At 47.2% G+C, this 69,305-nt stretch overlaps 6 protein-coding genes across 9 annotated transcripts; 4 read left to right on the top strand and 2 right to left on the bottom strand.

Moving 5' to 3' along the window:
• The first annotated feature begins 8,629 nt into the window (after positions 1-8,629).
• Positions 8,630-33,702, top strand: LOC136514411 (elongation factor G, mitochondrial-like). Of its 3 annotated transcripts, none has more exons than XM_066508379.1 (21): positions 8,630-9,162; positions 9,878-10,099; positions 18,185-18,306; positions 18,392-18,542; positions 19,483-19,554; positions 20,861-20,956; positions 21,193-21,281; positions 21,397-21,463; positions 22,449-22,487; positions 22,592-22,652; positions 22,750-22,859; positions 22,950-23,024; positions 23,097-23,165; positions 23,668-23,789; positions 29,070-29,150; positions 29,762-29,887; positions 29,970-30,090; positions 30,176-30,276; positions 30,603-30,663; positions 32,620-32,673; positions 33,274-33,702. In XM_066508379.1, exons 1-21 carry the CDS (start codon positions 8,758-8,760, stop codon positions 33,376-33,378), a joined length of 2,349 nt encoding a protein of 782 aa, XP_066364476.1. In that variant the 5' UTR covers positions 8,630-8,757; the 3' UTR covers positions 33,379-33,702. The 3 variants fall into 3 exon arrangements, with proteins under 3 accessions (XP_066364476.1, XP_066364482.1, XP_066364487.1); XM_066508390.1 differs by having other exon boundaries at positions 9,027-9,162; positions 9,900-10,099; positions 33,274-33,697; XM_066508385.1 differs by lacking the exon at positions 29,070-29,150 and having other exon boundaries at positions 8,631-9,162; positions 33,274-33,698.
• Positions 23,796-29,063, top strand: LOC136514398 (uncharacterized). 2 transcript variants are annotated; one of them, XM_066508362.1, is made up of 5 exons: positions 23,796-25,728; positions 25,803-25,893; positions 25,997-27,976; positions 28,084-28,202; positions 28,277-29,063. In XM_066508362.1, the coding sequence occupies exons 2-5, from the start codon at positions 25,875-25,877 to the stop codon at positions 28,793-28,795; spliced, it is 2,637 nt and encodes an 878-aa protein (XP_066364459.1). In that variant the 5' UTR covers positions 23,796-25,728; positions 25,803-25,874; the 3' UTR covers positions 28,796-29,063. The 2 variants fall into 2 exon arrangements, with proteins under 2 accessions (XP_066364459.1, XP_066364466.1); XM_066508369.1 differs by having other exon boundaries at positions 25,810-25,893.
• Positions 33,703-35,763: 2,061 nt separating the features above from the next.
• On the top strand, positions 35,764-49,786 carry LOC136514433 (inner membrane protein PPF-1, chloroplastic-like). Its single transcript, XM_066508395.1, has 12 exons — positions 35,764-36,253; positions 37,863-37,973; positions 39,140-39,214; positions 39,890-39,950; positions 40,146-40,219; positions 40,318-40,422; positions 41,175-41,282; positions 47,135-47,238; positions 48,208-48,426; positions 48,844-48,988; positions 49,068-49,160; positions 49,283-49,786. The coding sequence occupies exons 1-12, from the start codon at positions 35,942-35,944 to the stop codon at positions 49,373-49,375; spliced, it is 1,500 nt and encodes a 499-aa protein (XP_066364492.1). The 5' UTR covers positions 35,764-35,941; the 3' UTR covers positions 49,376-49,786.
• Positions 49,787-49,894: 108 nt separating this feature from the next.
• Positions 49,895-50,519, bottom strand: LOC136514444 (uncharacterized). The gene has a single exon (XM_066508400.1). It carries the CDS (start codon positions 50,375-50,377, stop codon positions 50,012-50,014), a length of 366 nt encoding a protein of 121 aa, XP_066364497.1. The 5' UTR covers positions 50,378-50,519; the 3' UTR covers positions 49,895-50,011.
• Positions 50,520-52,218: 1,699 nt separating this feature from the next.
• On the top strand, positions 52,219-55,493 carry LOC136514464 (GDSL esterase/lipase At3g48460-like). The gene is made up of 2 exons (XM_066508417.1): positions 52,219-52,931; positions 54,386-55,493. The coding sequence occupies exons 1-2, from the start codon at positions 52,275-52,277 to the stop codon at positions 54,896-54,898; spliced, it is 1,170 nt and encodes a 389-aa protein (XP_066364514.1). The 5' UTR covers positions 52,219-52,274; the 3' UTR covers positions 54,899-55,493.
• Positions 55,494-55,634: 141 nt separating this feature from the next.
• LOC136514455 (serine/threonine protein phosphatase 2A 57 kDa regulatory subunit B' theta isoform-like) lies at positions 55,635-60,366 on the bottom strand. Its single transcript, XM_066508411.1, has 4 exons — positions 60,106-60,366; positions 58,362-59,734; positions 55,933-56,313; positions 55,635-55,853 (listed from the first exon to the last, which is right to left on the bottom strand). Exons 2-3 carry the CDS (start codon positions 59,559-59,561, stop codon positions 55,954-55,956), a joined length of 1,560 nt encoding a protein of 519 aa, XP_066364508.1. The 5' UTR covers positions 59,562-59,734; positions 60,106-60,366; the 3' UTR covers positions 55,635-55,853; positions 55,933-55,953.
• Between the last annotated feature and the right edge of the window lie 8,939 nt (positions 60,367-69,305).

Consider the following 69,305-nt stretch of genomic DNA (forward strand, 5'->3'; position numbering starts at 1 on the left):
TATCGACGTAGAGAATATTGAGGCCACTACCTCCGTCCATCAGCACCTTGGTGAGGCGTTTCTTGCGGATGATGGCATCGACAACGAGCGGGTAGCAACATGGTCGGGCGATGGGGGAAGGATGGTCTCTCTGATCAAAAGTGATCAAGGAGTCCGACCAACTAAGTAAAGAGGGGATGGCCTACTCGACGGCGTATGCCTCTCTATATCATACCTTGTGCTGGCACTTGGAGTGGATAGCGTCAGATCCCCCAAAGATCATGAGGCATTCCTCGGGCTCTGGGAAGCCGTCTTCATCCTTGCCCACCACGCCTCCTTTCTTGGCCTCCTCCTCCTTGCCTTTCCCTTCCTTTAGCTTGGTGGCTTACCACAAGAAGCGCTTGAGGAGTTCTCAGTCCTTGTAGAGGTGTTTGATGGGATAGGCATGGTTGATGCATGGACTCTCCATGAGCTTGTCGAAGTGGTCGGGTTGGCCCTACTAGGGCTGCTTGCCCGCTTGGTCGGCCGCAGCAACCAAAGTTGGGTTGGCCGGTTGTGGGGGTATGGCCCTCCGGTATCCTTAAGACAAGACATGGGCCGCACCATCAGAGGTGGCCCAACCCATAAGATCAAGGCGTGCACGGTGCTACTCAGAGTGCACCGCAAGCTATTGTATAGTACCAAATAGGACACTTTACTTGTAACCCTATCCTTCTAGACTATATAAGGAGACACAGGGGTCCTCTGCGGACACGATCCATCTAGATCTATCTACTACATCTCAATACAAATATACCAAAGACACAGGACGTAGGGTATTACGTCGATCAGACAACCCGAACCTGTCTAAATTGCTATCTCTGCGCCTTGTGTCACCATCCGATTCCTGATTACGCGCACCCCCACCGACAAATCTACCATCGTGGGATACCCCTCGGTGGACTGCCGATGATATTCTATCGACAGTTGGTGCGCTAGGTAGGGCTATGCATGCTGATCCATGGTGAACTAGATGGCAGACCTCGATTCCAATGTACGGCGGCAACTCGGCGACGGAATCAATCTACTACGGCTGCAACTCAGCGACCTCCATTGCATACCAACGTCCATTTGATCCTATCCTCGGCTGGGAATTTCTTTCCTGAATCATGCGTAACGTGTTGGTGGCGCTAGTCCATCATGATGCTGTGATTGATATACGACATGACGATCGGTGTTGTCCGTTACAAAACTACATGGCGGCGCTTCGTTGAGATCCCATCGGGCTCACAACGGGCACGCAAGGCTCCAGCCCATGATCTACAGTAACAACCAAGGCTAACTTGCATGTACGGGCGTATGCACGTATACAACATATGCATATATGAAGGATGCAAGCCCATACGCGCTAAGCTGCTTAACAAGCTAAGTCGTGTTTCTATTTTTAGATTAAGCATTCTATTGCATGTATGCTTCTACATCTACCTTCGTGATTATCTATAGCTTCCACGGCGACACGACATCTTGGTGCAACTTATCGCAAATTTGCGACAGCAGATCCGATCTTGGAACCACCTCCGAGGTCGTCTTCACCAACAACTCCGTTCCAGCCAACAAGTGAGCTGCCCACATCACCGACTAGATAACGCCATACGCCGCTGACCAGACATTCTTTCTAAAGCTAAGTACTCTTTAATATTCTTTTAAATATTCTCCAGTCTTCATATATCGCTATAATGTTTCTCCGAGCTGTGTTTCTCTATGTTTGCTCTCCAAATGATTTTCTGAACCCTCGAACAGTCATGTTGACGCTCGGACGCCTCTAGAGATGGCCCTGTCTTCGACTCCTCCCTACACGTGCTACGGGCTCCGCGCTCTGTGTTATGGGTGGTCGGCAGCGGTTCCTTGGTCACGCATATTCCTCCTACATGTGCATGGGCTCCGCGCTCTGCGTTATGGTTAATAGGCTAACTAGGGCTGGAGACTCAGCTACACACTAACCGTTCGGGCGGTTTATATTAAATACATCTTCACACCAACTGATTGCCAAGCTACATAGGCTATTTTTTCTCCAGAGTTCATTTATTTTTACATCATGTACTACCCATTCTACATGTTTGTATTGCAGGGTCATCGTCCAGGTGATCGGACCACCTAGTGCTCAGACTTCTCCACCGATCAACTAGTCGGACCACTTGGTTCATGGACTCCGTCGCTGACTAGTTGATCGGACTGTTCGTCGGTCGCTTTTACTCAATGTTCACTTTGCCGCCGACCAGTTGACTAGACTATTCATCGCTCGTGCTTCATCGCCAGCTACGCCGGTTACTCCTCAGCACTCGGATTCTTCATGCTCGAGGACTAAGTGGGCACACTTCACCGCACGAACGTCGCAAGCTACGCCGGGGACTCCTCGATGCTCAAACATCGCCGCCTACGCCAGGGACTCCTCGGTGCTCGGTCATCGCCAGCAACGCTGGGGACTCCTCGCCCCTCGATGCTCGGTCATCACCAGCGACGCCGGGGACTCCTCGCTCCTCGGTGCTCGGTCATCACCAGCGACGCCGAGGACTCCTCGCTCCTCGGTGCTCGGACATCGCCGCCTACGCCAGGGACTCCTCACTCCTCGGTGCTTGGTCATCGCCAGCGGTGCCGGGGAATCCTCAGTGCTTGGATATCGCCGCCTACACCGGAGACTCCTCGCTCCTCGGTGCTCGGTCATCGCCAGTGATGCCAAGGACTCCTCGCTCCTCGGTGCTCGGACATCGCCCATGACACCGGGGACTCCTCGCTCCTTAGTGCTCGGACATCGCCAGCTACGCCAGAGGCTCCTCGGTGCTTGAACATCGCTACCTACATTGGGGACTCCTCGGTGCTCGGTCATCACCAGCGACGTCGGGGACTCCTCGCTCCTCGGTGCTTGGACATTACCGCTTACACCAGGGACTCCTCGCTCCTCGGTGCTCGGTCATCGCCAGCGACGCCGGGGACTCCTCAGTGCTCGATCTCACCCTAGGCATTCGGTTAACCGAAACCGTTTGGTTCCGGTTCCTCGGTTCCTTATAAAATTCGGTTAGCATAAAACTAGAACCGATCGGTTAGCTAGAAAACTTGGAACCGAGGAAATTCGGTCTCGGTTAGTTCGGTTCGGTTTCGGTTAGAACCGAACTAACCGAGCCATACATTACATCAGCGACACAGAAGGGAAGAAAAGGAGAAAAATGAAAACCGAGCCATACTATACAGTTCGGTTCTTTTGCTATTGGGCCAATATGTACATATTTGGTTCTTCGGTTCTGTTTGGTTAACCGAGGTCTGGAACCGATTTACCCGATATTATTTCGGTTCCTGAGAACTAGGAACCGAACTAGGAACCGAAATTTTCGGTTTCGGTTAATTCGGTTTTGGTTCCGGTTATTTCGGTTCGGCTCTCGGTTCTCGGTTATTTTTGCCTAGGGTTAGCTCGGTCATCGCCAGCGATACCGAGGACTCCTCGCTCCTCAGTGCTCTGACATCGCCGCCTACACTGGGGACTCCTCGGTGCTCGGTCATCGCCAGCGACACCGGGGACTCCTCGCTACTCGGTGCTCGGTCATCGCCAGCAACGCTGGGGACTCCTCGCTCCTCGGTGCTCGGTCATCACCCGCCTACGTCGGGGACTCCTCGCTCCTCGGTGCTCGGACATCGCCGCCTACACCGGCGACTCCTCGCTCCTCAGTGCTCGGTCATCGCCAGTGACGCCGGGGACTCCTCGCTCCTTAGTACTTGGACATCGCCGCCTACACCGGAGACTCCTCGCTCCTCGGTGCTCGGTCATCGCCAGCGATGCCGGGGACTCCTCGCTCCTCGGTGCTCGGACATCACCAATGACGTTGAGGACTCCTCGCTCCTCGGTGTTCGATCATCGCCAGCGACGCCGGGGACTCCTTGGTGCTCGGTCATCGCCAGCGACGCCAGGGACTCTTCGCTCCTCGGTGCTCAGACATCGCTAGTGACATCAGGGACTCCTTGCTCCTCGGTGCTCGGTCATCGCCAGCGACGCCGGGGACTCCTCGCTCCTCGGTGCTCGGTCATCACCAGCGACGCCGGGGACTCCTCGCTCCTCGGTGCTCGGTCATTGCCAGTGACGCCGGGGACTCCTCGCTCCTCGGTGCTCGGACATCGCTGCCTATGTCAGGGACTCCTCGCTTCTCGGTGCTTGGTCATCGCCAACAATGCTAGGGACTCCTCGGTGCCCCCTTGGTGGTCGGATCTTACTACGTCTCGTCGGTGTGCCATCAAGCTGCTCCATGCTGTTCGGATCAGGGTGCTGATCTTGGGCAGCATGTCTAGGGTCTTGATACGTGCATATCAGATGACGTCAGTAAGCTTTCAGACTTCTTTTTCTTTGACCCTGCTACAAGATTCATTCTTCTTCTTCCAACAGGCTCAGGGACTAAGTGGGCACACTTCACCTTGCGGTGAATGTGCTTGTTCTCATCTTGAGGCTACGCCTAGGGACTGGCTGCCTGCTCGGCTAGTTTTCTACTTTCTGACCCTGGCACCACGTGATTGCATCACCTACTGTCAGGCTCGAGGACTAGCTATGGGGGTATGCCCCCCAGTATCCTCAAGACAAGACATGGGCTGCACCATCAAAGTTGGCCCAGCCCATAAGATCAAGGCGTGCACGCACCACAAGCTATTATATGGTACCAAATAGGATACTTTACTTATAACCCTATCCTTCCAGACTATATAAGGAGAGGCAGGAGTCCCCTAGCGGACACGATCCATCTAGATCTATCTACTACATCTCAATACAATACATCAAAGACACAGGACGTAGGGTATTACGTCGATCAGATGGCCCAAACCTGTCTAAATCGCTATCTCTGCGCCTTGTGTCACCATCCAGTTCCTGATTATGCGTATCCCCACCGACAAATCTACCATCGCGGGATACCCCTTGGTGGACTACCGATGATATTCTGTCGACACCGGTCGACGCCGATCCTTCTTGTTCTTCTTGCCCTTTTATGTGGAGGGCCACTTGCCTTGGTCCTCGCGCTTGGCCCTACCTCTGTCCTGACCACCGCTAAAGACCGCCCCGATTGCCTCCTCGCGAGAGGTGAGGAGGTGGTTTGTGGTGATGTCGATTAGGTCACGGGTGGTACGAGGCTTCACACAGCCGAGCTTGTGGATCAAGGACTTGCAGGTTGTCCTAGAGAGGAACGCGATGATGACATCCAAGTCGACGACATCAAGAAGGGAGTTGCACTGCTTTGAGAACCTATGGATGTAATCCCACAGGGAATCATTGGGCTCCTGCTGGCAGCTCTTAAGGTCCTAGAAATTCCCAAGACAGACATACGTCCCCTGGAAATTTCCGACAAAGACCCTCTTGAGATCCACCTAGTCGTGGATGCTGTCGGGAGGAAGGAATTCGAGCCATGCTCGAACATGCTCCCCCACGCAGATGGGGAGGTACTGGATGATTAAGTAGTCATGATCCACTCCTCTGGCTCGACAGGCGAGGCAGAAGTCTTTGAGCCATATATCGGGGTTCGTCTCCCTGGTATACCTGGCGATGTTGGTGGGCGATCGGAAGCGCGGTGGGAACGATGCTTTCTAGATGCGATGACCAAAGGCCCGTGGCCCCGGGCCATCCGAGCTGGGGCTCCAGTCATTTGGTCAGCCACCATGCCTAGGGTGCGTGTCCTCGCACTCCTCGATGGTCAGGTCGAGGCCCGCGTCGCCTGCTCTCATCGTCATTCGATGGGCGTTATTATTGTGCCGAGCATGGCGTCGATTATTGATGACGCTACGAACATCACGGTTTGGCCTGAGTCGTTCGAGCACATGTGGTCAGTGTGGAGCGGGCATCGGGTCAGGCTACAGTGCAGCCGCGGCTTCCTACTCCACGCCTAGTAACTGTTGTGGTGAGTGGATAGAGCTATTCGACTGGTGCGGCCCTAGTCCTCCGGTTGGGCAAGAGGCCATGAGACGGTGTCACGGCATGGAGCTCTCCACCTAATGAATGGCGGCGGTCTCCACCAGCGTCCGAAGGTTCCGGTGGATTGCCTGTTCCTGGGGGTCGGTAGGCTTGAGGAGGCCATGCAGAAGCATCGTCGTAGCAGCGATGTTCTAGCCAGCCCGAGCAAACTGAGGAGGTCATCCCCTCCATCTAGTATGTTACGCTGGACCTGACAGGCACAACCCCGAGCGCCGCTCACTGGGTTATGCGCATGTGGTGCCGCATGATGCGCTGAGCGCTCCGGCACAGATGGCGGCTGCCTCTACCGCCTTTGCCTTAACTCCTCGCCGTGCCGCTGCGCACGTGCCAGGCCCTACGCACGGGGGTCTAAAGGGGTGTGAGTCTGCAGAGACTCCACTACCTCCGGAGGCTGTCCTGAGGCGTCCGCCATAGCGCACTCCCAGGACAGAGGGTGGTCAGGTGCCATGATGTCACCGACACTAGAGCCATCGCTTTCGACCTCATCATCGATGAGGTCGTGGAAGGAGGTAGGAGCGTAGTCCGCCATCCCCACAAACTTGGACGTGAGAGGGGGTGGTGTCTACATTCTTCGAAGTCCCTACATGCACGCGTCCACGGGGGACGCAGAGCCGTAGGGGAACCGGTCATACGACGGTCACGGTGGGGACAATGGGGTCCCTTCGAAGAGTTGGTGGAAGGTGTTAAATAGTGAGTAAAGAACAAAATATACATCACCCACCATGGGGTTTGAGCCCAGCATAGGCTCGAGGCAAAGCACGGGTGTCTCGACGTTGAGGTCGTCGAGTGGCCTGGGGCTAGTGGAGGGTGCTCCTCCTCCAGTGGGCACCAGGATAAGCGCCTCCTTACGAAGGCGAAGTACGCCAAGCTGGTCGGCGACAAAGTCTAGACTCCCGAAGAGGAAGGTCTGGAGTGGCACGAAGACAGGAGGAGCCCACATCCCAGCAAGTGGGAGCATGGGAAACTCCAGCGAGCCGAAGCAAATCGTATCGCTTGAGCCCGCCATGCCGAAGATGGTGGAAAGGTGGGCCATCCGATGACCAAAAGCGTGAACGCATGGCGTCCTCTCCACGGACGGTGCCAACTGTCGGTGCGAAATATGACCAATAAGTAAATATTTGTAGTTTTGCCGTGTGTTGTGATCGGATGTGGCCTAGCACGCGATGACACATGATTTATACTGGTTTAGACAACATGCCCTACATCCAGTTTCAGTCGGTCGGTGACTTTATTCCTGAGCCCAGGTGCTCGAAGTTTGCTATGGAGTTACAAACGAGTGAAGACTGAGAAGGGGGTGTCAGAGGCCCGGTCGGACTCTGAACCGAGTGGCCGAGAGTGACGGATGCTCAAACGTGCGCTAAGTATCGGAGCGTATGCTCTGTGTGTTTGAGCTTTATCAGCTGTTGAGAGCGTTTAGACTGTGTAGAGCTGTTGAGCTGTCGGGCTCTAGAGCTGTTGAGCTGTCGAATCCTCGAGTCATCCAGTCTTCGGGGGGTCTTTTAGGAGAGAGCTCATCCCCTTTTATATTTGAAGGGGATGGCCATACAAGTCAGAGAAAGAGAGAGGGAGTGTATACGTGCGCTGTCTAGTCTTGTTTCCCACACCATCGGGTACGGGATGGCCGTCGGCGCCCATAATACTGTTTATGTTCAGACGCATCTGGCAGACTCTACCATATTCGCCTAGTACGGCAAACGACGACGCCCACAATACTGTTTATGCTCTGACGCGTCTAGCAGGCTCTACCGTGTTCGCCTAACATGCCCTAATGGCACCGTCCTGTAGGTACGCAGGGCATGACATGGTACGGTCATTGGTATTGCGGTTGACTTGAGCATCTTACCTTATCTGCTCCGCCTGCTCCCCGGACCCGCACCGAGCGGGCGTCCCCAGTCAGTCGTTTCTAGTCGGCCTCGACCATGTCGGTCGGGAAAGAGCAGCGAGCAGAGATCCGATGTATCCTCAGTCAGAGAAAGGGGGTTGGAGTCGGACTACGGTCCCACCTCGGCCAGGCCTTCCAGTCGGGGACCGGATCGTTGTCTTGGCCTGTCATTATGTATCTGGGTCGGCCCAGATGCGTGCTGTCGCTACGCTGCCTGCTGGGCCGAGTTTTGCAAGAAAGCAGGTCAATTGGAGACCCTGGGTTTATGAACCCGACAGAGAGGATCAGACAAACCCTAGCCAACATGCCTTCCCTAGCGTGCGGCGGTGACGACGACGCGATACTAGAGTCCTGCCGAACGCGAGCGCTACCCCGTGAGTCTCCCGCCTGATGATTCATTTTTTTTCTCTGGAAAAAGACAGCCCTGGGTGCCAGTGGGATTCGATCTCCATCGGCGTCGAGTGTGTGGGGCAGAGGGCGTGCGGGACGGGGGTTTCGTTGTGCGCTTAAGGATGAGGAGGTTGACACACACGATCTTGACTGTCGGATTTGAGTAAGGAGAGAGAAGACTTACAAGTAAATCTGGATAGTTGTTTCAAATGTGTTATTTTTCTAGGTACATTTTCCTGGGTGTATGGATGAGGGATTTCTCAACGGGGGATTTTTTTTTGTGTGGTTCTAGCAAAGAAAAAGTTGGTGAATTAGTAGGTTTGATAGATTGAGACCGCCCTAATATTCTTTGTACAGTCTTCTGGTTCCTGATGAGAGAGCGAGGCGGCGATGAGGTGCAACGTGCAAGACTCATTAAGGACTAGGGTTTTCTGTAACAGAGCCAGGCCACCCAAAGTCCCAAGTCCAAAACCCACCCAGAGGCCAGAGCCAGAGCCACCATCGCCGCCGCCTCGGTCGCGATTCCTAGGCAATGGCCATGGCCCGGCGTTCTGCCTCCCATCTCCCATCCTCCTTCCGCCCCTTTTCCCTCCTCCTCCAGCCGCACCTCGCTGACTCCCCCTCGCCGGCGGCCGCGGCCGCGGCGGCGTCGGCTCGGCGGGCGATGTCGGCCCTACGTGCACGGGACGAGAAGGATGTGGCGCGGTGGCGGGAGTCGATGGCCCGGATGCGCAATATCGGCATCTCCGCGCACATCGACTCCGGGAAGACGACGCTCACAGAGCGGGTCCTCTACTACACCGGCCGGATCCACGAGATCCACGAGGTGCGCGGCCGTGACGGCGTCGGCGCTAAGATGGACTCCATGGACCTTGAGCGCGAAAAGGGGATCACCATTCAGTCTGCTGCCACCTACTGCACCTGGAAGGATTACCAGGTCCGTTTCTTTTTGCTCAGCCTCTTTATTTAGTTCTGATTGATCCATTTCCCTTTGTTACAGACCCCGGATGACTGTGATTTCGTTGTAATTATTATTATTTTGAAGAATAAATGGCAAAGGATGTAGAGGGAGGTTTGCTTGGCTTGTTTAGTTTTCTAGCAGTATAAAAAAACGAATGGAGGAAATTTGTGAATGTAAGAAAAATCGTGATTCTATTTGTAGACGGATACGAAAAAAAGTGGGGGACAAAGGGAGGAATATGTGATTGTAACATGGGGAACTGAGAATTATCAAGGCCATGGACACACTGCTGGAAAAAAAGGTAACGGGTAGGGGAGGAATATAGGAACATCTTGATGGCATATTATTGTTGTAGATATGATGATCTCCTCACTTGACCTTCCAGCTGCCATCAAAGAGACAAGAATCCAACAATTCTCTTTTTGTGAATTTCATTGAGTAGGATGGTGATATGCCTTGGGTTCTTGTGGATCAGAAGCACTTTACTGTAGTGCACTGAAACTACTGACTGGTTAGATTGGGTGACCTGATTAATAATTACTTCTTTTAAGTTGCATTTGATCCACTTGCTTGTTTAGTGTCTGTGGACAAGGGATCATCTGACATAGTTCAAATGATTCTTTTGTTTGAAGTCACATTATATTGTTCTTGTTACGAGGATTTGAAAGCTCATGTTATAATTTAAATGCAGATTAATATTATTGATACTCCAGGTCACGTGGATTTCACCATTGAGGTTGAAAGGGCACTCCGTGTTCTTGATGGTGCTATACTTGTGCTATGTAGTGTTGGTGGTGTACAAAGTCAGTCGATCACTGTTGATCGGCAAATGAGAAGATATGAAATCCCAAGGGTTGCATTCATTAACAAGTTGGACCGTATGGGAGCTGATCCATGGAAGGTTCTTAACCAGGTTAGCATGAATCAGATTGTGCATATTGTGCTTTAATTTTGCTGAAAGCCATTCCTCTCTTGAGTGTCTTAAAGCCTATCTTATCTTTTTATTCTGTGTATTAAATATGCATAAGAATTTTGCACTGAGAATAACTTCAGAAATTGTCAATATAATATCAGATGATCACTAATGGAGAACATATGATGATAATGAATACTCTTATTGCTTTACTAATCAGCAGTAGAGCGCTTCGTAAAAAATTGTATCAGTGTACCCCACACATTCATGCTAGCTTACTAGTGTTAGTGAGCTCATTCATCGCCGTCTCCGACTTGATCCTGAAACTTCTAAGGTTGATGCAATCAAAATTAAGGTTTATATAGATAATATTACTCTCCAATAGTTCCCCTATCCAACCTTTTATACTTAGTGGTATCCTAAATCATCCTCTCCCCACTACCCCTGCCCCCCTAAAATTTGCGGTGACACGCTATCCACCCTACCTGCTATTTTGCGTGATTTTTTCACGGGCAAGAACGCCGATATGTAGCTCACTTATACACACAAGAACGCCGTCCTCACAAGTGCATCCTGAAATGGTCGGCTGGCGCTCCCGGGCTGTGGTGCTGCACTTGGCATCAATCGCCTCCACCTATCTGGAGATGTTGTCAGGTAGCGGAAGTCTGTGTCTTTGTCGGTGCATCATGATTGTCGTGGGGTGGGGAATTTTTTTGGGCCATAACAATGAAAAACATGGCCCCAAATTGCTTATGTGGTGCATTTTTAAAATAGGGGTTTCAGACAGGGAAACTGCTGTTGGAGAGAAGGATTTAGAAGGAATTTTATTCAGTCCCTATATGAGAATGTAAGGGATCAAATTTGGGGGGACTCTCAGTAAAGGCTATCTTCCTCCCCTCAAGATATTAACATTGGATAAAGAGGAGGCCATCTTTTATGGAATGAATTTTGACAACTTTTTTCATCAGTTTATTTTTTCCCCAAAAAGGAGTCTGTAGTAACATTTTTTGTTGACATATGCCTCTTTGAGATGAAAATGCATTTTTTTAGAATACTTTCAAATAATTGTATTTTCAGAATTATAATTGAGAATGTTAGTCGCTGAATTCTTACTCTTGGTAGTAGCAGAATTCTTACTCTCATCGAGAGAGGATGACACTATAAGTTGGGGCAATTTTCTGGTTTATTTTCAAATGCCATGCCAACTTGAGGGGTTGGGGATACATATTTATAGGCTGCTAGCCAGCCAAGCATATGCCAAGTTGCTAGTCTAAGATGCTAAGATGCTGTCCTCTAAGATGCTATCCTAGATACTAAGATGTTGTCCTTGTGGCAGCAACAACCAGCAGCCCCACAAAGACCAGACCAGCCAGACTTATCCATCATTCTCCCCCTAAATCTTGTGCGTCGTCTTGTGGGAAAGTTGAACCATCCCGGTCCTCGAGCAGAGCTCAAGGAACTTGATCCTCCCAAGGGGCTTGGTGAGCAGGTCCGTAAGCTGGTCCTTGGTGTTGATGTAGCTCGCCTTAATGCTCCCTTCCTCCAAACAGCGGGATGAAGTGGTACCTCATCAGGATGTGTTTGCTGCGTTCATGGAAAACGGGGTTCTTTGCCAGGGACAGAGCGGACTTGCTGTCCACCCTGAGCTCCACCGCTCTAGTGTCTCTGCCGAGGATATCACCAAGCATTCGAGCGAGCCAGAGCGCCTGAGTCGAAGCGGTGGAGGCCGCTATGTACTCGGCCTCGCAGCTGGACAGGGCCACCACCTGCTGCTTGACCGACTGCCAGCTAACAAGGCACTTGCTGAGGAAGAAGAGGATCCCGCTCGTGCTTTTGCTGGTGTCGATGTCGCCGGCGTGGTCGCTGTCGCTGTACCCGACGAAGTGTGCCGCCCCAGTGCACCTAGGGTAGTAGAGGCCGTGATCGAGAGTCCCCGCAACGTAGCGGATGATCCTCTTCACAGCCTGCTGGTGCTCCGTCGTCGGTCATTGCATGAATCGACTAACGTAGCCGACGGAGAATGCCAAGTCCGGCCGTGTGTGGGCGAGGTAGCGAAGGCTCTCCACAAAACGCCGGTACTGCGTAGCGTCCACCTCCTCCGTCGTGCTGTCGCGGCTCAGCTTCAGCCTCTCCTCCATCGGAGTGAGAGCTGGGTTGCAGTCAGTGAGCCCAGCTAGCTCAACGACGCGCTTGGCGTAGGCGGTCTGTCGAAGCGTGATCCCGGAGTCATCTTGGTGCACTTCGATTCCCAGGTAGAAGGAGAGAGGCCCCATGTCACTCATCTGGAAGGTGGCCTTCATCTCTTGATGCCGCCACCTCCGCATCCTTGGTGCCGGTGATCACCAAGTCGTCGACGTAGACACCCACCAGCAGAGCATTTCCTCCACTGCCCGTCGGTAGATGGCCGCCTCGTGCGGGCTTTGCTCGAAGCCCATCCCCTTTAGCGTGGAATCCAACTTGGCATTCCACGCCCTCGGTGCCTGCCGCAAGCCATAGAGGGCCTTGCGCAGGCGGAGCACCTTGCCATCCTTGCCGGGGATCGCAAATCCCGGTGGCTGGTGCACGTAGACCTCCTCCTTCAAGTCGTCGTTAAGGAACGCCGACTTGACGTCCATGTGATGAACACGCCAGCCCTCCTGGGCCTAGCGCAAGGAGTCGCACGGACTCCATCCGTGCCACGGGAGCAAAGGCGTCGTCGAAGTTGACCCCTCCTGCTGCACGAAACCTCGTGCCACCAAGCGAGCCTTGTGCTTGACGATGGCGCCAGCTTCATCCCTCTTCAGCTTGTACACCCACTTAAGGGTGATCGCGCGGTGACCACGAGGAAGGTCAGCAAGCTCCCAGGTGCGATTCTTCTCGACCGCATCCATCTCCAACTGCATCGCGGCGCGCCATGCCGCGTGTCTCTCGGCCTCTGCAAACGACCGAGGCTCGTCGTCGTCACACGCAAGGTGCAACTGCGCCTCCAGGTCGTGAGGCACCGGTCCCCGGCACCGGCTGGTCGCCGAGAAGGTTCTCCATCGTACGGTACCGCAACGGCTCGCCGTCGTGGTATGCGTCGATGCGCTCCTCGTCGAGAGAGCGGAGTAGCGAGCTCAACCGGGCTGTGCTCGACACGAGCTGGTGTTGGAGTAGACGTGCCCGGAGAGGTGCCTGTCGGTGCTGGAGTGCGTGGCGGTGCCGGCTGTGGTGGAGCCGGCGAAGGACTCATCGCAGCCGAGGTCCTGGCTGGAGAGCGTGGTGCTGTCGGAGTAACAGGTGCCAGGGTCGGTGGAGGCTCGGGGACTGGGGTAGACGCGCTCGCCGAAGAAGAGCTGCCTACTCCCCCAGCTCCCTCGAAGTGGACGGACTCGACAGTGAAGTCGTCGTACGTCGGAGCCGAGTCGTCGTCCACCGCCTTGTCCCACGCCCATCCTCGCCCTTCGTCGAACACAACGTCGTGCGCCGTGCGCACACGCTGTGTCTTCGGGTCAAAGATGCGGTAGGCCTTCGAGCCCTCCGCGTAGCCGATGAACACTCCCGGAGTGCTCCTATCGTCGAGCTTGTTGATGTGGCCAAGCTCCTTGGCGAATGCGAGGCAGCCGAAGACCCGCAAGTGGGAGACCGCCGGCTTGCACCCATGCCAAGCCTCGTACGGCCTCCTGCCGTCGAGCGCCTTGGTAGGCGAGCGGTTGAGGATGTAGACGGCCGACACCACCGCCTCTCCCCAGAAGACAGCCGGCATCCCCCTCTGCTTGAGAAGGGCCCGAGCCATCCCCACAACCGTCTGGTTGCGTCGCTCGACGACGCCGTTCTGCTGTGGGCTGTACGGCGCGGAGTAGTGGCGCTGAATGCCCTCACAAGCGCAGTACGACGCGAATTCAGCCGCCGTGAATTCGCCGCCGTTGTCGGTGCGCAGCACGCGCAGCTTGCGGCCGCACTCCGCCTCCGCAGCAGCCTGCGAGCGCCTGATGGCGTCCGCAGCCTCTCCCTTGCTGCCGACTATAGTTGGCCATGTAGCCCGAGCCCGTCGGCCTGGCCTGAGGCCCGTTTTTTTGGCCCGGCCCAAGCACGGCCTGGCACGGAGGCTAGCGGGCCCGGGCTGGCCCGGCCCGGAGGAGCAGGCCATGCCTGGGCCATACCCCAGGCACGTGGGCCGGCACGGCACGACCTGCTACATTCGAGCCGGCCCGCTAGCGGCCCGGCCAGCCGGCCTGCTAAGAGCACCAGGCCACCAGCCGGCCCGCGCAGCGCAGCCCCCTCCCCAGTCCCCACGCGGACGCGACCACGCCCGAAGGCCGAACCCTATCCTCGCGACCTCGCCCTAGTCGCCTCCCCACGCGGCCGCATCCTCCTCGGCTCCTCGCCTCCCCACCTCCTCTCTCCCTCCAACCACGCTGGCGACCCTCCTCGCTCCCACCATGGCGGCGCCCCTCCTCCCTCTCCCTCCAACCACGGCGGTGAGCGCGGCCCCGTCTCCCTCCAACCATGGCGGCGGTGCGGGCAGGAGCAGGTGGCACATCCACCGAGCTCGCAGCCCCGACGAGATCCGGATCCGGCGGCTTCGCGAGATCCGGCGCGAGGAGGCGGAGGACGACGAGATCCACGCGCGAGGAGGCGTGTGGTGCTCCTCGGCGGCGGATCCAGGGTGGTGGCGTCCCCGGCGGCGGATCGAGGGCGGGCGCACTCACCGGTGATGGATCTAGGGTTCAAGGCTTCAAGCGCGCGCAGCCGTCTTCCTCCCGCGCGCGGCGGCCCCATCTCCAGGGCGAGCGCGCCGGCGGCGGCGGCCGCCTGCCGCGGCGCCCTACCTCCTGCTCTCCCCTTCCTTCTCTCGTGGGCCTCGGGCTGGCACGGCCCGTGAAAATTGCCGTGCCTCGCGGGCCGGCCCGGCACGGAAATCGGCCCATAGGACCGTGCCTGGGCCGGAGGCAAGGCTCGTGGTGGGCCGGTGAGGCACGGCTCGGGAGGCACGACGTGCCGTGCCGGCCCGTTGGCCATCTATGCCGAGGACCATCACCCACATGTAGCGGGAGAGGTCGTCGACGAGCAGCAGGAAGTAGCGTTGTCCTCCTGGTGTGGCTGGTGTCACCGGGCCACACAAGTCCCCGTGCACAAGCTCGAGCCTCTCCTTGGCTCGAAAGCTCGCCCGCTGGGGAAAGGGGAGTCGTCTCTGCTTCGTCAACACAGACGTCGCAGAGCTGCTCCACATGGTCGAGGCACGGCAGGCCTCGCACCATCTCCGTGCCACTGAGCCGCTTCAGGGCCTCGAAGTGAAGGTGCCCGAAGCGCTCGTGCCACTGCCACGCCTCGTCATCCCGACGAGCAGCGAGACAGAGGGGTTGTGCCACCTGCACGTTAAGGACGTAGAATCGATTTGCGCTTCAGGATACCTTGGCAAGAAGGCGGCGACGGCGATCCCAAATCCTCATGACTCCATCCTCAACCACCACGCGCGAACCGTTCTCATCCAGCTGTCCCAAGCTGATGATGGAGTTCCTCAACGCGGGGATGTAGTAGACTCCGGTGAGCAGCCTGTGCTCACCAGACACGGCGGTGAAGATGACGGAGCCGACGCCCTTGATCTCCACGCCGGAGGCATCCCTAAACTTGACGGAGCCTCGGACGCTAGAGTCAAGCTCGGTGAAGAACTCCCGTCGACCGGTCATGTGATGGGTGGCGCCAGTGTCGAGGCACCACCCGTCAGTCTTGTCGTTGCCGGAGCTGTCGCCGAGGAGGGCGTGTGCTTTTGGCTCGTCAAGGTGGAGAGCCGCTGCGGCCGGTGCCGCTGGAGGTAGCTCGATGCTTGCATGTGCCATGAACAGAGCCGGCTCCTCCGCCTGTGCGACGTGGGCCTGGCCGCGTCGTGGCTGTCGATAGTCCTTGGCCCAATGGCCAAGCTGGCCGCAGTTGCGGCAGGCGTCGTCTCGTGCCGGCTTGTGCCTGCCGGCGGCGCCGCCCTAGGCGCCTCTGCGGGCATCACCCTCGGCACGTCCTCGCGCCTCGGCCTGGGCGTCTCTGCGCGCCTTGCGTGGCTTGCCACGCTTGCGGCTGCCAGTCGCGGAAGAAGGCTCCCCCTTCTTCCGGTCACCTTGGCAGGCATCCCACTGCTCCCGGGTGAGAAGGAGCTTTCCGCCAGTGGTGATGGGCCCCGAGAGAGACTGTGGCTCATCGCTGTCGACGACCTTGAGACGACCTATCGCCTGCTCGATCGACATCTTGGAGAGATCCAACAGGGACTTGATCGAGCGAGCCATCTGCTTGTACTTCTCGGGGACGCAGCGGAAGAGCTTTTCGACAGCTCTCTCCTCGCCGCAGGTGTCATCGCTGAACTGCACCATCTTCTGCAACAAGAGTGTTGAGACGGAAAGCAAAGTCATCAACGTCCTCACCTGGCTTGAAGGCCAGGTTCTCCCACTCCTTGCGAAGTGCCTGCAGTGTGGACTTGCGGGTGCGGTCGCTGCCGATGCGTGCCGCAACGATGGCGTCCCAAGCCTTCTTGGCAGTCCGCTTGTTGGTAAGCGAGAACTGCATCTCGGGCGGGACTGCAGCGATGAGGGCATCCAGCGCCCGTCGATCTAGGTCGTAGTCGACGTCGCCGTACCGGACTGCCTCCCACATGTGCCGCACCTGGAGCTTTACCCTCATCACCGCAGCCCACTCGACGTAGTTGGTCTTAGTGAGGGTAGGCCACCCACCGCCGGGGCCGACGTCCCTGACGACAGCCTGGAGCCCGTGGTAACCACGGTACCGATCCGGGGAGAGAGAGCCACGCTGCCTGTGAAGGTCGCGCTCTCCATCGGCCCGTCCGCCACCGTTGCCGTGCGCGCCTCCTCCAGGAGCGCCACCGCCGTGCACGCCTCCTCCAGGAGCGCCGCCGCCACGCGCGCCTCCTCCAGGAGCGCCACCGCCGTGCGCGCCTCCTCCAGGAGCGCCGCCGCCACGCGCGCCTCCTCCAGGAGAGCCGCCCACGCGCGCCTCCTCCAGGAGAGCCGCCGGCGCGTCCGCGCCTGTCTGGGCTGCCGCCGCGCTCGTGGGCGTGCGCGGCTGCCCACTGCGCCGCCCACTCTCGTCCTGCCTCCCTCCCCAGCAGCTCGAGGTCCGCGTCGGCGCTGTCGTCAACAGAAACGGAGCTGCTGATGCTGCCGCGCAGGGCCTCGACCTCTGCCGCCGCCGCTGCTTCCGCCTCTGCTCTGGCTGCTGCCAGCTCCGCCGCTGCTAGCCTCGACGCCCTTGCCGCCGCCGCAGTGGTCTCTGCAGCCGCTAGCTCACGTTCCTCTGCCGCGGCAAGTTCGGCCTCCTGCCGACGCCGCGTGCTCGAGGCGACCGAGCGCTGAGACTGCCCTGCGGGCATGACGCGCTACCGGGGGGCTGCTGCGTGGGGAGAGGGCTGCTTCAGACGAGCTGCTGCCGGAGCTGCTGCTGCTCTTAGCTGGGGCTGTTGCGAGGCTGGGAAAGAAGATGAGTAGGAGATGCTCAGGCTACAGGATAATACGGCTCTGATACCAGTTGTTAGTCGCTGAATTCTTACTCTTGTTAGTAGCAGAATTTTTACTCTCATCGAGAGAGGATGACACTAGGAGTTGGGGCAATTTTCTGGTTTATTTCCAAATGTCATGCCAACCTGAGGGGTTGGGGATACATATTTATATGCTGCTAGCCAGCCAAACATATGCTAAGATGCTAGTCTAAGATGCTAAGATGCTGTCCTCTAAGATGCTGTCCTAGATGCTAAGATGCTGTCCTTGTGGCAGCAACAGCCAGCAGCCCCACAAAGACCAGACCAGCCAGACTTATCCATCAGAGAAACCGTACTCTTCACCTTGTATTGTAGATAGCCTGACAGTTTTCTTACATATAGTATGAGGCTTACATTTTGATGCAATGGTCAGCTTTTGGTTAGACCACCAGGTCATCATTATGCTATGTAATTCTTTCTGGTGTTGTGTTCCGTACTATCCCTAATAGCTTTAACATTTTTTCTTGGTTACTTTTAATATTACTTACATTCAGTGATGTTCTGGTCGTGACTTCTTGAGGTTATGTGTGGGAAGTATGGAACCATTTTCTCCATCTGATTATTGCTTTTGTTCTTTCCATGTAAAGGCGCGATCCAAGCTCCGTCACCACAATGCAGCTGTACAAGTACCCATAGGATTAGAAGAGGAGTTTGAGGGCCTTGTTGACCTTGTAGAAATGAAGGCTTATAAGTTCGAGGGTTCTAGTGGGTGAGTCTTATTCCGTCGAGAATTAAATACTCCAGGCTATTTGTTTTATTGAATCCTGAATGATGCATCTCATTTGAATGTGCAGCCAGAATGTAACTGCTTCCGATGTTCCATTGAACATGGAGGATTTAGTCACTGAGAAGCGTCGTGAACTTATTGAAGTTGTTTCTGAAGTAGATGATCAGCTTGCTGAAGCTTTTCTCAATGATGAGCCAATAACAGCTAATCAGCTTAAGGTTTGTTAAACTTTACCTTCTTAACAAGTGCTTTCTAGTCTACTATATCTTCATTATTTATCTTCTTATTTTCATTATTATTGTGCACCTATGTAATTTACACAGTTTTTCTTCACTATATAAGGAGAAAATTCATCTGAAAAATGAGTCTGCTTATCTCTGCATATTCTGAATCTTTAAATATCAGAGATGCTTAGTTGATCTTCCTATGTTATATGCACTAAATGCATTGTGGTGGTGAGATAGTGGTTCTTTTTTCTTAATTTATTAGTAGAACATGTAACAAGTAATGCATGGATGGAAGATGATTATTTGAATGTTTCAGTGTTCATGCTAAAAACTAGCTAAACCCTTTCTTTGTTTCTTCAATTTCAGACCTGTTATTTAGGGTATGATGTTTTTTCCCCAAATTTCTTGGCATAAGTCTATGATCAAAATTCTACATTTAGTTATTACAGCAAACCAAGTGAGTAATGATTATATAAATGTTTACAATAATTGTGTTAAAATCTTACTTTATAGAATTTTCCAGTAGACATAAAATTGACTATTGAAAGGATGTGATGCCCATGGTTCTCATTAGCTGGGAATATAAACTTACACATTTCAAAGTCTTTTGTTACATGCTATGACAATTTTTTTACACAATTGGAAATACTGCAAATCTGTCGGCCTCATTGGTTTGGTATTATGAACAATGCATTTTAAAGTCTTGGGTCCTATGATATAGCAAACATATTTATTTGTTTGCATGAGATGCAAGTGACATTCAGAAATTTGTAATAAATTTGTTTGTTCATACTTTCTTTTTGTAATAAATTTGTTTGTTCATACTGTGTGATATTGATATTAGTGACATGTTAGGAACCATTGGTGACATGTTAGCTCCTAACTGTTTCTAAATTGTTGTCATGCTGCTTGATGTTATATTCTTTGTCAGGCGGCTATTCGAAGAGCTACGGTGGCACAGAAGTTCATACCAGTATACATGGGAAGTGCATTCAAAAATAAGGTTTTGGCTGCAATTATTTGTTCATTACCTGAAAGTTCTTGTTTATTTTTTGTTCCGTTTGCAAATGATTACAAAAATGATTGCTAAATCTGGATTCCTAAATGATTTTAATCATGAGTCATGCTCTAGAATTTAGCAGTACTGATTAATTGCTTAGCTGGTGCTGAATTGTAAATTTAAAACAGACATCAGTGACTGAATGTGTTCATAAATCATAATGCTTTTGTAACAATTGATGTAGCTTTCTTGTTTGGTTTAGAACAGATCATTTGAAAATTTGAGTGGAAATTCATGTAACCAATGTCCACTTAAAAAATTGATTTTACGTTGTGTGTGCTTTTTATTTTAACAAAGTATTTCCTGTATGTAATTATGGTGTTACCAAAACCTTTTTAAATATGAAATTTTTACCAGTGGCAAGTGCGAACTGTTAAAAAAAACAGTTGGCAAGTCAGCATTCAAAGCCTAAGTGGATCGAAGAAACAGAATCTAGACTATAGATTGAACTGGACTATCAATTCAATCTATTCATCTCACCTTCCATTTTAGAAAGTAGCAAGCAGTGAATAAAACTGCTGCAGCAAGAATTTTCGCACTCTAACTCAGAACCAGATTTTTCGCGCATTGAAAGTGTCATCCCTTGCTTTGTTTTAACCGCCCTTCCTTTAAGTTAAAGTATTTGAAACTCTTCCTAGAATTAGATTGTTTATTTAGTACACATTGCTATTTTCTAATGCTACAAACACAAGTCGCAATCTTCTATAATTTCTAATGTGAGAGTAGCAAATTAAAAATTGAAATGATGCATCATTATACATTGTTGTAATGACCATTCGCATACAAATCTGTTTCGTAATAATCTATTAAGTGTTGAACTTCAGATTTGTCTGTAACATCTACCATCTTTGTATATCTCATGTCCTTGCAATTTATGATTATTTTAGACCCAGAATCAAGCACAATACTACAATTATATGAATGGCAAACATGAAAGAGACTAATATTTAGGAGCTAAGCATTTGAATAGCATGTTGGATTTTGAAACAGGTTTTTGTTGAAGCCCAATAGTTGTATGCTGGATTGCTGTGAATTAACATTTGTGTTCATGCAAGCCATTTTTATGGCAATTTGTTGATTATCAAACTGTGGTGGAGATAAGACCTTGAGGTTTTCTCTTGGATGATAACTTCTATACAAGCAGCTGCGATGTGGCTGCTATGCGTTACTTCTAACAGTGAAATGATTCATGAGATGATTGCTGGGTGTTTTTGGGTTTACACTCTCTTTTGACTGGTTTTATTTATAGGGTGTTCAATCGCTTCTTGATGGCGTGCTGGATTATCTACCATGCCCGTTGGAGGTTGATAACTATGCCCTTGATCAAAACAAATCCGAAGAGAAGGTACCAAAGGATTTCAAATTGTGTTATAACTATAATAACTATAATAAAAAAACTTTGAACTTTAGAGAACTTCCTATCTCATACCACTTAATCCTACTAGTGGAGAAGAGTAGAAGTGGTAAAGTATGTAATGGATAGAAGGTTGGGAAGCTCGTTTATTATAGTGGAGCATTTCTACTCTCTATCACTCTGTTATATTTGGTGATGAACTTCATACTATTTTTGTTTAAATTCAGGTATTATTGGCTGGAACTCCAGCTGAACCACTTGTGGCATTAGCGTTTAAGCTAGAGGAAGGTCGTTTTGGTCAGCTGACCTATCTAAGGTGATTCGTGCTCTTCTAATTACTGATCTATTGTATTCTCACTGATTTAACTCTGGAGCAGAAGATACTCTGATATTTTATTCTTAAACTAATCACTTATGATTTTTCATTCCAGAATCTATGATGGCGTTATACGGAAGGGTGACTTCATATACAATGTCAATACAGGGAAGAAAATTAAAGTGAGTCTTAATTCCAACTTCCAAGTCCCAGGAAGGAATTTGAGCCATTGCCAGTTGCTTTCTACCCCCTCCGTCCCAAAAAGGATATCACTAGGAATTTAAGACAATTTAGGGCTCTAAGGAAATTTACCCATGTTCCTTAATTATTGTAGTGATTCCATTGTGTTCGCCGAGCTAATTAAGGGAAAAACATGCAGCCTTCCCCATACGAGGATTTGTGACTCATGCCATGCATGCAGTCTGGTTTCTCAGCTTTACATGTGTAACATGCATTTAGATGTGAGATGAGGGGATGGAATTAATGTTGATAGCCCCACTAGTTGTCCACAGGCTAGAATGACATGTTCTATGGGACACAATTTGAATCCTAAAGTGACATGTCTTTTTGGGAACGAGGGAGTGTTTTTCCTTTGACAATAGACATTTAAGGCTTTAGGAGTAGAATATACCAATGTTTTCAATTCGATGCACCAGAAGGGGCTTTTGAAAGGAGTTGTTTCAAATTGTGGGCTTGGAAGCCCTCAAAATTCTACGCTATAGTTAAATATACATTATTAACACAATAATTGCTATTTCAATGGTTGAGTCGAAACGGCATCAATTCATGATATATATTGGTCGTACACTTCTTGTTTAGGCAAACTAAAATAGGTTATTTCAATACAATTGCAAAAATGTCTCTTCATTTTCCCTTCTATTTTTTAATTTTAAAATATTTGGAAGCCATTTACTTTAAACCATGTACAACTACATTTCTCTCGTACATATATATCTATATTCTTATTAAGGAAAGTGTAAATATATTGTTTATTTTAGAGCATTTATAACTGAATGTATTGTTTGCCAGCTCAAGGTTAGAATTAAATGTCTAGGTAAATGCTAGTTTGTAAATTTTGCTATTACTTAATGTTTTTTCTGCTTAAGCTCCAATCTGGCACTTGAAGTTAGATATTTTTTTTGCAAATATAACATTGATTTTTTTTAGGTTCCTCGCTTGGTAAGGATGCACTCTAATGAGATGGAGGTAAGTTGCATTAGATTTAGTTTTCACTTCAAATAGTATTGATTCAATCAGATGAAGATCAATGATTTTTGGTGTTAATGTTTATATTGTTTTGTTTGATATAGGATATTCAAGAAGCATATGCTGGCCAAATTGTTGCTGTTTTTGGTGTTGATTGTGCATCAGGTACGCAGACAGACAACGGGGATGATCTTGCTTTTTTTAATAGTTCTGTTTACTTAATTTATTGTGCATCTGACTTTCCACTTCTCTTTGTAAATAGGCGATACATTTACAGATGGAACAGTGAAATATACTATGACTTCAATGAATGTCCCTGAACCTGTGATGTCCTTGGCAGTTTCACCTATATCTAAAGACTCTGGAGGACAAGTATATCATATTTTTCATTAAAAGAGTATTACTGCTATATGTAGTTTGTTATCCTAATGTCCTAAGTGAAAATACACGTTTGACTTTCAGTTTTCAAAAGCTCTGAATCGCTTCCAAAGGGAGGATCCTACTTTCCGTGTGGGTTTGGATGCTGAGAGTGGCCAGGTTTGTCACATCATCCATTTCAATTTTAATTTGTATTTTTGTGAAGTTCTTAATACATAAATTTGTTAGTAGACAATTATTTCAGGGATGGGTGAGCTGCATCTGGATATATATGTTGAACGTATTAAGAGAGAGTACAAGGTATGGAAACATTTATGTCAGAGGCATACTTTGGTCCCTTGACTATTTTTGGGTGAAAAGCTTATATATATGGATGGGTGTTTGATAACTTTCCTTGAAGTTTGCTACTCGAATCTTTATTATTACTAGAATGATCAAGGATATCCTTGTTACAGACTTTTAGTCAAACGTCTAATCTAGTTTGTCTATAGAATGATCATTTTACCCTTGATTGTCCCATTAAAGAAGAGGAATATAACCCTGAATTTGCAATTTAGGATCAGTTTGTTAAGTCTTCTATTTTATGGAGACTGCAGCTGGTTGTCAGTCATCTTTAAGGTTCCCAGCTGAGAGAAAGCTTGATCAAATCCTAGAAACCCCATAATAAACCTACCCTGTTCACAATTTGACATTTGTTGGTGCTACTGAGCTTCTCCAAGTGCTGTTATACTTGTATGACTGTAAATTCCTTTAAGTGTATTACATTGCTGTTATGAATGTTGGAATTTTGAAACTTATATAGGTGGATGCAAAGGTAGGGAAACCTCGTGTTAACTTCAGGGAAACAATCACCCAGCGTGCTGAATTTGATTATTTGCACAAAAAGCAATCTGGCGGTCAAGGTCAGTATGGACGAGTTTGTGGGTGAGTTCTTAAATTACTCAATTAGTCATTAATAGTCTGCTTGCATCACTTGCTTTTGTCTTCAATTTGCTTCAAAATGGTAATTGCTTTTGAATCTTCTTCAAGCCTTGTTCTCTGTGGCTCTTATTCTCTCACATACAGTAGTTATCCTGTTAGGAAAAAATCGTAAACATTCCTTCAGCCCTCTGTCCCTGTTTTCTCCTTTTCATGGGAAAGTAGAGAATAAGGAAGAGAGGAGAGAAGATAGAAACATAATGGATGAAAAGAGACGAGAGAAGCAGCAGAGAAGGAAAGAAAAAGTGGGAGCTCCAACTTTGATGGGGGAGTACAAGGGCATCATGCTGGTCCCAGGCGCAGAGTCTTTAGGGTTCTTCTACACTTTGAACAAGGGCATGGTGTATGGCTGACTGGCTCTAACAGGCGTGCAGGGTCTAGGACTGCATCAAGTTCATCTTGATCTGACTTAAGCCTCAATCTGTTACACATTCTGTCTGCTCTTTTTGTTTCTCTCCCTGTTATAAGGACCTGTTTGGGACTACTCCGCTCTAGTTTTTCTAGCTTTGCCATACCACCACCACAGAGCAGTTCCACTCTAGAATTGTAGCTCCACACTATGTACGATGGGTGTGTTGTAATCAGTGACATGGTGGGTAATTTTTGTACAACCCCATGAGGAGGTTAGAAAATCATGTTTCTGGAGTACCTCTTAAGGAGCTCCACAAAAAACGTGGAGTTAGCCCCCAACACCACCTCTTTTCCTGGAGCTGAAAATCATAGTTTTTGGAGTTGCCCCGTTTGGCTAGTGAAGTTAGGAGCGAAGCTGAAAAAGATGGAGCATTTGGTTCAATTTGTCCCTAAAAACTCACAGTAGATTCTTTGTTGGTTCCATTTGGCCACAAACCCTCATCATGCAGGCGCATTGGTTATACAATTGGACTATCAGTAGCCAGCAGAGAAGTGACTTACTGGTGCTGCCGTGCCTTGGTACTTGGATGGTAAAAAAAACATAGTACACAAGTTACCTCACTTGTTTTCTATGGCCACTGGTTATTGGAAAACATAATGTTTTGGACATGCTTCGGGTCAAACTTTTGAAACTTTGGCCATCAGTATTTTTCAAATATATATGAACTGGGAACATGGTAAATTATGTCTGGATGTTTGCATTGAAATGCACTGTCATGATCAATGATTTCAAGTCGTCCGATTAATCGCGATTAATCGCGATTAATCGTCCTAATCGGTCCTGGGTGCTCGATTAGGGACCTCGACCCGATTAGCTCGATTAGGGGCCTGGTCGTCCGACTAATCGTCGCCTAATCGCGATTAGTCGTCCGATTAGGGGTGGGACGACTAGTTTGGCTGCTTTTTTTGGCTGCCGCGCGCGGGCCACTGGGCGAGCGCGCCAGAGCGCGAAAACGCAGCTGCGTGAGCGCGCGCGCGCGGGGTCACGGGCGCGCGGGTCACGGGCGCGCGCGAGCGTGGGAGGGATAAGGGGTTTTGGCTGGTAGCGACAAAAATTTCACGGGAAATTAACAGCCGCCGCCGGCCCTGTGCTCGCGACTCGCGAGTCGCGCCCGCCCTCTGCTCCGCCGGTGGCCGGCGCCCCTGCAGCCTGCTCCTGCCGGCGGCCCTCTGCTCCGGCGGTCCCGCCCGCCCTCTGCTCCCGCGGTGGCCAGACGCCCAGCCCTCTGCATCCTGCTCCCGCCGGCGGCCATCTGCGCCAGTCCGCTCGCCCTCTGCTCCGCGGTGGCTGGCCATCTGCGGCTCTGCGCCCGCCCGCCCTCTGTTCCTGCAGCCCTGCAGGTGCCTGGTCGCTCAGCCCTCTGCTCAGGTGTCTGCTCCCGCCGCCTGCCATCTCCTCCCGCCGCCCTCTGCTCCAGCAGGTGGCCGCCCTCTGCTGATCTATTCCCGCCGCAGCTGCCTCCCTGCCGTTCAGGTCCTTCCCTCATCCCCTGCTCCTCTGCCCTCTCATCTCTGCTCCTCTGATTTGGATGCTTCATGTTCTCTCAGGGGTCAGGGGCTCAGAGTGCTGCATTCCTCTGATTTGAAGGCCTGAAGGTGCCGGCCCTCTGCTCGTTGGTGATGAGCTGCTCTGACGACTGTATGTCCATTTTCCCTCCCCATCTGCTCTCCTGACCTACATGGCTGCATCCTCTCTGGCTCTGCTAGTAATGCTGCTAACTATCAGCCTTGTGCTTGTACAGCTGTGGAGCAACGACGTGCAAACGTGGAAGTGATAATGCCGATGCCTGACCTTGACGGAGGTGTTCTACATTCATCATCTGGGTCAGGTGCAGCTGCCACGGCTTCCTCAGCTAGTCCAGATGTTGCAACACTAGTTGAGAGGGCTATTGCAAAGCTACCTCCAGAGCTTGCTGCCCAAGCTGTTGACACCAAGAGGAAGGCAAAATCACAAGATCCAGGATGGAAGTATGGGTGGTGGCCAGATGCTTCGAAGAAGGATTTTGTGCAGTGCATATTTTGCAAAAAGATTGTCCCCTCTGGAATAAAAAGATTCAAGCAGCACCTTGCCGGGGGGTATGGAGATGCAGTTGGATGTCCTAGTGCTCCAGAAGTAGTTAAGAAGGAGATGGCTGATTACCTGAAAAAGAACTCAAGAACTATTCTAGCTTTGAATCCTACATTAGGTGAAGATGAAGAGCAACAAGATGATGCTACTGCTGCAGAAGAACCAGCAGCTGTACCAGAACCAAGCTCTGGAACAAAAGTCAAGCAAAAGAAGAGGATTGCTCAGGCTGCCATCTCTTCTTTCACTGTCACTGCTGCACCAAAAATGTCCAGATCAGTGAGCTCAATGCTTTGCAAGTCACCGGAAGAAGTAGTTGAAGAGAGGCACAAATCCAAGCATAGTCAACCTACACTTGAGCATTGCACAAAGAAAAGTAAGGAGGCCAAAGTAGTTGTTGATGATCATGTTGCAGATTTCTTCTATGAGAATCGCATTCCATTGAAAGTCATTAATTCTAGAAGCTGGGAAGTTTTGATTGAGTCAATTGGACAATACGGCCCTGGGTACCGCTCACCATCATATCATGATATAAGGGTACCACTGCTTGAAAAGGCTGTGAACAGGACATCAGAGTTGAGGAAGAAGCATGAGGAGGCTTGGAAGGAATATGGCTGCACCATAATGTCCGATGGGTGGACTGACACAAGCCATCGCCATCTCATCAATTTCCTTGCTAACAGTCCAGCAGGGACTTTCTTTCTAGGGTCTGTTGATGCTTCAAGTGAGATAGCAAATGGACCATTGTTGGCTGATTTGTTGGAGAAGCAAATAGATAAGGTTGGGAAGGAACATGTGGTACAGATTGTCACTGACAATGGAGCCAACTTCAAGGCTGCAGGGAGGCTTTTAATGGAGAGGATCCCACATCTATTTTGGACACCATGTGCTGCCCATTGCTTGGATTTGTTATTAGAGGACATTGGGAAGATCAAGGAATTCAACACTTGCATCAACATGGCAAAGAAGGTGTGTAGGTTCATGTACAAGCATGGGAGGATTCTAGATCTCATGCGAGATAAGATTGGAGGAGATCTTGTGAGGCCAGCTATAACTCGCTTTGCCACTTCATTTCTCACATTGGCAAGCATGCATAAGAACAAGACTGGATTGAGGAATTTAGTGGTTAGTGAGGAATGGCAAGCTACCAATTTCTCTAGCACTACAGAAGGCCGGCAAGTTGAGAACATTATCCTTTCAATGCCATTTTGGAATAAAGTGGAATTATGCATAAGAGCTACACAGCCACTTCTTGTTGCTCTTAGGATTGCAGATGGAGATGAGACACCTGCGGCTCCTGAGATTATGGCAGCCATGGATCATGCAAAGGCTGCAATCAAGGATTCTTTGAAAGACAAACCAAATTTACTCAAAGAGGTACTAGAATATTTTGACAAGAGATGGGAAAACCAAATGGAGCAGCAGTTGTATGGAGCAGCCCTATACTTGAATCCAAGCAAGTACTTTGCCATAAGGGAAAAAGATAGGAGACAAGCCACAAAGCTGAGAATTATGTTTAATCAAGTTATGTGGAAGATGGTGAGTGATGATGAGGACCAAAACAAGATAAGCAAGCAAGCAGATGACTATGAGAGGTCTGAAGGCCAATCCTTCTCAAAGCCAGGAGCAATAAGAGACAGAGATAGAAAAAATCCTAGTAAGTTCTCCAATCTGAAATTTTGTATAATTATTTCCTTACCTTTTCTGAAAGATATCAGCAATGAACTAATAATGGATTTCTATACTTTGGAATGGAATTTGCAGTTCTTTGGTGGGGTGCATATGGTGGCCTGACATATGAACTTCAATGTTTAGCAAAAAGGATTGTTAGCCTTTGTTGTTCTGCATCTGGATGCGAGCGTAATTGGAGTGAATTTTCTACTGTAAGTGCTATGCTACAGCTATTGTTGTGCTAAGTAATTGAGTATGGTATCTAATTCTGCAATCTTTTGTGTAGATCCATACAAAAAAGAGAAACCGGTTAGAGCACAAAAGGTTAAATAAGTTGGTATATGTCAGCTACAACCGCAAGATGGAAAACAGATTTAAAAACATTAGAGAGCTGGGTTCCAAAGGAAAGCGATCAAATCCACTCTTGCTTGATGAATTTCATTGGGAAAATGAATGGGTCAATGACAATTGTGAACCAGTTCATGAAGGTGCTGCCAATGCTATTACTTGGGCTAATGTGGATGATGCTATTGGTGCAACTCAGGGTCTAGAGGGCCGTAACTTGCCTAGGGCTGCTGCTGCTCGTACTGCTATTCCTGCCCCTGTGAGGCATACTTATGCTAGGAAGCGTCCAAGGAACACAGTGGCTCAAGATCTTGATGAAATAGATGATGAAGAACAAGATCAGCAAGTAGAATCTGATTCAGCAACACCTATGGATGAGGATGAAGAATCTGCACCACCACCAACAGCAACTGCAAATGGACATGGAGGCTTCCATTTCAATGATGATTTGCTTTATTAGATGGCTACTAGTTGCCTACTTTTGTTGGACTATTGTGTGTTGATGTTTGCGACTTTGTGTTGAACACTTTTGCTTATCTGTAGTTCTGTACTAAACTAATTTGCTTATCTGTACTAAACTAATTTGGTTATGTAATATGCTGCCCGTGTGGCTGCCATGGTCTGCTAAATGCTAGATATTTGCTACTGCAGCAGTGCTGCTATTGATATGTGTCAATAACTCAAGATCAAGACTACATTAGTGTTGCTAATTATGGTGTTCTTTGGTATTGCAGGCTTCCAGCAACAAGTCAGCAAAGGAATGGAGTTTGGGACAGTTGGACAGTGAAGAAAAGGCAAGAAAACAACTCCCACAAGTAAGTCACTTGCTAAACACTAATGTAGTCTTGATGCTTGCTATATTGTGTACACTATATAGTACATATAGGTATATATATAGTATGTATATGTCCTGATGCATAGGACGATTATATGGACGACCAGGGTCGACTAGGCTCGACTAATCGGCCTGGTCGACGACTAATCACGATTAGTCGCCTGGTCGGTCCTATAGCGACTAGGTTCGACTAGACGACCTGAAAACATTGGTCATGATGTCATGATGTTTTATTGGATATATCAAATAATATTCCAACAGAAAGCAGTAGTCAAAGAAAGAGCCATGCTGTTTTTGCAATTGTAGGAAACAATCTGTAAGTAAATAATGAACTAATTGTAATATTGTATCCTTATTTCTTCCCTATTTATTTTATTTTGTGCGAGCGGTATTATAGAAGTGTTGGAGAATTGGTGATCTCTCTTGGTTTATAATGATGTAGATACATAATATGTTGGTGTTTATGTGCTCAGAGGGCAAGCGATACCATTCTCCCTGAGATATTTCATTATTTTGTCCAAATGAATATGTTCATTTATTTTTCAGTTTATTTGGTATTGTAATGAGAAATTAACAAACAACAATATGCAGGTACATTGAGCCTCTTCCATCAGGTTCTGATGGTAAATTCGAATTTGATAACATGATTATTGGACAAGCAATTCCTTCAAACTTTATACCAGCAATAGAGAAGGGTTTTAGGGAAGCTTGCAATTCGTGAGTCCATGTATTCCTTAGTTTTTAAACTCTTTTCTCTTTTCTCTCGCAGATAACATTTATTTTCATGTACATACTGTAGGGGTTCATTGATTGGTCATCCTGTTGAAAATTTAAGAATTGTACTGACTGATGGGGCTTCACATCAGGTGGATTCCAGCGAACTTGCTTTTAAGCTAGCTGCTATCTATGCTTTTCGACAGGTGAGCTGTGGCAACACTGTTTCTAATGAACTCTGGTTTTAACATGAATATCAAGTGTTCTACAATTTTTCTTTTTCTTTTTCAGTGTTACACTTCTGCCAAACCTGTAATATTAGAACCTGTGATGAAGGTGGAACTCAAATTTCCAACGGAGTTCCAGGGCACAGTAACTGGTGATATGAACAAGTAAGTGCTTTGTTCCAACAAGCTATGCTTCTACTGTAAATTATGGCCGGAACATCATTTATATCATGCATAGTAGTATTCCTTTTCTTCTCAAGAAATGCAGATATTTCTCTGCAGTTTACTTGGGGGTAATTTACTTCTTTACCACTAAATAAATCACACTTCACTGCCATTGGCTGTTATGGTAACAAGTTGGGTCTGGTCCCATTTGATATCCTCAGTCGTATATGTAGACTGTTACTTCGATTATCCCCGCTTCATTTTTTTCTTCTAACTCATGTCTCAATGCATGTTATGTCAATTATCATTTATTTATGTTAAAACAGGAGAAAAGGGATCATTGTTGGAAACGAGCAGGAAGGTGACGACACCATTGTAGTTTGCCATGTATGTAAATGCCTGGCTTCTTCCTGACTTCAAGTTTCACATTTCCTTCATTTTGAGAAATAGGTTTTTTTTTCTTGCATTTCATCATATCACTAATGAATAGCACCGAATAATAGTTTCTACTTTTCTTGCAAATAATGTCTTGTACTTAGTCTGTTTCTTGATTTTTTCTCTCGAACACGCAGCTGTTGAAGAAGTTTCCTCTGTCCACTAATGACCTTAAGACTTTTGGATCTTTGAGTTATTATTTTGGATCAAACTCATGTTTGCTGTCAGAACTTTATTATTGCTCACACTTCTAAGATATATGTAACTAGGCTCATACTTTCATCATGAAACATACTTTACAACATATTTATTATATTTATTTTAAAAATATCATAGTTTCATAGAAATTGTTGGTCAAAATTCACCTTGTAGACCTTGTTGATGTCCTAGACCTCTTGTGTTTCGAATCGGAGGGTAGTTATCAAGGAGTTGTTTTTTGCTTCAGATATTCTGTTTCATTTGATTGTGTGGGATAAAAACTAAGAAAATAGGAAATAATCTTTGTATCACCGATGCTTGGTGTCCATGTACCCGTGTCCGATACACTGAGTTATTATGGTGATATGCATGCCATGGAGTAACTGGAAATTGCAATAAAGATAAAGAATTTAGTTGACGATAAGGCTTCCCATACTTACCATTACCTTAGTGCAGTAGGTTTCTTGCTGTTCGTGCGTAGTCACAGAGAGAAGGGGAAATTGGGGATTTTATGGTGATATGCATGTCAAGGAGTATCTGGAAATTGCTATTTAAAGATAAAGAATTAAGTTGACGATAAGGCGTCCCATACTTACCAGTACCTTAGTGCAGTAGGTTTCTTGCTGTTCGTGTGTTGTCACAGAGAGAAGGTGAAATTGTGAGTTTCGAGAGACTGGAGATGAGGAGCATGGGCTACTCATTTTGCTAGTCATTGGCTCATTGCTGTGGAATACTGACCTGCTTGTAGAAGTTGCAATGGTGAAGAGAGATCCACAATGCAAAAAGAAAGCCAGAGCAGCAGTGGTTGTTGCGTGCAAGATGAAAGGAGGGATTAAGAGTGCTTGGGGTAATAAGTTGAGGTTCTTACATGGGCTTAGTGGGACAGCAACTAGAACATAGAAGCCCATCTCATCCTCTTTTTAAAAAAATCTTTTTCTTTCCTTTCCCCCCCTTTCATCTTAGTGATGGATATGTATTCAGCATGGGTACTTCAATATTTTAGATGTGGCTTCCAGTAGTTGCGTTGGATTTGTGGTCATACAAGAAGGGATCGAGTTCGGAACGATGATATACGTGATAGATTAGGGGTAGCACCAATTGAAGAAAAGCTTGTCCAACACCGGTTGAGATGGTTTGGACATGTCCAACGGAGACCTCCAGAGGCACCGGTGCATAGTGGAATCCTAAGCCAGGATAGTAACGTGAAGAGAGACAGAGGAAGACCGAAGTTGACTTGGGTAGAGGCAATAAAATGAGACTTGAAAGGATGGAATATACCCAAAGACTTAGCCTTAGATAAGAGTGCTTGGAAGACAGCTATTCACGTGCCTGAACCTTGATTGCTTCTGCTGGGTTTCAACTCTAGTCTACCCCAACTTGTTTGGGACTTAAAGGCTTTGTTGTTGTTGCCATACCGAAGTATCGTTGTTTTGGGGCAAATGCTGTATCGCCATACCCATATCGGCATATATCAGGTGACACAAAGGATGTAAACAATGCTGCACCAATCACTTAGCAAACAATACTATGGGTCTTCGTTATGATCCTAGGTCCTAGGTTAATGTGGTTTTATTGTTAAATCTGTCATTTTGATCTTGGTCAGTACAGCATGCGACGACTAGACAGGGATTATTATTTTCGTACTTCATAATGTTGGTACCTGTTCCATGCAGACTGCTCTTGCAAACTCATCTTGTCCTGTTCTTTCAGGTTCCGCTAAACAATATGTTTGGATATGCAACAGCTATTCGATCAGTGACTCAGGTCAATATTCTTTCTCATCAAATTCTAGGCAATGTTTGTCTTCTAATGTTATAGAGTTATTTTGATATTGCTGTTTAATTGGATGGTGTCCACTGAACTCAGCGCACACTATATTTGACAGAAGCAACGTCTAATCTGCTGTCAAGTACGATTTGCATGTTTGCTACTCAAGTGGATAATACCTGCCTTCGATTAAAAATACTATACTAAATAATTGTTTAAAACAATAATTGTTGCCTAGGCCGGCGAGGCCAGGGAAGGCAAAGCCGAATCTTGCGTGTTTGGTTCAACCAATATATTATAGCAAGATTGTTTATAAATGTTGGAGAAGGGGAGCCTTGGTGCAGTGGTAAAGCTGCTGCCTTGTGACCAATGAGGTCACGGGTCCAGTCCTGGAAAGAGGTCACGGGTCAAGTCCTGGAAATAGCCTCTTGCAGCAATGTAGGGAAAGGCTGCGTACAAAAGACCTAAGTGGTCGGACCCTTCTCCGGACCCTGCGCAAGGGGGAGCTACGTGCACTGGGACTGCCTTATTGTTTATAAATGTTGGAGAAAAATTGTGTGGTTTTCCTATTTATATGTTTTCTTGCATGTCCTGCAGGGGAAAGGTGAATTTACAATGGAGTACCTGGAGCATAATGTTGTGTCGCAGGATGTGCAGATGCAATTAGTGAATTCATACAAGGCGGCCAAGGGCACAGAGTGATTCTTCTTTTTACAGAAGAATAAATTTTGTTTACAAACTTTTAGTAGCATCGAATTCCCGGTCCTCGGGACATCACAAATAGTAGGCGATAATTCAAACTATATGGTTTCTTAGTGAAAATACAAGGGAACTATGCTTCAATAATTGGCATTCCCACAGTAGAATTGTACAAACGTTATCTAGCAAATGTCGAAAGTTTATTCTGTAATGATTACCATGTCTTGGTATGAGAACATCTTGTGCAATTTGTCCCAAAAAATATAGGACACTTGGAATCCATATTTCTTTTGCTCTACTTTCCCAAAAAGATTTTCATAAATTGTAAAGTACATGCCAGGAACGATCAAGGTATAAAATGCTTGAGTTCAAAGAGTTTGGTTAGAGGCACAAACAATTAGTGTTTTAGCATTCAATACAAGCGTGTTTACCTAAATAAATGTTTTTCTCAAAGTTTAAGAAAAATACTGCCGTAGTTACATTCAAAGGACAGAATGCTGCAGCGACGGATGTTTCCTTACTTTCGATGCCTGCTCAAATGATATCTCAACAAGCTTCGGCTCCGATCCTTTCAACCCTCCGAAGCCGATGGCAAGAGGGACCATTTGCAGCATATCCAGCGAGAACACTTATTGCCGGATAACCACCAATCGCAAGCAGGCCGTGAGCAGATGCACCGGGGGCTACAATTGCATCCAGTTTATTACCAAGATGGCACCCATTTTACTGTCAGTTTTGTTACATCATTCAGGGTAAGCAAAAGCTCCTATATATAATAGTAAAGGATCATCAATAGCAATGAATGAATAAATAAATACTATATATCTATACAGTAATTTCTCCTTCAAGTAATTCATTGATTGATCATTTTCAGATAAACAAAGCCTTATAATTGTCTTCACCCTGGATCCCATTAGTCCAAAGAGAAGCTAAAATAAGCTCACACAACGGACCAAAACCACCTTATTCTCATGCTGTTCGCCTAGTGATTTTTGCGGCTGATAAGCCGGCTGAAATTGATTTATTGTGTGAAAAAATATCGTACCATGGTTGATAAGCCAGGATAATAAGCTCAAGCGAAAAGGGCAACTAATAACTCACCTTTACTCAAACATCATTTTATACTCGAATCTCAATAGTCAATACACCGAAGAAAAGACCATGCCTGGATCGGCCGCTGGGTGCCTGGGCCCACTCGGCACCACGACGAGTGGCCCAATATCTCAGGTTTATAGTCTAATTCATCCATCCATATATAGAACGAAAAAATCCACATTACCTCTCTCAACTTTCGCGAAAGTCCATTTTTTCTCCCTGAACTTCAAAACCGGGCAAAACACCTCTCTCAACTTTTAAAACCGTTCATCTTACCTCCCTCGCCCTGTTATAAGCAATTTTGAAGGTGGTTTTGTCTTTGTCTTTTTTATTTATTTCGGCTGAATCTTTGAAAAATCATAATAAATCATAGAAAAATCATAAAACAGAAAATCCAATTTTGTTGCACTACACTTGAGTAGATCTACACAGTGAATATATAATATGATATGGTTTAGTATAAAGTTTTTGTTGTGACTTTAAATCTATGCTTTTATGTAATTAATTGAAATAATTCATAGCTACAGTTCTATGGTCCAATTGTGATGAAATTTTTATGGTGGGCTAATTATTGTATGATTGAACTGTAGTAAAAATTTCATACTCATTCGATCATGTATAGCTTTGTTATAGATTTATTTATATTTAACAAGCATAAACCTAAATAAAATTTATAACTAAGTTATACATGTTCCAATAAAGTATAAAAATTTTACTACAGTTTAAGCATACAATAATTAGTCCACCATAAAAATTTCACTATAATTGGACCATAGAAACTGCAGCTGTGAATTATTCCATTTAAGTACAGAAAATCATAGATCTAAAGCCACAGCAAAAACTTTATACTAAACCATACCATATTATATGTTTACTATGTAGATCTACTCATGTGGAGTCCAACAAAATTGAATTTTCCATCTTATAATTTTTCTGTGATTTACTATGATTTTTCAAAGGTTCAGCCGAAATAAATAAATAAAAGATAAAACCACATTCAAAACCGCTTATAACAGGGCCAGAATGTAAGATGAATGGTTTTAAAAGTTAAGGAATGTGTTTCGTCCGATTTTGAAGTTTAGGGAGGAAAAACGGACTTTCGTAAAAATTGAGGAAGTCAACTTAGGCTGACCAGGCTCACCCGTCAACCGCGGGGCCCACGCCCCCGACGCGCTCCACCAGGCCACCACCACCGGCCCACGTGCGTATCCGCGCCAAGGGTTGCGTTGCCTTCCGTATCGAAACCTTGTTCCCTAGTCAGTCCACTCCACTGCTCGCCTTGCGGCTCCTGCTACAAAATCCGTCGTCGCTTTGCTCTGCGCCTCTGCCTCGGTGCCTCCGTGTCGTGGCGTGCCCGTCCCGTGCCGCCCCACTTGCAGTTGGACTCGCCACTCGCTCGCTCTCGCTGTGCCCGGGCCCGTCTACCGCCTCTCCGGCTCGCCGCCCGCGTGTGTCCCCCTCTCCAACTCCAATGGCCGCGCCCTCCCACCTCCACCTCCACCTCCCGGGTTGCCCTCAAACCCTAGCCCTGCCCCTGCCCTCGCCGCGGGGCTTCTCCGCTCGGCCCGGCCTCCGCTCTCGCTCTCGCCTCCGCCCGGTCGCCGCGCTCGGCCCCGCCGACGCCGGCGACCTGCTCGGCCGCGTCGAGGCGTTCCTCTACACCGTCGCGGACGCCGCCGTCTCCGCGGAGCCCGTCGTGACGACTGCGGACGGCGGGACCAAGGAGGCCGCCGCCGGGGACTGGCTCTCCGGCATCACCAACTCCATGGAGACCGTGCTCAAGGTGCGTTCTCGGCCGCCGCCACCGCTTCGCGTGCGATGTGATCCCGTGCCTCGGTTCCAGCTGCAATTGACTCGGGGGTTTATGCCGCGGTTGCGTGAGTCGCTGCTGCTTCCCCGTGCCGTGTGCGGACGCGTCTCCTCTATTTTGTTTTTCGTTTTTGAATTTTGTTTTTGAGATTTTGGGTAACTGTGACTGTGAGGTGACGGTGACACCCACCCCATTTTTGCGTTCAAAATGCTATGGCACGACGACAGTACGAGTGTTAGCTGGAATCTACTAAGAACTTGCTTACATTGTGCGTTGCCTGCAGAATCTAGCTAAGGTATTCTATGTTGTTGTTGGGAAGGTGCGTTTATGCTTTCTGAACGTGCTCCGAAATATTTAATGTGGCCCTGGTATTCTCTGGACTAGCTTTTCTGAACAACCACTTGAGGCACCGCAATTATTTTCTCAACACCCCACTTCAGTGCTATCATTTTTTTAATAAAAATAGTGGGATGTTGTGGAGAGTACCGACCCTTAGGTGGTATTTGGTTCAGTTGAAGGGTTGTTGCAGGTTTAGACACCTAGGCCGCCAACAACTCCGCAATAGTATGCATGCCATGCCACTAGGCAATATCTTCACGGATGACTTATCAGTATATTTCCTGGTTCAGATTTCGATTAAATTTTTTGTTTAGCTATGAAGCCAAGGTTTTGCTATTCCAATGGTTGTTCAAACTCCTACCTATATATTTTGCTATGAAGATACATTGACATCATTATTTCAATGACTCTGATTTAGACCTGCACTCCTGCAGACAGTGTTGATACTGATATTAGTAATTGCTACAGTCCTTGAGAGCCTCGAGAGATTTATAAGAACCAACTTGTTTGACTTTTCAAAAAAAAAAAAAAAAACTTCCCCTAACATCCATGCTTCAAGCACATCAGTTGAGATTAAGTTGTCAAGAGTACCGCTAGGCAGGAATATGGACTGAGGGATAAGGATCAATTGTGTTTCTGAGAAAAGGAAATGACTGCATGCAACAATTGGTGTTCAGTTAATTGCAACTGTTGCTGATTAATGTGTTTGAAGCACACAATAATTTATGTACTCATGCTTCTTTGACTCTTGAGAACGGAAGTACCATGTTTTGCTGTTGTAATTACCAATAAAAAGATCGTTAGCTATAGAAGATGAAATGTATGCTTTGAACATTAATTTCTTACAACATATTGTGAGCTGCTATCAGTATCATATAAAAAGTTTTTTCAAACACTAATCTATGGATGCAACTTTTGTAGACTAAAGGCGCATGTACTTTGACTAACTGTTAGTCAATTTGACCTTTTCAAATCCTAATTAGTTAGTACTTGTAGCTACTGTTTAGAAATAAGATGAAGAGAGAATCAGTATTTGTGTCCCATTTTCCTTCATGTTTGTGCATACGATCATATAACTGTATAAGTGATCCCTCTAGTAGTTATATTATGAACTTATTGATAATTATTATAATATATTTTTCCATTATGTGCATATAGACATATGCTTATTCTCCGTCTGTGCCTTCCTCTGATATTTTTATAGAGTTTGTGTCACACTTTCTACACATTTCCCCATTGGCAGGTTCTGAAAGATGGTCTATCAGCTCTCCATGTTCCTTATTCATATGGCTTTGCAATCATTCTCCTCACTGTTCTTGTTAAGGCAGCTACATTTCCTCTAACAAAGAAGCAGGTGAGTCTCTATGCTATGCTTCTACAGTCAGGATACCCCCCACCCCCACCCAAAAAAAAGAAAGAAAAGAAAAGAAACTCGACCACTAGGAGAATCTACAGTCAGGATGCATTGTTATGTAGTTGAATGTAGGTTGCCATAAAGGCTATTCAAAGTTCAATAGTGAAGGGATACTGTTTTCCTGGGCATGGTTGCTCTTATTGGTGTACTTCTGCTCAACTGCAGCTCAGCAAATTTTATCGAGATATTTATCGATATTTGATTATACATGTGTCCTGCATATTTGGCCTTGGGTCAGTATTTTCTTTCTTCTGCTTACACGGTTATCTTCAAAGATATCCTATCAAGTAGTTAATGAATGAGTTCACACTTTGTATTGGTTCTTTCTGGCAGAAACTTTAATGCTGGAACTGTGGGTAGAGAAATGTGAAACACATGGTTTTCCTTGGGAGATGAATTGCCTGCTCTCTGAGTCAGACAATTAATGAGACTGGGCCTTATATGGATTAAGTTCGGCATTCAAGCATTACCCACTACTGATAAATGCTATACAGCGTGTTCGGCTGGTCATGTTATGGCTTGTTTCAGCTTGTTTCAGCTTATTCTCTCTCACAGAATACTATTGAATCATCCGAAACCATCCGAAATCCACTATGCAGTCTACCAGCCAAACACGCTGATAAAATTAAAGCCATACACTTGCAAGTTCCAACCAGCTGAAATATTCTCCTTTCAAAAACCTATTGTTTAGTTGTTTTTACCTTTCTGAAAATTGTGTACATACCACCTGACTAGGCATTAGTTGCCGTCCTTTTACACAAGTGTTTTGGTTGGCAGCAATTACTGGTTGTTTCTTTGAAGGATGCAAAAGAGAATTACTTTAACAAGTTCCATGTCATTAACATTTGAGTAGGGTATTACTATTACATTTATGGTTTCTTAGTATCACCATGTCTTGCAGCACTTGTTTTGAAATGTGAAGATTTCATTTTTCCTGGAAAGATCTTTGCAACTGAATTTTTCAATTTTCTGGACATTGCTTAGATAGTTAGATGTGCCTTCAAGTTTTGCAGATTTATTACTTGCTGCTATAAGCAGCGCATGTGCTTTATATCTTCATTTTGAATCCAGTATTGAAAATAGCACGTTATGTTGTTTTTTTATAGGTTGAGTCTGCACTTGCAATGAGGTCACTGCAACCTCAAGTGAAGGCCATTCAAGAACGATATGCTGGTGATCAGGTGATTATATTTTACATGTTGGCTATGCTCAGTTGTGATTTTTCCACAGTGGCTGCAGCTGTTGCTGCATTGAGCAGTGTCTAGCAGCTTTAGGTGCTTCTGAGTGGTTGCTGCTGCAGCAGCAGCAATCTCTTCCGAGGACAGCCATTGATCTATAAAATAATATATATTGGATCGCTGCACATGTTCTTATGTCAGACCACTTCGCATGTTCTTACATTGTATTCTTCAATGTTCACTGTATGGCAGTAAGGATAAACCTTACAGTCAGTTTATCACCAGTACTTGAAATATTATTTCACTGTAATTTGAGGTCCTTATCAAGTGGAAGGTCTACTTTTCTCGTTTTACTCGGTTTTTCTCCTCACGAAGCTGTTACAATGTTTTTAAGAAAGCGTTGTGATTAGATCTTGATGTATTGATAGCTTATCTCAAAGTCCATTATAACATCAATCTAACAGGGGTAATTTTGCCCATGGGGTATAGCAAAGTGCACATTTTATTCAAGCCCTATTTAAAATAGACTACTCTACTTCCGAAATCTCACCTTTCTTGGAAGGGCTCTCACTTAAGAATTGTCGTAGAGTGCAGTGGTGTTATAAAGTGCATTTTAGACCACAAAAATGGATTTTGGTTACAACTTTGAGTTTGTAAATCATTTATTTGCTCTACCAGGAAAGGATACAACTTGAAACTGCTCGCTTATACAAGTTATCTGGTGTTAACCCACTTGCAGGTTAGCTCTGATTTACCATGCTTGATGTTTTTCCTATCAGTGGATGCTCCTCAATCCTCAATGGATAGCAAGTCTTAATAGAAAGTCTAGTCATTTTGGTTCAGACTTTTACTGTCTATTGCTACCTTTTCTGTTTTGTATACATCCTTCTGTTAGTTATTCACATGTACTTCCTTTGGCATTTTCCTTCAATAGGATGCTTGCCTACCCTTGTGACAATACCAGTTTGGATTGGTCTATACAGAGCTCTCTCAAATGTAGCTAATGAGGTTGATATGCTGAAACGTCTATTCTGTCACTGTCAATTCTTCTTTGTTGAACAGTTTACATTTTCTCTGCCTGATGTGTATGTGTCTTCATTAAAAAGGGACTTCTGACTGAAGGCTTTTTTTGGATACCTTCTTTGGCTGGTCCTACAACAATTGCTGCTCGACAAAATGGCCAGGGAATATCCTGGCTTTTTCCTTTTACTGTAAGCACTGATCATGAATAAGTTGATGTTCCGTACCATAGGATTTGTTACCTTGTACACAGAAACAGAACTATTGGAGCTCCATTGACTCACATATTCAGTTTATATTTTTTTAAGTTTGTTTGTACTTAGCAGCGTCGTGCAACTAAATTATTGGAGCTCCATTGACATTACATGCAGTTTACATTGATAAGGATCACATTGAATTTTCTGTGATGCTCAATTATTTACCTCCATCGAGATTGATCTGTTCTGCAGTGAAGTTCATGACAACTAAAATTCACTAGTCCAGTTTCAGTTTCCTGTGCGCACATTGCGTGACACATCATTGCATCCTCTGTTTGAACACTATTGTGTTTTCCATAAATATTGGAAGGATTTACAACAATTGAGTTTTATTACCCTAGGATGGGCGAATTTTCATCTTGACTAGGGAATTGAGGTCTGGTTGATTTGTTCAAATTTGGTTTTATTTTCTGGTGTTGAAGTTAGTAAACTGTGGTTGAACATGATTTTAGTGCCTGTTTGAAATCTGTAGATGCTTTAAAATGGTGACTTTGTAAAGTAAGCACATTTAAGGTTCTGCAGTTCTGCTACCCTGGAAATTTGCCTGTTAATGCTGCTTTACGCCTTATGGTGATCTATATAAGTATTTATTTAGATAGGACTGTTTCAAAATGGTGATTGGCACTTCTGGAGAATATGGGGTCCATTTTATATTTGTGACATCAGTATAATTGCTGATATTGTAGGATGGTCATCCACCTCTTGGCTGGTCAGACACTTTGGCATACCTTGTGTTACCAGTTCTTCTTGTCATTTCACAATACATATCTACTCAAGTAATGCAGCCACCACAGGTTAGTTTTAGCAACTTTTGAACATGTTTATTCACTAAGGTACTATTCTACTTTAGGAGCACATGCATCTCGGTCTTCAATATTTCCATGGAAATTTTGTTTTCTGATTGAATTATATCTATTTGTCATGGTTCTAAAAATTGATTGAGGGTTTAGCCTAGTGCTTACCCAATGTATCTAGTTATCTACTTAGCTATTTACCAATTCACTGTCTAGGCTAGTTACTATTCACTGTCTAGCTGTTTTCAAGTGCCTTAGCATCCAAGCTAGCATCTACTTTATGCACTAGAATATGCTGTAGTAGTTGAGAACTTCTTGTATCCCAAGTTTGCTATTCCTATATAATGCAATCAAGTGGCTAAGTGTCAAGCTGCCCTCTGGCAGGAGAAATTCCACTTGTCTAGCTACTTACTTTCAACAATTGGTATCTAGAGCCAGGTTTAGGTGAGAGCAGAGGCCATGTCCACCTCCAGCGAGCGCGCTCTGCGTGCAGCCGCCGCAGCCGCCAACGCCGGCAACAACGCCAGCGGAGGGATGGTGGTCAATCTTGGCGCCGATCGCGCTCAGTGTCTGGCTGCGGTAGAGGCCGCAGCCGTGCAGGCGATCGAGGCGGCCAGGCAGGCAGCGGCAGCAGCCCAGGCAGCGCCCAACACTGCCGCCGTGCTACGCGCGGAGTTGGAGCGGCAGCCCAGGGAGCCGTCGCAGAGCCCGGTGCGCCGCCGGATCCCGTTGCCATCTTCGGAGCGCCGTCGCGGATGCAGAGGCCGTCGTAGGTCGCCAGCGGCCATCCAGACGGTGTACAAGGACTCCGGCACGGGGACGCCATGGTCGATGCTGACTAAGACCAACTACCACAAGTGGAGCCTGCTCATGAAGGTGAAGATGCAGGCGCGCCAGCTGTGGGACGCCATCGAGTACGGCGACCTCCCGTACCACGACGACCGGCGCGCGCTTGAGGCCATCATCGCCGGAGTACCACCGGAGATGGGCGCACCGCTCGCGGACAAGGCGTCGGCCAAGGAGGCGTGGTACTCCATCGCTGCGGCACGCATCGGCGTCGACCACGTTCGCCGCGCCACGCTGCAGCGGCTGCGCAAGGAGTGGGAGAACCTCGCCTTCCGTCCCGTTGAGCAGGTCGAGGATTTCGCCTTCCGCCTCTCCGCGCTGAAGCAGCAGATGGCCTGCCACGGCGACAAGGACCTCGACGAGGAGCGGGCGGTGGAGAAGCTTCTTTGAGCAGCGCCGAAGAAGTACGCCTAGCTAAAGATCGCGATCGAGACCCTCGACTTCCAGGACCTCACCATTGAGGAGGTCGTCGGAAGGCTGAAGACGGTGGACGATCTCGAGGAAGAATCTCCATCCGAGCCCATCTTCGTTGGCGGGAAGCTGATGTACACCGAGGAGCAATGGCTCGCTCGGCAGAAGGAGAAGAAGGGAGGAGACGGCTCCGGCTCGTCCAGCTCGTCCAAGGACCACCACCGACGACGACCTCGCGGCGGCAGGAAGCAGAACCCCAAGGGAGAGCGTGGCGACCGTGGCGGCGGCGGGCAAGCAGAGAAGGCTGGTAGCGCCGGTGACGAACGCGACGACACCTGCCTCAACTTCCACCATGCCGGCCACGGGCGAAGGACTGCCCTCCCTTAGCCCCGACGCGAGCTTGGCGGCGCAGCGCATCTCGCGGAGGTGGATGATGACGAGGCGGCTCTGTTCCTCGCCCACGGCTTCCTGGAGTTGGAAACAGAGGATGACATTCTCTGCTCCAAGGCCGACGCCAGTCTCGACATCGACGAACCCCAAGCTCGTGCGTTCCTCAACACCGGCTCCGGCGAGGACAAGATGGATGGCCTGTACCTCGACAGCGGCGCTACCCACCACATGATCGGCCGTCGCGAGCTCTTCTCCGACCTCGACACCTCTGTTCGCCGCTCGGTGTGGTTCGGCAACGCGTCAAGGTTGGAGATTCAAGGCGTCGGCTCGATTGTGTTCCAAGCTAAGACCGGCGAGCACCGAGTCCTGCACGGCGTTGCGCAACTCCATCATGAACCTCGGCCAGCTCAATGAGGGCGGGTCCAAGGTGGAGATCGACAAGGGTGTTCTTCGCATCTGGGATCGCCGCGGGCACCTCCTCGTCAAAGTGAACCACGGGCCCAGCCACCTTTATGTCCTCCACCTTGAGGCCGCGAAGCCGCTCTGCCTCGCCGCGAGGAAGGATAACGACGCCTGGCGCTGGCATGAACGGTTCGGCCACCTCCACTTCGAGGCGCTGCATCAGCTCGGCAAGCAGGCCATGGTGCGCGGCCTGCCGGTGATCAAGCACGCCGAGCAAGTCTACGACACCTGCGTCACGATGAAGCAACGCCGGCGCCCCTTCCCTCAGCAGGCCCAGTTCCGCGCGCAGGAGCAACTGGAGCTCGTCCACGGTGACCTTTGCGGGCCCGTGACGCCGGCGACTCCAGGAGGGCGGCGCTACTTCCTCTTGATGGTGGACGACGCGTCTCGCTTCATGTGGGCCATCCTGCTGCCGTCCAAGGATGCTGCCGCGGACGCCATCAAGAAGGTCCAGGCTGCGGCGGAGGAGGAGAGCGGCTGCAAGCTCCGGGTGCTACGCATCGACAACGGCGGCGAGTTCACCGTCGCGGAGTTCGCCGACTACTGCGCAGGAGAGGGCATCCAACGCCATTTCTCGGCGCCTCACTTGCCGCAACAAAACGGCGTGGTGGAACGCCGGAACCAGACCGTGGTGGCCACGGCTCGGGCGCTGCTGAAGCAGAGGAGGATGCCAGCCAAGTTTTGGGGGAGGCAGTGATGATGGCAGTCCATCTGCTCAATCGCTAGCCGACGCGGAGCTTGCAGGGCAAGACCCCCTACTAGTCCTTGCACGGGCGCACGTCGGCGGTCGGCCACCTGAAGACGTTTGGCTGCGTCGCCTACACCAAGGACCTGGGGCAGCTCCGCAAGCTTGATGACTGCAGCAAGACCGGCGTCTTCATCGGGTACGCGGAGGGAGCCAAGGCGTACCGCATCCTGGACCCAGTGACGCAGCGTGTCAAGATCAACCGCGACGTCATCTTCGACGAAGGGCGCGGTTGGGACTGGTCCACTCCGGACGCCGGCAGCTCGGCCTCGACAGCAAGCGACTTCATCGTCGAGTATTGGGAGACTAGAGGAGCCGGGGGAGCACAAGGTGCTTCTCCAGTGGCGGCCGGAGCTACATCGCCGGCGTCATCACCAAGTCCGGGGGAGCCCGAAGGGACATCGGTAGCTGCGGTCGCTCCTCCAGCGCCCTAGCCAGCCTTGCCAACGCCACCACCAGCGTCCCCTACTGCTCCTACTGCTTCACCATCATCACTAGCGGCAACAACTGTGGCTGGTGACTAAGTGGAGTTTGCCACTCCACTAGAGGATGATGAAGACAGACTCGACGCCTACTAGGCTACTACTACGACAAGCCGCTGCGGTACCGCACGATGACGAACATCATCGGCGACCATCCTCCACCTTCGCCGCCTCAACGCCTCTTTGCCGAGCTGCACCTCACACACGCCGGCGAGCCTGCCAACTACGCCGAGGCCAAGGATGATCCGGCATGGTGGGCGGCAATGGAGCACAACCGGACTTGGGAGCTGGTGCCGCTCCCTGCTGGCCATCGGCCCATCACCCTGAAATGGGTATTCAAGCTCAAGAAAGATGAGCTGGGCGCGGTGACCAAGCACAAGGCAAGACTCGTGGTGCGCGGCTTCGTCCAGCAAGAAGGGGTGGACTACGACGACGCGTTCGCTCCAGTGGCGCGCATGGAATCCGGACAGTCCTCGCGCTGGCGGCTCAAGAAGGCTGGCGCGTCCATCACATGGATGTCAAATCGGCCTTCCTCAACAGCGATCTCAAGGAGGAGGTATACGTGCAGCAGCAGCCCGGCTTCGCCGTCGCCGGAGAAGAGGGGAAGGTCTACCGCCTCCGCAAGGCCCTCTACGGCCTGTGGCAGGCTCCGCGCGCCTGGAACGCCAAGCTGGACGCCAGGTTCAAGGACATGGGCTTTCAGCATAGCGCTCATGAGGCGACGATGTACCTCCAGGGCAGTGGACGCTCTGTCCTGCTCGTCGGCGTCTACGTCGACGACCTGATCATCACCGGCGCGGAGGATCGAGAAGTGGAGGCGTTCAAGGCACAGATGAAGAGGATCTTCGACATGAGTGACCTCGGCCTCCTCAGCTTCTACCTCGGCGTCGAGGTGAATCAAGATGCCAATGGCATCACCCTCCGTCAGACACATTACGCTAAGCGGATCCTGGAACTTGGTGGAATGGCTGGCTGCAACCCTGCCCACACTCCAATGGAGGAGCGGTAGAGGCTTAGCAGACACAGCACGGCGGCGGAGGTCGACCCCACGCACTACCGGCGCCTCATAGGCAGTCTGCGCTACCTGGTGCACACTTGCCCCGATCTGGCGTTCGCCGTCGGCTTCGTCAGCCGGTTCATGGAGCGGCCTACGGTGGAGCATCAGCAAGCTGTCAAGCGCATCCTCCGCTATGTCGCTGGCACGCTCGACTACGGTTTGCACTTCACCAAGACACCTGGCACCGCTCGCTTCGTCGGCTACTGCGACAGCGACCTCGCCGCCGACATCGACACAAGCAAGAGCACGAGCGGAACACTCTTCTTCCTCGGCAATTGCTTGGTCAGCTGGCAATCAATTAAGCAGAAGGTGGTGGCGCTCTCCAGCTGCGAAGCAGAGTACATTGCCACCTCTACTGCTGCAACTAAGGCTCTGTGGCTCTCAAGGCTGCTAGCAGAGCTCCTCGGCAGGCATGTCGAGGTGGTGGAGCTGAAGGTGGACAGCAAGTCAGCCCTCGCTCTGGCCAAAAACCCAGTCTTCCATGAGAGGAGCAAGCACATCAGGATCAAGTACCACTTCATCCGCAGCTGCCTGGAAGATGGAAGCATCAAGGCCGACCACATCTCAACTACTGATCAGCTTGCAGACATTCTCACCAAATCCTTGGGTAGAGCCAAATTTGAAGAGATGAGGGAGAGAATTGATCTGAGGCAGATCATCCCCAAGGCAGGGCACAAGGCTAAGGGGGAGAATTGAGGGTTTAGCCTAGTGCTTACCCAATGTATCTAGTTATCTACTTAGCTATTTACCAATTCACTGTCTAGGCTAGTTACTATTCACTGTCTAGCTGTTTTCAGGTGCCTTAGCATCCAAGCTAGCATCTACTTTATGCACTAGAATACGCTGTAGTAGTTGAGAACTTCTTGTATCCCAAGTTTGCTATTCCTATATAATGCAATCAAGCGGCTAAGTGCCAAGCTGCCCTCTGGCAGGAGAAATTCCACTTGTCTAGCTACTTACTTTCAACATTGATTACGTGTATTCCGATCACCTACTTTGGAGTGATTCAGCATTGTAACTGTCTTGATCATGTGTCCGAACTAATGTATAATGGTTACATGATAAAGACTAGGAGCAATGTTCCTTAGCCTACCTCTGAATCTGATTATCTGACCTACTTGTTTGGTTTGAGGAGTGGAATTGGTAGATCTGTTACCCACCCACCCTGACAGATTAGTGTAAAATAAGGACATGTGATCCCAGCAAAATTTGTAGAATGACCTATGAACCCATGATAGACACACCTCAAATTGAACACACTATTAAAGATCTGTATTGTAGTAATGTTTTCCAAAATTTTCAATTCTCATTATTCAAGGAAAAGAACTGGGAATTGAGAAAGCTTCAATATTGAGGGCTTACTCTCTTTTTTTATGCCTGACACAAGTATACATCAGTAGCCCAACTTCTGCTATTTTGAAGTCCCTAACATGCTGTTTGGCATGTTATTGTTTTGTAGAGCAATGATCCTAACCAACAAGGTGCTCAGGCTGTAACAAAGTTCTTACCATTGCTAGTTGGTTATTTTGCTCTTTCAGTGCCTTCTGGACTAGGTCTGTACTGGTAAGTGTGTTTTACAAATTGAACTTCGATTTTACTTAAATGATCCAGAGTCCCAGTACTGCATACCCTTGTGCTGCGGTGGCATTACTGATTGAGCTGGGCCTGCTATATCCCAATTGCTATGTATGTACACAAAACTCGAACTCGGGGGAGAATATGACCCCTTGGCTTTACCTTATGGGAGGAGAGTACCCATCCCTGTAGAAGAGAGAAGACAGAAGGAGGGAGGGAGAGAGACTCACATGACCTGTGAGCCGTTGCTCAATTCCCCATGGTTAATGAAAACACCGCCAGTGTTTTGCTGTTGCTTTTGACTTTGAAAGCTTGAGTACATTTATATATTAACTGCTTCCTGAGTCCTGACTATCAATGCAGTTCAACCATTTAATCAGAATCACTCTATTTATTATGATTGAAGGGCGGGCCTGGTGCAAGCGGTAGAGTCTTACCGCCTGTGACCAGAAGGTCCCGGGTTCGAGTCGCGGTCTCCTCGCATTGCACAGGCGAGGGTAAGGCTTGCCACTGACACCCTTCCCCAGATCCTGCACAGAGCGGGAGCTCTCTGCACTGGGTATGCCCTTTACTCTATTTATTATGATTAGTTGCAGGTTCCATTAATACAGTTCCTCCAAATAATCAAAATATTTATCAGTATTGCCTTTAATAAGTCGGAATATGCTTGACTGCTAAATATTTGTAAAACTTGCTTTTGCTCAAAGGTAGATGTAGCCATTGATTGTCTTATAAACCCATACAACTAAAAGGTTGGTATACTAGTTTTGTCCAGCATATAGCATGCTCTATAATTGAAAATAAATTCTTCACATTTTTCCTGTTTTAATTGTAACTGTTCTAATTTTATATTCACTTATGTGATAAATTTTACCAAATGTCGCTTGTTTTCTGTTTTGTTTTCTTGTTGTCTTTTATATTTATTTATGGCATTCATAAGTTACCGCTTTCCTGCAGGCTTACAAATAATATCCTCAGTACTGCACAACAAGTGTGGCTTCAAAAGCTTGGAGGTGCAAAAAATCCTGTCAAAGAATATATTGACAAACTCTCAAGAGAAGAATCGACTACTGTTCAGAAGAATGAATCTACTGTTCAGAGTGAACCTCTCCCTAAACTTAGTAAACCCCAGCCCAGCCAAGACCCGAAACCAAGTGGGCCACAACGTGGTGAAAGGTAATGCCTGTACTATTGCAACAGTAAATTCATGGCCAGTGAATTATTGGATCCAGGACCAGGATCCTTGCAACAATGCACACTAGGATAAGTCTGATTGGAATATTATGAAATGAAATTCCATTTACTATGGACAGATGCAGAATCCAATGTTTGGTGATAATTCTGGGACCCAATGGTTGACTCGAACATAGGGTCAGATGCATGCTGCCACTTATATTTTGGCACTGTAGTGTCATGGGTATTTAATTTATTCTGTGCCACATTTAGCTTGTGGTTGTGCTTATTTACAATTGAAACCTATACTTTTTATTTCTACTCTAAAATAAGGTCGATGAATCTGACAGGAAGAAAAAAAAATGTAAGTTGATAAAAATTGATTTTTCCAACTCTGCATGCCTTTTGTCTTGTGTTCAGATTTAGGAAACTAAAGGAGGAAGAATCAAGGAGAAAAGAGGTTCTGGGACAAGCAAAACAATCAGAACAGTCAAGTTCTGAATCTAGCTTCCTAGATGAAACACAAAATTCTGATGCGTCTTCTGGAGACAAAAAAGATCAACAGGTAGTCTCTATTTTTGTTACTTTTATATGGTTTATTTCAGCAGGTGAAGTCCTATTGACTGATAATGAATATTAAACAGGAGTCTCATGAAAATGGACCTATCGTAACTAATAGCAATGGTGGAGTCAACCATAGTAGAAATGAAAAGGCTCAGCATTTATCCTCAGAAAAGGTATGCTGTTGCTTCTGACAATGTGTCTTCCATTATGAAAACGCAAGAAGGTTGTTTTGACTTCTGAGCATCCATGGAAAGACTAAAAGTTTCATCCCTATTCGGTTGTTTATGAATTTCAGGAAGCAGCTGACGATCACTCCTCAGTAAGCAAACCTGTCTCACCGGATGCCCACAAATTAACGGACCGAGAGAATGGAAATGATGCAGTATAGAGAGTGGATGTTAGCAACGCTAGTCGTTCTACTGCTTTGATGTGTTCACTGAAAATCAGTGGCTCAGGCGTATCTGCTTCGTCGACACGCTGTTCTGATTCTGAATCCACGGTAGGGTATAGCTGTGAGATAGTGAGCAATAGTTTCACGAACAGCTACAGGAGAGTCAAGAATCACACGAAGATGCAACAGGAGGCAAAATTGTTTCAAACCAGAAACCACGCTCTGTACTGTAGGTTATGTGAAGCATATAGGAGTAGATGAAAGGATTTGACATCTCAAAAGAGTACGTTGTCCAGCTGGGATGGGATGGATGCAAGGTGGCTGTAATAAATGTAAATCTCCCATCCTCGCCTGATTTTGACCGTGCAATTCGATAAGCGCACCTCGTGACAATAATTTTGGAATGCATGATGATGTCTGTCGAAAGATTGCGAAGCAACATCACCGTGCTGTCTTGAGAAGCATCTATAAGCTCAAACTCGGTAATGTAAGTAAAACTAATAAACAACGTGGATATGTTCACTGAAAAATAGTTACACATACGATTAGACGATTAGCTGTGTGTTTACAAATATCAAATCGAAGAAAATGGTCACGTAAAACATTGCACGAAATGAAATCAATCTCCAGTCCTCAGAAGGAGGCGAAGGCTCCCACGGCGACCGCCACGGCGGCGGCGCAGACGCCCGCCGCAGCCGCGGCGGGTGCGTTGCTGGCTTCGGCGCCGCCAGCGGTGGCTTCGGCGCCGGGCGGCGCGGGGACGTCGGTGGGCTCGGTCATGGTGGCCCCGTTGGGCGCGCCGACGGGCGCAGCGTCCTCGTCGTCGTCGACGGTGTCGTCGTCGGAGGCCGGCTTGTCGCCGTCGAAGGACCCCAGCGGGGTTTGCGCCACGGGGGTCAGGATGGTGGGCTTGGCATCCTCGGCGGACGCGACGGCGGCCAGCGCCGCGACGAGCGCGGCGGCGAGGAGCAGCAGCAGCAGCGCCCGGTGCGAGGCCATGGCTGCACGGCACGGACGGAGATCACGCACGGCGTCGGCGCCTCGCGTGGGAACGGAACGGATCGGGGAATGGGCAGGTTATCGTAAGTGGAGGATGAGGAGGAGCAATCTTTGTTTTTATTAGGTCTATATAGAATGAAGCAGCTGCTAGAAGCGGCAACAATGGCGGTAGCTAGCGTGCTATATATCCGAGCACGAGAAGGGTCGTCCGACTTCGACGGGAGAATTTGGCGGGAGACGTTTGACTCCAACGATGGCCACGCGTTGGGACACTGGCCACGCGGGTCCCACGGAGGTCGCCAATTTTGGGTGGGACCCTGGTCAAACACGTGAATTTTACGGTATATATCTTGTTTTAGAACTGAATTTTACACGAACTTTCGCGGTGCAAATATATACTAGATTCCTACAAAGTTGCTACGGAAAAAAAAATCCTCAATAACTTTGCTACCCTATTTTCACTGTTTTTAATTGATCTCCGCCAACAATCGGTAAAGAGTATCTCCGGTATATATCCAGTAAGACATTCACCGAGCAAGCAGAAACCCTTTTGATGGAAGCTATTCAGGAACAGCTTAGGTTCTCCCTTCAGGGACAAATATAAATATAGCATGTGTACTCTTATTAGTATAACTCGAGTTAGTAGAAGATGAATCGTTGAGAAAGATTTTTCATTTGAATTATGCAAAAAAAAATAGTTTTTAGTATAGTTATTTAAAGAGTAGATTAAAAAAAGATTACGTCCAATAGAATTTGAACCTATACCAAAGGTTTAATTTACTATTGGTGTAATACTCTGTTTTCACTAGTCTTTTGCATTAGCGGTAAAAAAAACTATGGTGAGACAGATCTTAATGTACAACATAAGAGCATATACCAAAAAACTGCTTTCCAAAGTAAATTCTACCCTTGCCCTCCTATGTGCATCACTAAATGTGCATCGGGATACGTGCATAAAAGGAAGGATATAATTCGGCTGTCCAGCAGCAGCGAGCACAAAAACTGAAGGAGAGAGAGAAGCCGGACTGATGGTGGCGTGGTGCAGCAGAGACGAGAGTGGATTGCAAAAACGACGTGCAAAATCATCGACGACGGTACTGTGATTAATAGTGTCCAAAATATCCCTCTCGATGGTGTACATAGCTAATTCATTTAACTTTTCTTGTGACATAGTTGATCTCAAATAATTCTTCAACAACTTCAATTTTAATAAACTTCTTTCAGCTGAAGCTAGGAGGATTCGATAGACAATTGAAATATTTGGACAGCAATCTACGGGATTATCAAGTGCATCTACGGAATAATCGTCAGGCACACCACTCCGTTGGGATCCTGTTCTTGTGAATGAACTACGGACGGGTGCCGCTCAACTGTGGAGTGGAGGGGAACGGATGGGACCCCGCCGCCGGTCATCTCGGCACTGAACGCGCGCGGGATGAGCGAGGTCGTCGGTGGTTGCCGGCCGGCGGCCGCCTCGCGCTCGTCTCGTCCTCGCCCTGCAATGAATTGCCACGGCGAGCGCAGTTGGCGGTGCACGCGCGTGCGTTTGTGGACTGCATTGGCGCTGCACCTAACTTTGTGCGCCCGGAATCAATGCGACCATCGTCGTCGTGCCATGCCATTTTGCTGCACTATCCATGGAGACTGCAGGGCTGGAGTACGTACAGTACACCGTATATGCTAGTATGTATTATTCGCCGTACGTGGACAGGTTCACCAGCCAGCCATGCAGTTTGTTACCAATTACCATTCCATTTTCTCACACACGGTTCCTTCGTCCAGCTAAGCTAGTACAGTACTATAAAGACAAGGTACCACACACGCTAGCTAGCTACTCAGAGTGACAAACATTTAAGCTTGTCGCTAACGCGCGCCGCGGCGTGGTGCGTACGTGGGCATGGCGACCACCACGGCGGCCAACCGCCTCGGCCTCCTCCTCCTTGCCGTCGTGGCGACGACGGCAGCTCCGGGCGTGGGCGCGGCCCCTGCAGCCGCCGCCGCTACACCGCCGTTCCGGAGGGTGTACGCGTTCGGCGACTCGTTCACGGACACGGGGAACACGCACTCGACGACGGGGCCCTACTCGTTCGGCTACGTGTCCAGCCCGCCCTACGGCGCCACCTTCTTCCACCGCTCCACCAACCGCTACTCCGACGGCCGCCTCGTCGTCGACTTCCTCGCCGAGGCGCTGGCGCTGCCGACCTACCTGCCGCCCTACCTCTCCTCCAACTCCAACTCCAGCAACGCCACCACCGCCGTCGGCGTCAACTTCGCGGTGGCCGGCGCCACGGCCATCGAGCACGACTTCTTCGCGCGGAACAACCTCAGCATCGACGTCACGCCGCAGTCGATCATGACGCAGCTGGACTGGTTCGACGCGCACCTCCGCGCCGCCTCCGCCGGGGCCAAGACCCGCGAGAGGGTCGCCGACGCGCTCTTCTGGGTGGGCGAGATCGGCGCCAACGACTACGCCTACACCGTCGTCGCCCGCGACACCATCCCTCCCAAGCTCGTCCGCACCATGGCCGTCCAGAGGGTCACCGCCTTCGTCGAGGTATGCACGCACTGTTCTGTCCTGCACGACGTCGCCATCGTCGTCGTCGTCGTACACCTTTGCTAGCTATAGCTATCTCGGCCGCCGCCATTAGTGCTAATAATCGCATGCCCTAATAATAACTTAACATACCAGAACAGTAGTCGATGGAGAGATGGAGTGAGTAGTTGAGATTTGCATGCGGTTGGTATGGGCATTAACGCCTGATCCCCATCTTGTGCTAGCTGTCCGTGGCGTCAGAACATTTGATGGTGATTTGGTTGTATATTGCACAGGCCGGCTGGTCGCCGGTGCATTAAACTGTGCTCACTTGCTCAGCTTTGATTTCTTCCTACTCTGATCCACATCCGCTGCGTCCTAGTACTCTCCAGTCTCCATCAAGTAGTATGTTTCTAGAAGGGATATGTTACGGGCAATTTCAGAACTGAGCCTATGTAGGAGTAGTTACCTTACCTGTCATCTCTTCTTCCTCGTAACAGCACTTGCTACATGGAGTGTAACAGCTCAGCATGGGCCTAGGATCTGGTTCCTCGTAATCCATCTTTTAGTCCACGTGTTTAGATGGTCTAGAAAAGTTTAGTCTAATGATAGATCCAAACAGGCCGTAAGGCCCTCACACGTGATTTGCATGTATGCTTTGCTTTGCTGCTTGCACACACAGGATAAGGGACTCTTGCTTTGTCTGTAACACAGTCCTGGCAGTACATACTGTAATTGCCAATTTTTGGCAGGTTTCATGAACCAAATACAAATGGCAGGCTCTCTTCATGCTAATCCAGCTACTTAGTCCTTGCACTGATGCTAAGCATAATAGTGAGACCGAGTACTTTGAGTAGCTGAACTTCCCTTTGTAGCAAACTAGATTTTTTTTTTTTGGAATCAGAAGAACTGCATATTCCAAAAATGCAAAAAAAAAGAAAAAGAAAAGGGATAAGACCTAGCTAGACTAAAGATTGATTAGTACTGCCATAGATGATTCAGTGGAGTGGAAGGTACTCCGTATATACCAAGGCATACATGGAGCCATGGCCAAGATGCATGCTAATAGGAGTACTAGTAGTAGACTGCAGTAACGGTACTGACGTAGTACTGTGAATCGATTTGATGAGGCTCCGAGGTTTCTGCATCTATCCGACCATCAGTACTGTGTCACCAGCCCGATTTGATGCGCTATTTACTGCGCTGTCCCTTCTTCGTCCTCCTCCTGCCACTGCCAGACTGCCAGTGCAGTACTACCTCCTCTGGAATTCTAGATCCATGCTTTACCACTGTCAGTATCACCTTCTCTGAATCCTGAAGCCGGTCATGCCACCAGTGAGGCAACTCTGCATTTCGGCGATCTCACTGCAAAACAACCGCATGAATTGACCTGTGGATACACCATACTCCTAGATAAAATACTATGAAATATGAATGCTTTATGTACATCTTTGGGTTTGCAAAAAAAATGGCAGGGGCTGCTGCAGAGAGGCGCCAAGTACGTGATCGTGCAGGGGCTGCCGCTGACGGGGTGCCTGCCGCTGGCCATGACGCTGGCGCGCGCCGACGACCGCGACGCCGTGGGCTGCGCGGCCTCCTCGAACCGGCAGAGCTACGTGCACAACCGCCGCCTCCTGGCGGCCCTCCGCGAGCTCCGGCGGCGGCACCCGGGCGCCGTCGTCGCCTACGCCGACTACTACGCCGCGCACCTCGCCGTGATGCGGGCGCCCGCCCGGTACGGCTTCGCCGAGCCCTTCCGGACCTGCTGCGGCTCCGGCGGCGGCGCCTACAACTTCGACCTCTTCGCCACCTGCGGCTCGCCGCAGGTCACCACGGCCTGCGCGCGCCCGGCAGAGTACGTCAACTGGGACGGCGTCCACATGACGGAGGCCATGTACAAGGTCGTCGCCGGCATGTTCTTCCGCGACGCCTACTGCCGCCCGGCGTTCAAGGATCTGCTGGCCATGAAAGCCCAGGGCAAGCCGTGATCACCGTCGACACCCAGGAGAATGAGAATGCACGTTCCAATAAGGAAGCTCATCATATATATAGTTCTATGATCAGTGTTGCGTGCTTTTAGCTAGGATCATCAGTAGAACTGCAATTCAATCGTGACGAATTCATGTCATCTTCATCTTGAACCGTTGCCATTTATCAGGCATTTATAATTGAAGCCATATATGATGATGAACCGAAAGGATTTGATTAAAATGATGAGTAATGCATGGTTCATTCAATGATGCTGTACTTGCTCGTATGAATTACATCTTCACAGAAAATTGTACTTCCATTCACAACAATTTCAGACTCAATAACAGCAACATGACTCATTTTCAGACTCTAAACTAGTGTTCTATCCACCGACTACCGCCAAGCCAATTTTCTCTCTGAAACAGATACCCATGGGAAGATTGCAGGACCAGCAGGTGAAGACAATTAAATCATAGCCAACTCCTGACAATCCTGTACAATTTGTCAATTTGCGCACCTTAATGAACCGAAAGGATTTGATTTCTAATGATGAGTATGCATGGTTCATGCAAATGCTATACTTGCTCATATGAATTGTACTTCACAGAAAATTGTACTTCCATTCACAACAATTTCAGACTCAAGAACAACATGACTCATTTTCAGACTAACTAGGGTTCTATCCACCAACTACCGCCAATTTTGTCTCCAGAAACAGATACCCATGCATGGGAAGATTGCAGGACCAGCAGGTGAAAACAATTAAATCATAGCCAACTCCTGCCAAGGCTTAATGATACAACAACCAACTCAGATCTTAGCATAAGCCGAAAGAAGCCAAGACTCGGGATCAAGAGAATGACGCTACTGTGCCTAACCCAACTGGCTTCTCAGATCATATCATTTGTCAATTTGCCCATCTTAATATACCACGTATATACAACTCAATCCTGTACAATGTTTCATGAACACCTAGAAATTTGAGAGATTCATCTGTTAGAAAACACTCGCCCAAACATGGAAACTAACAAAGAGAAGCACATTTGTTTACCACATGAACGGTATGATTTTGCTACACAGCTGAAGATTGACGGGACAAGGGTCGAGAGACGAGAACTGCTGCACCGCTTGTCGCTTTCGCTGACGCAATCTCCTCAAGGCGCTTCCATGTGGCTTCTTGTTTCAACTTAACCTCCTTCTCTTTCGCTTTCTCTTCCTCATATTTCCGCAGACACTCAGTGAATAGACCAGGGTCATGGTCAGAGAACAGTTTTCGAACATTTAGAGTAAGGCTTTGCACAGCTTGGTTCCAGTGCCCACTGGTATTTTTCTCCAGTGCAGGAAAGATGATAGGTAGTATAACCCTACTATTTTGTTTGATCAGACTCTCGATATGGTCGTTGTTCCACAAAAATAACGCCCGCTCAGCAACCTGAACAAGAACAGATGCTATCAGTTACTATTCATCAGTTAATTATATGTTCTGCATCTGCAATATCAATAGGCCTTAACAAAATAAGCAGTCTCTGAGGTCTCATGGTCCAAAACACAACTGTGGATTTGCAATGTGATGAAAAATCACCCTCACAACATTTTGTTCCCAAACTCCACAACATTTTGTGCATAGATCAGATAAAGATGACAATTGTGGATAAATAATTACTGTTCAGAATGTAGGATAACAAATAAACCATTTCATTTTCTCTTATAAACCACTGTAACGAGGGCATGTCATAAATACTGTTCAGAATTGTAATTCAGGGAAGATCCGTAACAGAACTGAAACTCTATACATTTGATGGTAAATTCATAGCTGCTCTCTCAGAGCTCATTAATCAACAAGATAGGACATCCCAGTACTCTGAACTCTACAGTCTATTTGTAAAGGACATAAGAATACAAAATATAGCTCCAAGGTACATTCCAATATGTGTAATTAGTTGTAGGAATCAATTAACGGAAATGCATTTAAAGAAATGAGAAAGAAAGAAACTACATTAGATGAGACATAATGGATGGAAAATTTATGATCCTTCAACAATTTTTGTTTAACAAGTAATGACCCATATTATGCATCCAAATTTAGCAGTGGCGATTCATTGATGTCCTAAATGACTTTAATGGTCAGCAGGTAATTAGTGCTCGCCTACTCTGAGCTGTACAAAAGGACACATTTATGTTTTACTTTCCTTTGATATACAACAACAACAACAACAAAGCCTTTAAGTCCCAAACAAGTTGGGGTAGGCTAGAGTTGAAACCCAACAGAAACAATCAAGGTTCAGGCACGTGAATAGCTGTCTTCCAAGCATTCCTATCTAAGGCTAAGTCTTTGGGTATATTCCATCCTTTCAAGTCTCCTTTTATTGCCTCTACCCAAGTCAACTTCGGTCTTCCTCTGCCTCTCTTCACGTTACTACCTGACTTAGGATTCCACTACGCACCGGTGCATCTGGAGGTCTCCGTTGCACATGTCCAAACCATCTCAACCGGTGTTGGACAAGCTTTTCTTCAATTGGCGCTACCCCTAATCTCTCACGTATATCAAAATGGCTTCCATGGTTTACTTTCCTTTGATATGTCTACCAGAAATTGTTTTCCAATAAAATTTTCACGTAAGTGACTAGGAAAACTAAATCAAAACAAGGGATTCATATTTAGTACTGACTGTCACTCCCAACAAAAATCATTTCCAAAGAGCTACATGCTCCAGAGAAATCCTTATAAGCTATTTGGAATTCTCTTGGCATCCCAAGTCATTGACATTGTGTTTACAATCGAGTCACCGCCAACAGCCAAAAGCTACTCAACCACTCAAAGTAACTGCACAAGGTGGCCTTTAAGCAGTAACTAATTGAGGCAGTATTACTATTAGCAACAAACTGTGAGTTGCTTTTCAGAATACACAAAAGAATAAAATGCCTCAAAAGTAAACTAAAACATATAGGGCACAGAAAACTACAAAAGTAAGTGAGCAGAAAACTATCGTGTTCCACTTAAAAAAACTAAGCTGTCTTATTTTAGGTCTCCTGTGGGCGCTAAAACAAGGCTGTCTTATCCAAATCCCCTAAGGAACAATAAAACGCGCATATTGTATATCTACACTAACATGCGTTGAACAGAAACAGAATAAACAACAAGAGATCATCATTGTGCAGGCCATGCCTTCTATAAAGGGCGTACCCAGTGCAGAGAGCTCCCGCTCTGTGCGGGGTCTGGGGAAGGGTGTCAGTGGCAAGCCTTACCCTCGCCTGTGCAATGCGAGGAGACCGCGACTCGAACCCGGGACCTTCCGGTCACAGGCGGTAAGACTCTACCGCTTGCACCAGGCCCGCCCTTCAGGCCATGCCTTCTATCAATTTCATAAAAATAGGAACCAAAGAAAATTACATAACAGAAGAATTAATAAATGACGAACACAAATGGAGGAAGAGAGGGATCATGCTTTCATGAAGGAAGCAACACTTTGGTGAGCATTACCTGAAAGTGTGAGCTATTCAGGCACCGTGCAATCTGGCGGAAGAGAGGGACCATGCATTTCTGAAACTCTGCAGGTTGCGTAGCTTCCAATATCTCTTCCAACTCCCCCAGAAACAACACCTCCTTGGAGCTATTAGTGATGGGCCAATATTTTAACAGGCCTCTGATAACTGTATCTGCAAGTTTGCAATCTTTTTCGACAAACTGGGTGATGCAGTAAGACAATTGCTGATGATACATCGCAATGCACTTTGGCTTGTGAAGTGGAATTAAAGCTCGAACGAGGAACAATTTATGCTCTTCCTTAAGTGGCAATGCAAACCCATTGATGATACTTCCCAAAATCTCCAATAGCTCTGCGATTCCATTGTGTTTTTCAGTTTCATAGATAAACTGATAGAAAATGTTGTTAATGGCTTTCCGAATATAGGGCCGATGAACCATGAACTTTCCATAGACACGGTGAAGTATCATCTTGAGGTACTCTCTCTCCCTAGGGTCTTCTGAATCAAAGAGGTCAAGTAGCATCAGAACAAATGAATGATCAATGTACCGTTTAGCCAACTTGGCGTCAGTCTCTTGAGACTGGATGAATCTCAAGAACAACTCATAAACAATCTGCAAGTGTGGCCATGCAGGGTCCATGACAGGCTCCTCCTCATCCAGATCAAAGCCATCCACTTTGTTCTCTCTGGGAGGGGTACTCAGTGTCCTGAACAGGTTTGCAGAAACCATTTTTGTGATCTCTTGCATGCTTGCCTCAGAAAATTTCCCACTGGCCGAGGCAATATAGTCAACAAGCTCCACCAAAGTTTGCCTCTTTATCTCCTTCTCCTTTATGTTCTTTGTTGGATCGGTGAAGTCAAATTGGACGCAGCACAAGTTCAACTTCTTGATGAACAAGCTCTGCTTCTCTGTGTTGGGCACATCCTTAAAGCTCGGTAACGACGGAAATGCTGATGTGGCCGAATCACCATTCACGTGTGCCCTCATGTTTGCATTGCCGACATGCATGCCACTCCCATAACTGAGCCCAGAGCTTGAGATAACCGGTAGATGGCTACTCAAGTTGGCGGCCCTGTCTCCAGCTCTCGGACCTAATGGCGGATGCGACACCGAGGGGCTGGACCGTCCAATAGGATCCTTATCTCCGGATTTGGACGGCTTCTTGGGGAGCCGGCCAAGGAATTGCTTTATCATGTTATAACCCAGAATAGCAACGCCACCCAACACAAGCTTCGGAAACAACAATTGTCGGCTTCCTAATAGCAGAGCCAGTAGCCTACTAGTGAACAGTAAACCCTAGTGCACTATATTAAGGGAGTTCCACTCGAAAGTCTGAATTTCTGGTGAGCAAATCGAGCCGCTTCAACCTGCAAGATTCAAGCTGACAAGTCAAAATAAAAAATAAAAAACAAAAGAAGATCACATCGCCAAAAGAAAGAAAGAAAGAAAGAAATGAACTGCCCATAAGATCACACAGCAACGGATCAATCGAACCCAAAATTCTAGAAAATAAACCGCAACCGCATCTTAGTTCGACTAATCTCGCGCGCTGAAGAATAGAAACAGCCTAATCGAATCAGCTCAGATTCACATGGCACCACGCAGCAAACAAATCCGCGAGTAACAGAATGGAGATGGTGGGAAAGATTCGGATTCTACTGCCCACAGTCAAAGCAACGAAATGGTCCCCCGGTACAAAATGAACAGCTAGAACAGAGGCGATAAGGAGGTTCCCTACCGATAAACGAAGAAGTCAATCCAAAGGCGAATGGATCTCCACCCGCACGCCGGCTCAGCACCAGTGGACGGTGACGAGGAGCCAGGCAGAAAGAGGAGGCTATGACCGGGGAGACGCCCCCGGAAGCGCGCGAGGAGGCTTCCGCGGAAGGGAGGGAGGGCGCCTGGCTTGGTGCGTGCAGTCGCCGATGGTGTGGCGCAGGCAGCGAACGCGGCCGCGGTGGAAGAAGAGAGCCAAGGCAGAGAGAGAGAGAGAGGAGAGGAAAGTTCCACCTGCCTACCTCAGCAGCTTGGCGGATTCCCGGTTTTACCCCTGGATCCCGGCTGGCTAAAGTGCAGTTGGTGGCTTTTGTTGTCATAAACAATTAACACCTTGCTTTATTACACTATCACGATTGTTGAACCAAGGTCCAGTTTAGTTGCAAAAAATTTTGCAAAATTTTTCAAGATTTCCTGTCACATCGAATCTTTGGACGCATGTATAAAGCATTAAATATAAATAAAAAATAAAACTAATTACACAGTTTATACAAAATCCACGAGACGAATCTTTTAAGCCTAATTAGACTATGATTGGACACTAATTGCCAAATAACAACGAAAGCTGCTACAGTGCCATTTTGCCAAAATTTTCGGATCTAAACAAGCCCCAAAACCAGGCTCAAGAAAAAAGGCATCTTCGATTTATGGCTCATTTTGTTAGGTCGATGGAGGTAGGAATGTAGGAATGTAGTGGTTTAGGTTTAGAGCAAATTTGGCATGAGTAACATTACACTGAATATGCATAGTTCAATTGTATATGGGAGAATATTCAGAGCAAACTTCTTAGAGAAAAACATACTTAGGAGTATTTTCTAGAAAAGATTGAAAAGATACACATCCATAATGCATCTATAAATGTATGTTGGCGTTGTAAAAGTTGAGATGCAAACTTATTCTGTAATAATTCATACCAACAAAACTCACAAATTTTATGTCCATATACGCTATAAAACAAAATCATGGAATTTGTCCTCTAATGCAGAAGCACTTGAAGTTTGCTATTTTTGTATGTATTTTTCTATATTGAGTTTGTATGTCAACCTTTTGCAGCAATGTATATATAGACACACTATGTATATTCATCATTTTAAAAGGTTTAGAAACTTGTAGATAAATTTTGCTATGAGATTTTAACGGTTCCAATAGCAGAATATTTTGTCACTTGTGTAGTAAGTAGATGGTTCTCTTATGTCTCTTACTGAGCTGCTAGTATATGTTTGACCACTAGCATTTTGTAGAGTACTGCCTGAGTCCCAAAATAAATCAACTTCTACCTATATATCCAATCAGAGATAAGCAAAAGTTGATTTATTTTGGGACAGAAGAAGTATATGCTTAAGGTCCTTGAAATTTATGAGATATTGCATATATTTTTGAGTAAAAAATCTATACATGTATTTTGCACGTTTCCAAAGTAAATAACTGAAAGGTTGTTGATGTCTATATATAGTTTTTAATGTCAGATGAAGTTTGATAAACTACATGTTTTTTATACAATCTCAACCGATAAGCTTAGTTAATTGGTGCCGTATATATGGTGTATTCGCTGCGACTTTATATGGATATAGTATCACAGTAAGCCTAATTAAGCTTTTGTGAAAAACACTGTATTTTTTTCAAGAGCTAGTAGGACTGAGGAAGCTAAGATTGGTAGTTAGCTGTGCGTTTGTTAGCAAGCATGCATCGTAGTGGTTGGTATAGCAACATTGCGTTATAAAAAGTATACTCTTAATTTCTAGCTACATGACCATGCATACAACTTGTTTATTTGGTTATCAAAATATAACCATCTATTTCGACATGTTCTCTCTAGACTCGTGTAGTAGTACTAGTGTTGAGAGAAAATTGAATATGTTTTTTTTTCTTTGAACTAGAAGTGATTAAGTACTAATAATATTAAAAAGATGAAGAAGTGGTTAAGTATTATATACCAAGACGGATGGTGTATTTCTCTCTCTCTCTCTTTCCCTTCTGTTAATTAATATATAGGAGTATTTCTTTGTAAATAAAAAAATACATCATCATAAATGAGGAAGGAAGAAATTGGTCGTGGAGTCTTTTTTATTAAGTCATGGAGTTTGTTGGTGAGGTATATTATATTATTATATATTCTGCCTTTAATTTAGTTTTTTTTAGTATGTTCATTTTTTGATTTCAGCTAGGGTTTATCAGCCAGCCAACAATACTTTTCTCTCACAATAAATCAGCATCAGCCGAACTTATTAGCCTAGAAACCATCCAGCGAACAGTTTTGCCGAAGAATTCCGTACTGGGGGGCTGGGTTGGACGCGGTGCGCTGGAAGATTCTCTCGCTTGCCTGCTGGGTACGTCACTAATTAGCTTAACTTATCTCACGCGTTAATCTACCAGTTAAATACACAGATCGCCATCCAATCAGATACTATATATTACAATAACAACGTCAAGACCGCTTCCTATAGCTCATGCCTGTTCGCAGCCAGAATCAGGTTTACTTTTTCAGCCATGTCACAGTATTTTTATCTTGCAACAAATTAATTCTACAAATCAGCCGTTGCAACAATAAGTCATGCCGAACATGGCCCTGGCTTCGATTTTTTGTGCATTTTATACTAGATAATAAAGATTTTTTTTATTTTTCTTCTCAAGAAAAACTAGTAGGAGCGTGGGGTGTACGACCCCGGATACCCACGGCAGACTACATGGGCTGCGCCCCTAGGGGTGGCCCAGCCCACAAGAAGAAGCCTTGCGAGGCACGACTCTGCTCGGCGCCTTCCGCAAGACATCGGAAAAATATCCTGAAGATACTACGAGATCTGTTAGGATATGTATAATCCCAAGATTCTTGTAATCAGTTATTACTTTCCGGTTATCTCTCAGACCTAACCGACTTGTAACCCTGCCTCCCGGACTATATAAGGCGGGCAGGAACCCCCTCTAAAATCACGGCATATCATACGATAGCTAATACAAACCAACAGACCACATGAGTAGGGTATTACGTCATACTGACGGCCTGAACATGTCTAACTCGTATGTCTCTGTTGTCTTCTTGTTCTTGATCTCGCGCTCCTCTGCCGATCAATCTACCTTCATAGGATACCCATCAGAGGACTGCCGACAATATTCTGTCGATAAGGAGCCAATAAAATAATTATTTTTAACTCCGCCGTCTTCGTCCTGTAACTATAGCCAGAAGAGCCATGGCAAATGAACTGCACCTAGGAAGGAGATAGGAGATTGCAGGCAGGCCTCTGCGATTGCTGGCTGTGGAGTGTGGACGTCAGCGACTTGCATTGCAGTGGCATGGAGTGTTCACGTTACCTTCCTCAACTTTTGCGAAAGTCTATTTTTTTCTCCCTAAACTCTAAAACCGAGTAAACCATCATCCTAAACTTTTAAAACCATTCGTTTTACCTCTCTAACCGGTTATAAGCATACACCTAAATAGATCTATAACTAAGTTATACTTGATCTAATGAGTATACAATTTTTACTACATAGCCCACCATAAAAAAATCACCACCATTAGACCAACGAAACTACAACTACGAATTAATTATAGAAAAACATAGATCTAAAGATACAACAAAAAAATTGTACTAAAGCATATCATATTATATATTCACAGTGTAGATCTACTCATGTGGGGTCCAACAAAATTAAATTTTCTATTTTATGATTTTTCTGTGATTTGCTATGATTTTCAAAGATTCAGCCGAAATAAAAAAAAGATAAAACCATCTTTGAAAACCGTTTATAATCGGCCAGGAAGGTAAAACGAACGGCTTTAAAAGTTCAGGAAGGTGGTTTATCTGGTTTTAGTTCAGAGAGAAAAAAAAAGGAAAAAGTCTACTTCACCCCCCACTTTTCATACTTAGTCTAATTCACCCCCAACTGTGAAACCGTCTGTTTTACCCCCTGAACTTTCCAAAACCGTCTATTTTACCCTCTGGGCGGTTTTCAGCGGCGGATTGCTACAATAATTTATCTATAACTAAATTATACATAGTCCAATGAGTACGAAATTTTTACTATAGTTCAAGCATACAATAATTAGCGTAGCATAAAAATTTCACCACAATTGGACCATAGAAGCTGCAGCTATGAATTATTCCAATTAATTACAGATAAAATTAGATTTTCCAATTAATCTAAATCTACAAAAAAAATTTGTACTAAAGCATACTGTATTATATATTCATTGTGTAGATCTACTCATGTGGAGTCCAATAAAATTAGATTTTTCATTTTATGATTTTTCTATGATTTACTATGATTTTTCAAAAATTCATCGAAAATAAATAAAAAAAAAAGAAATTCAAAACTGCCGATACTGTATCAACCCGCTTTTACGGTAGCAAACTCGATGTTACTGTAGCAAATCCGCCGCTGAAAACCCGCCCAGTGGGTAAAATAGACGTTTTGGAAAGTTCAGGGGGTAAAACAGACGGTTTCATAGTGGGGGGTGAATTAGACTAAGTATGAAAGGTGGGGGTGATGTAGACTTTTTCTAAAAAAAAAAACTTTCCCAAACATTGAGCTAGTATCAGAATTCAGAAACACAGAAGGGAAGCAATGTTGAGCAGGCCAAAATTGATATATGGGCCAAAAAAAGAAGCCCCCAGATGGCATCAAATTCAAGCAGATAAGCTCCACATTTTCCTTTCCGGCCCAGCTGAGGCAGTCTCACATTTTCCTTTCCATGTTCAAGGAAGCGCCCAAACAAAACTTGTTGGTTCTTTTGTTTTTTTATTAAGAAGTTGTTAACTGCATGATGCATGCATGTGCGCCCAGTGAATTGGGTCGCAGCTAAGAGCATATCCAAGAGTTCAAAAAAAAACTCTCCTAATTCTTTAATTTTTGGCAAGATTAAAAAAAAGTACATCTTCAACGGCTCTCAATTCCCTCCCAATCTTTTGGCATTTGGAAAAAATGACCTCCCACGCGCAGATAAATGCGCATAGTCCTTGTCGCACATATCCACCCCCCACATGTGCTCGCCTCGCTCCTTCCTTGAACTCCTCACCGCTGGGCTTGTTGCGCGGGATCGGCAAGGGACACGCGCCGCCACCGGAGCAGAGGCCGGGGCAGCTACGGGTGGAGATGGAGGAGGTGGAGCTCAACCTCGGGCTATTGCTTGGCGGCCGGTTCGGGCTCGATAGGAAGGGGTACAAGCTTCCCCGGTCGTCGTCCGTGGCGGCCATGCTGACAATGCCGGCGGAGGTGTTGGCGCGGCCCAACCTCCTGCGGATGAGCTCGCTGCCGGTCTAGGCGAAGGCTTCGGAAGTTGGAAGGAAGCAGGGGCTGGATGGACGGAGTTCCTGGAACAACGATGTTTCAACATCAACAGTAGAAGCACGCCGAGAAGGGGCGGTTCCAGGAACAGATTTACACATATGGAACAGACCTCCGCACTCATGGCAAGAACACCATCCATCCAGTCCCTACTTGCTCCCAATTTTCAACGCCTCCGCATGGACCGACAACGAGCTCATCCGCGAGAGGGAGGGCGGCGCCGGCACCTCCACCGGCGTTGTCAGCATGGCCACCATGCAGACGACCGGGGGAGCTTGTCCCCTCCCTATCGAGCCAGAACCAGCCACCAAGCAACAGCCCGAGGCTGAGCTCCACCCCTAGCTGCCCTGGCCTTTCCTCCGGTGGCGGCGTGTGCCCCTTGCCAATCCCGTACAGCAAGCCCAAGGGCTAGGAGTTTGAGGAAGGAGCGAGGCGGGCGCACGTGGGGCATGGATACGCGCGTCTGCACGCGCATTTATATGTGCGTGGGGTTATTTTTTCCAAGTGCCAAAAATTAGAAGGTGGGATCAGGAGTTGTCGGATATGTATTTTTTTTAATCTTGCCAAAAATTAAAGGATTGAGAATCTTTTGAAAACTCTTGGAGATGCTTTCATAATACTGTTGCTTTTCGCTAATCGGACTGGACGTTAAACACAGCAAAAACATCTTTTCCTTACTTTCTGCAAACAGAAACATACGTGAGAGAGGAGGAGGCCATGCGTCAACAGTTTTGCCTGCAAATCACCTCAAAACTCAAAGTGCCTTTCTCTCTTTATTTTTTTGCAACCGACCACCATCAGGTGCGTGTACCCGTATTTGTTGTATCCTACATAAAAGTGGTAGTCTACTGTTACAAGTGCAGACAAATCCTAAACAACTTTTTTTTTGTCACTATACTAGCTAGCGTGTGTAATCTTTACAAGCAATGTATAGTTGAATAGTGGTTTTGTGATGGATATATACAAATCTACATAGCTTTCGTACAAAAGGGGTGCTATATATAGCTGCAGCACCACCACTCACAGAAAAGGTATTGCCAAAACAAGAAACTGAACACACAGCTGCACCGTCGTCCAAACCATTTTTGGTTCGCCACGCCAACAGCTACGTACGTGGTCAGTAGAGAAGCTGGACCACTGTATGGAGCTGCACCAAACGAGGCCTCATATGCTAAGGCGGATGGTGTATTTCTAATTTCCTCTTTTTCTTCTGTTAATTAATAGAGGAGCATTTCTTTGTAAATATAAAAAATAAATCACTGATAAATGAGGAAGGAAGAAATTGGTCATTGGTCATGGAGTTTGTTGGTGGTGTACATCATTATTATTATATATTCCGCTTTTCATTTAGTTTTTGTTACTAAGAAACGTTCTAGCTTGCGTATTCTGATCACACAATGGAATTCAGGTGGACCAGGGTTTGGGACACTAATCTTTAAATTATAGATGCATTATAACATGTCAAGGGAGGCGCCGAGATATGATATGACCAAAGGCCTTGTTGCGAGCCGGGCTCGAACTGACGAGGAGAGTGGAGAGGAATACAGTAGTAGTAGTCGGGCCAGGGGCTTATCTTATTCCTTGTATTCATTGGTCTGTATAGGGGTCACATATAGTTGGTGTGCTTTGTGAACTGCGATCTTGACGGTTGTGATTTTTGAAATTACAGATATTGTTCTGCACATGTATGTATTTGTAAAGCTAACTCATGCACATAAATTATCTCTTTTACGGGCAGAAGACGACTTCAAACTTATGCTGCAGATGAAATATTATTTTCTGGCGGACTCTGAACAAAAGCAGAGGATTTGGTATAGCAAAGACCGTCACCATCCCAATAAGAGGGCTCCAGAGAACACTCTAAAAGGGAAGCATGTGGTCAACCACCAAGAATCTAGCAGTGGGCCTAGCTTCGTACCATGATCAATTCACTCTCTCTCGAATCTTCAGCATCCATTGCGCTTCTAGATTGTTCTTTCTTGTGTTGACCGAAAAAAGCTCGGTATGATTCAATACATTCTAGGAACCTTTGGTGCAGGGGCAGTGAATCGATGAATTGGAGGACAGACCGCTTTTACTAGTTATTCTTGCAGGGGTCTTGGGCAATCAAGACCAGCCAGTGACTCAATTCAGTATCATAACAGTTTCCTCCTAGTAAGGCCACTCATCAAGAACTCTTTTTTCTATCCAACCAGTCAAGACAGACTCACATTGAGCGTAGGTCTCAACCCCTTACCTTTCGCCATGCGCTGAATTCCAATCAGTTGACACTTTGCACAAGAACTAGCAAGAAATGAAATGATAAGAAAAACCATATCACCTTGCGACGTCTACTTTCATTTGAATAGGAACATAGGCATCCCGCATGGGGGAAAACCCTATCCCCCATCTTTCACTTCCCCTTTAGATGAGAAGCTGAAGGTGGCTATCAATATGGCACCTCGAAGAGCATAAAAGCAATGAGCCCGAAGCCTGAAACCATAGATTGAACACTCAAAGAGGATCAACCTAGTCAATAGATTGAGACACAACCTGCTTACTCACCTAGGGTCGGTCCGGCTCCGCCTACTACTCCTACTTATCCTTTTTTTGAAGCTAGAAACAGAGCAATAGCCGTACAATGGAGAGCATAACCTAAAGGAAAGGGGGGTCGAAGGTAGATGATAACTAAAGGTGACAAGTCGATCTATTTTTTAGAGAAGAGCTAGAGCAGATGACAACGCACTAATGAGTCTGTCTCGTCTAGTAGAGCTATTATCCAATGGGTCACCAGAGTAGAGATGACATTTTAACCATAGCATCTGACTGTATAAAATGGCAAGGTGTTTGTTAGTGCTTCCCTTTCTTTATCTAGCAAGATATCAATACAGGCAGGTTGATGGCTAACCAGAGAATCATTGCCATAGGGTTCTTGAGAGTCAACCCTATCTGGCCTACAAGCTTTTGGAGTTAGAGAATACTCTATGAGGTGTAAACTGATGTAGAGGATCCAGACAAACAATACCCTTGAAGAGTTTTATGAGCATAGTCATCGAACTTCACTATACTATTAGGTTTGTCATGACATCTTCCCTCTAACTGAGTTCAAAAGACTATTTTGAAGAATGAATTAGGGTTTTTACGCTCCTTGGAATTAGGCCTATACGTAGTGTAAGCCGCCTGCTGCTGCTAAAGCAAGGTATGAGGGTTAAAGTAAGCGATGCACATCTTGATATACTCAATTAAGTAAGACTATCTTATCTAGTTCTGTTTATGCGTCTAGTGAGCATTGAACTCCTTTGACAAGCGCAATGCTTCTTTATCGATCAGTTAGACGCTTTATACCAGGTTAAAGCTGAAGTGACGATACCAGTGCCTGCTTCCAATCCCTCAAATATTGAGGATATGGTGTGCCCCGTTACCTTATTTCTAGGTGTAATAAAGGCTCTCCCCCGTCTAGAAGGATCCAGGGACAACGGCTATTTCCTCCTAAAATATTGGCAGTAGCCGAAACGACTGGAAACCCAGGTAGCGGTTCGGAAAGGGCAAAAGGGCAAGGTGAGTAGTGAAAGCAAGAACGTTCTTTCGCATATAGAGCGACTGCCCAAGCCCTGATTCAGGGTTACTGGTCCACACCAACTGATCAGGTATCAGATAATAGGGAATATTTGTTTCAGCCGTGGTCCAGTCCAGCAGCCTCTTTTCGATCCAAGAGTCGCATGAGAAGAAAGCTTCCAGTTAGCTTCAGTTAGTGTTAGTTAAATAGAACAGGAACCTCGTAACTATGCCAAGCCCGATCTTGGTTCCAATGCTGCAAAGAAAGGTTATGGGTAAAAAGAAGGTCTTTATCCTGGTGCTACGGAGACTGGTGTTGCTGATCAAACTCATTTTCTTTCGAGGAGA

This window comes from Miscanthus floridulus, chromosome 2 (assembly GCF_019320115.1).
Source record: "Miscanthus floridulus cultivar M001 chromosome 2, ASM1932011v1, whole genome shotgun sequence".
In the NCBI taxonomy this organism is placed as follows: Eukaryota; Viridiplantae; Streptophyta; class Magnoliopsida; order Poales; family Poaceae; genus Miscanthus; species Miscanthus floridulus.

What these genes read in the sequence shown, in the direction of transcription:
- LOC136514411 (XM_066508379.1), top strand. Translation starts at nt 8,758, where the DNA reads ATGGCCATGGCCCGGCGTTCTGCCTCCCATCTCCCATCCTCCTTCCGC. An exon ending in GCACCTGGAAGGATTACCAG is followed by an intron (nt 9,163 to 9,877) that starts GTCCGTTTCTTT and finishes ATTTAAATGCAG; the next exon opens with ATTAATATTATTGATACTCC. An exon ending in CAGTATGGACGAGTTTGTGG is followed by an intron (nt 23,790 to 29,069) that starts GTGAGTTCTTAA and finishes TTGGTATTGCAG; the next exon opens with GCTTCCAGCAACAAGTCAGC.
- LOC136514398 (XM_066508362.1), top strand. An exon ending in CAGAGATAGAAAAAATCCTA is followed by an intron (nt 27,977 to 28,083) that starts GTAAGTTCTCCA and finishes TGGAATTTGCAG; the next exon opens with TTCTTTGGTGGGGTGCATAT. An exon ending in ATTGGAGTGAATTTTCTACT is followed by an intron (nt 28,203 to 28,276) that starts GTAAGTGCTATG and finishes TCTTTTGTGTAG; the next exon opens with ATCCATACAAAAAAGAGAAA.
- LOC136514433 (XM_066508395.1), top strand. Translation starts at nt 35,942, where the DNA reads ATGGCCGCGCCCTCCCACCTCCACCTCCACCTCCCGGGTTGCCCTCAA. An exon ending in CCATGGAGACCGTGCTCAAG is followed by an intron (nt 36,254 to 37,862) that starts GTGCGTTCTCGG and finishes CCCCATTGGCAG; the next exon opens with GTTCTGAAAGATGGTCTATC. An exon ending in TCTCAAATGTAGCTAATGAG is followed by an intron (nt 40,220 to 40,317) that starts GTTGATATGCTG and finishes TTCATTAAAAAG; the next exon opens with GGACTTCTGACTGAAGGCTT.
- LOC136514444 (XM_066508400.1), bottom strand. Translation starts at nt 50,377, where the DNA reads ATGGCCTCGCACCGGGCGCTGCTGCTGCTGCTCCTCGCCGCCGCGCTC.
- LOC136514464 (XM_066508417.1), top strand. Translation starts at nt 52,275, where the DNA reads ATGGCGACCACCACGGCGGCCAACCGCCTCGGCCTCCTCCTCCTTGCC. An exon ending in GGGTCACCGCCTTCGTCGAG is followed by an intron (nt 52,932 to 54,385) that starts GTATGCACGCAC and finishes AAAAAATGGCAG; the next exon opens with GGGCTGCTGCAGAGAGGCGC.
- LOC136514455 (XM_066508411.1), bottom strand. Translation starts at nt 59,561, where the DNA reads ATGATAAAGCAATTCCTTGGCCGGCTCCCCAAGAAGCCGTCCAAATCC. An exon ending in TGAATAGCTCACACTTTCAG is followed by an intron (nt 56,314 to 58,361) that starts GTAATGCTCACC and finishes GTTCTTGTTCAG; the next exon opens with GTTGCTGAGCGGGCGTTATT.